At 40.0% G+C, this 72,089-nt stretch overlaps 2 protein-coding genes across 2 annotated transcripts; one reads left to right on the forward strand and one right to left on the reverse strand.

Annotated features, from left to right (window-relative positions):
- Positions 1 to 20,329: 20,329 nt before the first annotated feature.
- Positions 20,330 to 48,785, forward strand: drd2a (dopamine receptor D2a). The gene is made up of 7 exons (XM_085370014.1): positions 20,330 to 20,629; positions 38,764 to 38,873; positions 44,838 to 44,974; positions 46,253 to 46,461; positions 47,422 to 47,508; positions 47,734 to 48,121; positions 48,589 to 48,785. Exons 1-7 carry the CDS (start codon positions 20,351 to 20,353, stop codon positions 48,783 to 48,785), a joined length of 1,407 nt encoding a protein of 468 aa, XP_085226140.1. The 5' UTR covers positions 20,330 to 20,350.
- Positions 48,786 to 55,251: 6,466 nt separating this feature from the next.
- Positions 55,252 to 59,815, reverse strand: LOC146618842 (uncharacterized). Its single transcript, XM_085370122.1, has 6 exons — positions 59,806 to 59,815; positions 59,439 to 59,566; positions 57,880 to 58,917; positions 57,631 to 57,786; positions 56,188 to 56,277; positions 55,252 to 55,572 (listed from the first exon to the last, which is right to left on the reverse strand). Exons 1-6 carry the CDS (start codon positions 59,813 to 59,815, stop codon positions 55,252 to 55,254), a joined length of 1,743 nt encoding a protein of 580 aa, XP_085226248.1.
- Positions 59,816 to 72,089: the final 12,274 nt, after the last annotated feature.

Below are 72,089 nucleotides of genomic sequence, written 5' to 3' on the forward strand. Positions count from 1 at the left end.
CTTTAAATTAGCGGCAATTGTTCGAAATCATTCCAACTTCTGCAGATGGTGCTTGACACCCAGAGACCCTCTAGGTGGTGTAGAAAGAAAAAAATACTCTTCTTGGCTGTGAATGTGAACCTTAACAAGGGCCAAAATTAAAAGGTGAAAGTGAGATGAAGTAGGGCGATGTGTCCGTTTTGATACAGCACATGACTCATTCGTCTCTTTGAACTATTTCTTTTTAAGCGATGTCAAATGCCAAACGAAAGCTGGGTTTGTGTTATGTTAAAGACTCTTTCATGGAAGTTCCCTTGACATTTTCCTCAACAGCTCAGGAGTCTTTTGTTTTAGAAAGCAAAACAAGCGTTTATTATGAATAACTTCAGTCTTACTCTTTGTGAACTTGATGCCCAGTCAAATATTATTTCATTAGAAAAGTGACATTTTTAGATGTTTTCACAACCACAGTCAGGAGCATAGTATAAGAAAACTGAAGAAGTGATTTACTGCGGTTATAATAATTTAATTGATCAGTCCTGGTTATGTAAACGGTTGCTTGCAGTAACAATCTCACTGAAACCAGCCCTTTGATTTCATTATTCTTGCTGTTGCTTTGAACTCATTGTCTTTGTTTTCTGGTATGGATTTTTTGGTTGCTTGCCATAGTTTTCGCAAGCTCTGAGCACAAAACCATAGGCAGCTATTTAAAACAGATGAGCTTAGATTAGCTTTGCGCCCAGTAAAACAAAGGTATAACTGGTGGCTGGTAAAAATGTGATCAAACACTGAGCATTTTAAGATTTTCTTTAAAAAAAAGAAAAGAAAAAAGATCTAAGTCAAGGCAGGGATTAAAAATAAATGGATTACTGGACCGCTCTTGTTTTTGTTGTACTGTTTAAGCCTTAGAAAACTGATTCCTTAACAATATGGGGAAATTGGGCATCACTCAGTAATATTTTCATAGAAATGTTATCAGTTTACGTACACAATAAGTTTGCACTCACTTCATTTAATGAATCAGGTTTATTCTACCATAGATTAAAAGAAATGTGACTGAGATTGTACTGGAAAGCCCCCATTTCACTGTATGAGAAAATATACTTGTCTACATGTGCATAACAGAAGGAGAAATGGAACGACTGGAAATGGAAAGACTGGAACTTGAACCCCTCAAGATAAACAACATTTTGTTGTGCAACCCCTCAGAGCTTGAGAACGTTTGACACATATTCCCATACACTATCACGGGTAATTGTTTGTGCTTCTCAGTAGGATTGCTTTGTTCTGCATTTTTCTGTGTCATCATTACACACCGTGTACCACTAGGCCTTATATGGAAGGAAACCCTGCCTATGTAGATTTGGTACTTAGGGGCCTGGTCTTAAGCTCCTCTAAACTAATACAATGTGCTTTCTTTCAGACTTGTTTTTCTTCTTTCTGCCAGTGAGACTTTCCAAGAGTCCGAGATACTCGTTTGTTAGTTCAACCAGTGGATGGGTATCTTTTTAATTTATTCGTGAATGCAATAAATATGTGTAGCATATAGGAAGCAGTAAAATAAGTACCATTCATCCATCCATCCATCCATCCATCCATTCGCTTCCGCTTATCCTTTGCAGGGTCGCGGGGGGCGCTGGAGCCTATCCCAGCTGTCATAGGGCGAGAGGCAGGGTACACCCTGGACAGGTCGCCAGTCTGTCGCAGGGCCAACACACAGGGACAGACAACCATTCGCACTCACTTTCATTCGCACATTCACACCTAGTGACAATTTAGATTATCCAATTAACCTATCCCCACAAGCTGCATGTCTGTAAAATAAGTACCAACACTTTAATATTTCTTGTGTTTGAAACTGCAGATAAGGCTTTCGTTCTTTCGCATCTCAGTGATCACAGAACAGCTTGAGAGTAAATAAATAAAGTGAAACCACCACAAGACACTATTGTGGTTTCTGTTTTTACAGCCAATCCATCTGGTCACCTGACCTTTGTCAGACTTACACTTGTTGCACCTCATTTCCCACTGTGGAAATGTGAGAAGCAGCTGCTCAGAGTCTCCATTTAATGACACACAGTTAAAAATTCACCTTGAAACAAAGTGACATATTTTCATGTGTTTAATTAAACAATTCAGGACAAATCCAGGGAATCGTTTGACTTTTCAAGTTTCTCGTATAATAAGACCTAAAGTGTGTGAGCAAAAAAGAAGGGGCAGATACTCAACATTACAGGTGCATGCACTTCTGTTCATCTGTTTCTGGCTCTGTTTTACATGGGATGCAATGGAAAAGTAGTAAACGGTGTGCGTGTGTGTGTATGCAACGTCTCAAGGGACCACACCAGTTGTTAGGTTGGAACTACCCTATCACCTAATGAGGTCAATGGAGGATTGTTACCAACCTTCGTTTCCTCTTTTGGCAGTGGGTGGATGTCCTTCCATTTTTACCCTTATGGCTTGATCTGAATAGAGAATAGCTCAAATCTTCACAACAGTAACCTTTATGTCTCACTGTATAAGCAATGTTGTAGCATAGGTAGAATTTTGTAACCTCTGCGGTTAAGCCTTCATGGTTGACTCATCGGTGCTTTTTATTCAGCCCTTTATGTATCTCTTTCACTCTGTTTCAGTGTGCCTGTCTTGACGCTTCCTGAATCTCCAATATATCATTTGTTTTCACCTCCTTCAGACAGTCTTTTCACAGTGAAAGCTCCCTTGCCAGTGTTAAAACGCGTACTTTGATTTCCCTTGATATGGGTTATTGCATACTATATCTAAACCAAATAAATGGCTGGGTGGTCTCTTATGTAAGTCACATTGGCGCTTGTGCATCCTAATGCAAACTGCTGAGGGCCTTTCTTCTTTAACTCTGTTTAAACAGAGATATGCTAACCCGGTGCACACTGTGTGAGAAGGATGGATTTGATTTAGTATGATACATATATAAATATAAATACAGCTTTCAAACTGCTCCAGCGTCTCTTCGTTATGAAATGTGATTGTCTCACTAAAACGAGAGAGCGTACCTCTGTCCACTTTCATTTGAACAGAAAACACAGCTTACCAATTATTTTTAGTAAATAAGCTCCACGTTTTCTTTTTTATGTAAAATGTTTATTGCTTTTATGTCAGAGGTGTGCCTGATCAAAGCAAATGCACCCCATATGGATGTTGGGAGAAAAACTTTTAAATTGCAAGAGCCGAGAGAAAGGCAGCATAATTGCAATGACAAGATAAAGACACTAATTGCTACCAGAATGAGCAGGTTTATTTTAGGCACAGTAAAAGTCATACCAGCTACCACCTACACATTTGCAACGAGCTGCATTTTCACTCACACAGCAACAAAGGGGAGCTATTTTCTGAGAAAGCGAATTTACAACATAGTCACTGACTTCCTCAGCTTCGGTCATTCTGACCCAACAACAAACAGGGCTGTGCCAGATAGAAAACTAATTAGGATGAAGGTTATCACGGGCTTAAATCAAACATGTTGTTGGTACTGACAGACTGATATCAGTTTAAGCTTTTGTGTTCAGCTTGTATAGGCTGTTACTAAAAACTAGACAAAGATTTAACAATGAAGGGTCTGAAGAAGGTTAACTAAGACTAAATCCCTGTGTGCACATAAACATACACGACAAAGGAAAACAGGTGTGACTATTTGGCATAATCAGTTTAGAAAAGGCAATTACCTTGATCCAACATCCACAAATTAGATTTATGTAACAGAAGAGAAAATGGGGAAAGGCAAAAAGAGCCACTATCAGACAATGTGTATCTCAAGAAGCATAATGATGGTTTTGTAGTACAGCGAGGGAAGTTATTTATTTATTTATTTATTTATTTATTTATTATCATTCATTTCTTCAAGTCAGAGTCTCATTGAGATTTAAATCTCATTTCCAGGAGAGACCTGGCCATCATGGCAGCAAAGGTTACAGCAAATACAACACATAACAAGTAAAAAACAAATACAATATTTCACACAAACATACATTAAGAGCCATATTTAAAAACAGTAACACTGACTAAAAGAGTTATTCTCTCACTCCTTTAAAATGGACCTAAACTCCCCCATGGTAACCATCTCTGCCAATTTCAGTTCCTCCTGTAGACTATTCCAGGAAACAGGGACAGCCTTTTATTTAAATGCCTTTTTCCCAGTTCTCTTCTGATTTTCAGGACAACTTATTTGCATGGCGTTGTGACAGCGAAGGCTATATTGGTTGTAGTTTTTACACATATAAATACACAGATAAGACTGAACTAGCCCGAGGAGAGAGTTATAGATAAAACCAACCAATGGGAACGTCTGCTTATATACACAGATGGCCGATTTCCACATCCAATAATAACATAAAAAGGCACAATGATAGACACTATCCACCCTCTTTATGTACAGGGCAGGTGCATTCATAAAAAGCAGATCACCAAAATCTAATAACAGTTAAAAAAAAAAAAAGTTGCATAAATCAAGTGTTTTTTCTCACTTGGATAAAGAAACATGATTTCCAAAAAACTTCACTTTTACTTTCAACTTGGACACAAGCCTTTCGATGTGAGTTTTCAATGACAAACCTTGATCTCTAATGATACCTACAATAGATAGAAACACAGATAACAACTCTTTGCCATTTGAGAATAACGTGAACTTAGATTTATCTACATTTAACACCAGGTTAGTTGTAAGTTGAGTTAAATGTTACTGAGCAACATCAAAGGCAGACTGTAAAAAATCAAGGGGTTTGTGCTACTGAAGGAAATAAATAATAGGTGTATCATCTGCATAAAGATGGAATGCAGCATTAGATAAATTTTCACAAAGGTTATTTATATAGAGAGAAACAATTATTTGATCTAATTCGGGATATGTAAGTTTGCTCACTTGTAAAGAAATTAAAAGTCTCTGATTTTTAGGGTGGCTTCATTTAATGGAGAGAGACAAAATTTCAAGCCTAAATCCAGAGTGACCAGCATTTGATCCCTAAGAAAATCATGATTTAGTACTTGATGAAGAAACCCTTTACACATCTTAAGAGAGGTTTGGTTCCACTCTATAAATCCTTTTGTTTTCTTGGCTGCTGCTTGGTAACTCGAAGCTGCAGCTCCCTCCACAGATTTTCTATGAGGTGTGAAGAACAACTTAGTTACTCCATTTCCTTAATGTGTTACTTTTTTAGCCACTCTTTTGTTCCCTTGGTGGCATGTTTTGGGTCATTGTCATACTGGAAGATCCATCCACCACATGGCCTCCGTTTACTGGCTTATCATCGCAGTGAAGTCACACTTTACCCTCAGCAGAAAAATAGCCCCAAAGCATAAAGTTTCCAGCTCCATGTTTTACTGTTTGGATGGTGTTCTTTGGGCCATGCTCAGTATTTCCCATTATACAAAAACATCAGGACAAATTGATACCCCTCAGCTTGATTTTGATTTTATCTACCGCAGCACTTCCTCTGAAACCATCTCTGAATCATTTAGATGTTCACTAGTAAACTTAAGATTGGCCTGTACATGTGCCTTCTGGATCAGGGGGACCTTCTAGACACTCCAACATATGCTTTAGTGTGTTACTATTGGTTATCTTGGTGACTGTGGCAAGATCTTCCACTGAGGGTGACAGATGGTCATTTTTTTATTCCATTTCCGAGTCATTGCACCAACAGTTTTATGTTATCGCCAAGCTTCTTGCCAATGCTCTTGTAGCACATTCCAGCATTTTACAGGTCTACACTTTTCTCCATAGAGATGGAGAGGATGGAATAGAGGAAACTGATTGAAAAATGTATTGATTCTGTGCTCAGGTGTGCTTTATACATCAATCTAATACGTTGAGATCAGGAGTATCTGGAATTGATTGATTGATTGACTGTAATCTATGTGCTGAATGACTAAATCCGGTTTTGCTTTGGGATCAAATAGTCGTCACTCAGTGGCATGCAAATCCATTTGTAACTTTTATATAATGTGTTTTTTCTAAATTTTGGTTGATTATGGTTGATGTCTCTCTCCATTAAAATGAAAATATCATCAAAATTAATGACTGTTCATTTCTGTGTAAGTGACCACACTTACAAATTCAGCAAGGAATCAAATAATTATTTTTCCCGACTGTAAATGTTCAAGTTTGAGTGCTTCTGTGAGATTAATAATCAAGTTTAAAGGCTCATAAATAGCAGCAATTTAGTACAGCTGCTATTAAATGGAGCTTACTGTAAGATTAACAGGGTAGTTGCATGGTTTATTAAACTGAATTTTCACAACTGGTACTTGATGCCAACATTTGTTGTTGTTTAATGTCGTTTAATGCCAACAGAGTCGTGTGTTTTTCCTATATTAAAGTTGCAGGTTAGGTGTGCATTTATGAGAGGATTATAAAGTCATTATACTTAAACTATTTTCAGATTATGGGGGAGATTTATAATTACAGGGTGTGTTTTGTAAATGTAAAAGGTAATCACAACATAATTTGCTATCTGAAATCTAATCCAATAACAGAAATTAGAGAACTACAAAAAATGACCAATATATATCAGTATTCATGCTCATGAGTCTATTCAATCTTTTATAATGCATGAATCAAAACCTGTCGGCGGGGGGGGGGATAAAAATTCCTTATTTTATATGATTAAAGAAAGTGTCCAAAAGCCCAAAGTGAAGTTACTATCTGTTGTTTTTTAGAGGGTCGGCTTGGCAACGTGCAGATGAAAATCACATTCATATCACATTAGATAATGCCTTATGCTCCCATAGATCACTGCTGGGTCACCTGGGAATAAGAGGATGCAGTGAGATGTGAAACTGAGGGATTGTGGGTATAAAGTGAGGTCAAGCTATTTAGAGATTTCATTCAGGACCGGTCAACTGCGCACAATTCAGAGGTCATCTGGTTGGATAGAATGCTACATAAAAGTTGAAATAGGCAACATGTTGTTAAAATCGCTGAATAATAAATTTTTAATTTCCTTTTAGCAAATTTGTTTGTTTGTTTTAGAGACGATCACAAGCAAGGGGTGACTTTGGCAAGTTATAAGTGTTTTACAGCCAGATCTTGTGGGAAATGTGAAGCATTATCCAGAGCAAAGTGTGGTGGAGTGAGTGAAAAGGGACAGATGAAGCCAAATCTGAGCACTGACTTATTTCAAATATACTTGGATAGAAAAGAAGAAGGAATGGTTTTGGGGGAATTGTTGAATTCAAAATTTGGCCTTTTTTCCCTCTTTAGATTTTAGCACAGAGAGCTGGATACACTTCATCCGCTGTTCTGTGGTGCAGCTGTTCAATAATGCAAACATGCCATATGCCCAAGACTGTGTAAGACGCTTTATAGCATGAACAGCTCTCAGTAGGTTGGCAGTCTTAGCTGGTCTCTATGGATAGTGGTTGCACAGTGTGTGGGAGAAAAAAAAGGAATTTTCAAACTAACAGTGCTTCTATTGACCATGACTCTATTCAACTCACTCCCTGTCTCCACATCAGTGCTGTAAATATATTTATGCATTGTCACCGGTCGTTTTAGGAACATTCAGTTATCATTATTTTGTCAAACACAGTGCATTTAAAAACACCGCTTTCACTCGCTTAATTTTTTTTAACAGATGTCTGTTTTTGTTGTTGTTAAGTTTAATTGACAATTTCACAATGTTTCTTACTAATTCAACTTGTGAGTCTTAATGTACTACAAAATCCCTCTTCTACTAAAACACACTGTAAAAAAAAACTTTAAAAAAAATTCATCCTAAATATTTAAGATGCATTTTTTTTTTTATCAATGAATGCCTTTTAAGTTAATTGGTAGTAGTCCAGAGCTATTGATACAAAGCAGCTGATTCTATTCTTCCTGAGTTACATAACAGGAAAAAAAGAGTTTATTGTGGCTGTTTTTCTGTCAAGAGTTAAAAAAAAAGAAAAGAAATTATATTAGTCTTCACAGCTTTCCTGTCAATAGGAAAAAGAGAGAGGTGTGGGGAAAGGTTTGAGGACAAAGAAATCTTCCGAAAGACTGTGCAGCTGTATTATTTACAAATCCACTTCATACATGTAGTCAGCTAAAGAGCTCAAAAATACCACTGCTTATAAGCAATGACCACATCATAATGTCAGCCTGCAGTTTTCTCCCACAAGCAGTGAAAATGCCCCCAGGACATGAGTGAACACTACATGACACATGGGAAATATTACATTTCCTGCAAGCTAGTAAGCCATCCTCTATGGCAGCTGCTGCCTCTAAAAGGGAACCAATGGTGATGACCCTTATCGCGGAGGAGCCTAACAATCTGCCTGTTCAGTCCGCTCACTGTTCTCAAATGAAGGCCAATACACGTCAGATGCAGATGTACGGGAGTCAGCAGATGTGTGAGCTGGTAATTATGGAGCATGTTTACGAGTGTAAATAAGCAATTGACTGGGATTAAAAAGCAGAGGAGGACTACATTACAGACCTGCATGTTTATGTCTGAAATTAAGCTCTCCCTCCCAGTTAGTAAGCTGTTGCTGTTTGTTACCTGTGTCACAAAAATGGCAGCAGTTTGCCCCATTTTTGCCTTCTGGTCTCTCTCATGGTTTTCTTCTTTTATTTACTTGTAAAAAACATATACACAAAGATTAAAAATGGCTAAAAAGGCAGGTAGATAATCGAACAAACATCTTTTAATCATACACAAAGTAATATATCTACACCACAAGGAGCATTCTTGGGTTTTATTTATTAAGTTATTCTGTTTTGTGTACTTGTACTACCTCTTGGTTCTCTAACTCATTTGCTAGCTTGTAGCTCCCTTCCAAGAATCTGCTTTTTAATAGTGTCAATCCAAATAGAAGCTTTCAGTCAGCTCTTGGCCACATGTGAGCTCTTTCATGCAGCAACGTTGTTGTTTGAACATGCAAATAATCCTTAGATTTCACTGCGGAAGCACTGCTTGCCTTGAGCTAAAAGGCGAACTCTACCACTCAGTGTCAGATTGTCTTTAAAATCTTATGACGTCCTGTCTGAGTTTTCAATTAATCAGTTTACTGGCAGCACTGATCTCCAACAGACCAATGCACAATGCCCACAGTTCACACTTACGCCACACATAACACATCTTATAATAATAACTGATGCAACTGGTGCAACAATTTTCACATAATTTTATCTGTAATGGTCCACTTGATTCCTTTTTTATCCTTGCTTTGTTTACTGTTCTCTGTTTACTGTTCTGGCTGTCAGCTTTGTTTCATAGGACACCCACAACACCCAGGGGGTTACTTCAGTTTTTATCTGAGATTGTATACTCACACTTTAAAGTTAAAGCTCTTAGGCAAACCGTGGTCATTTTATGTATCTGAGCATGTGTGCAAGCACTGTCCTACCAGCAGCTTTCTGACTGCTGCTTTCATATACATGCCACAGACACACAGAAGCTTCTGAGCTGAGAGGATAATAATGCAGAGGATTGTAAGACCACTGACAGGTGTCTGGCGTCGCATGCTGTGGCCCTAGACAGACGTGACTGAAACAAAAGACATAAATTTAAGAGTAAAAAACAAAAAACAAAAGCAATGAAACGGACAGCTAATTAGTGGTGCGCCTCAATGGAATTAACACCATAATGGGCCTCAAAAAATCGCATAGTAACAGCTTGTTTTTAGCCGCATCTTCTTTTGTTAGAGGATCACAAAGTGCATGTTTTTGTTGGGAAACAGAAAACACGGTCTGAATGGTGGGTTTTTAAAAGCAGGAAACAGTTTGACTATATAAGTAATTGCAAAGAAAAGCGATATTGATCAGCAGCACAGGAAAACCTTTGCAGATGTTGAAAGGAAAATTTGTGCTCAGAGAGAAAGCTCATTTATTGCAACTCTGACAGTCATTTGTATTGTAAAATAATGTAGCAATCACAGTGATCATTTAAGTTAGTTTTGTACCGCTGCAAACATCTGACAAACATCTAACACCAACAAGTATTATTTAAAAATTAACATGGGCAAAAATCTATTTTTTAATTACTTTTTCCTAAAAAATTAAGGACAAATAATTGATATAGATCATAAATTAACAATTTCAGTGAATACTGTGTACTGCATATAAAAAAAATAATCTGATATCTATTAAGTCTGTGGCACTTCCCTACCTTTTGTATTATGTATGAAAATCTTCTAACTTTCTTAATGCAGCGTGCACTCAAATGTATCACTTTGTAGCCCAGAGACTTTTAGGGGCGCCATTTTATTTTTAATGTGCTTTTATTTTGGAGGGAGAGGTCAAGTGGGGGAAGAAGAATAAAGCTGAGCCACAAGCGAGAGGATAGTGGATAGTTAACTAAGATATCGGACTTAGGTCCATTGGCAGACTCCACAAATTACAGCAAGGACTGCACTGGACCTAAGACTAGACCAGTGAGGATGGAGACTCGGCCTGTTAGATTTTCAGTGACGTAGGAGTATGCTTGCTGCTCTTCTTACTGTGCAGCAGTGCATATAAGGATACCTCTTCAATTTCAGTTGAATTTCCTCCACAGAATAGAGGTGCCATTTTTTTTTTCAGGATTTGCCTGGTAATTTCAGAAGCCAGAGGTTCATATACTGTATGATGTGACCTAAGTTATAATCATTAAGCTGTAGTTTGTGATTATTACAAAGCACTTTGCATGGTTTAAATTTTCTGTTAAAACCTCCATTGTTGCCTTAGTGCCTTTCAAATATTTGCAAAGCTAATTGCTCAGACACCCCCCGCTGTTGCCACAAAGTATTAGATGTCCACACAGCCCCAGATAGCACTGGCCATCCTGTCCAAGAGTTTTGCTTTCTGTGCTGTTTGTGTAATTCGGTCTTTTCATCAATTCAAAGTCCTTATTTATCCTGATCGTAACATGTTCTTTCCTTGAGATTAATGCAGTTATGCAGTGTGGCAAGAGCCTGATATTGAGACTAGGCCTAGTTCCAGAACAAAAATAAATTACGGCGCATCTGCGATAACTGCTTATCACAGTCATGTGGACACCTAAAAGCAATCCTCGTCTGCCAAAAAGTGGTTATCGCTGACTTTATGTCTGCAGCTGCTTTTTTATTTTATTTTATTTTTTTATCAAGAGCAAACAGACTTAACATTCACATACACAAAACTTTATTTCTGTGGGAACAGGAAGGTTGCGTGTTTGTTACATTTTAATACTTCTTTAACACTTCAAAGCGAAAGTAGCATTTCCACTATACAGCTTAACAACATGTGGCATGTATGGGATTACAGGCGATACAGTAGTGCTACTTAAATTTGTATGTTCTCAATATTTCTAATCTTCTTTTTGAAGCCCATATATTTGAAAACTAGATCATAACTGATACGATTCACAGACTGGTTCATATATAACATGATATATGCAATTATTTTAAGAAAAAATTATTGATGTTGCAAATTCACTGAGAGTGTAATTTGTGCGTTTGCATCCCCGTAGAACTCAGCCCGATTGAGATGGAAACATTCATTTAGTAATTTGTGTGAAACTACTCCCTGTTACCATGTGTGCCACGGTCCTATTTACTTATATGTGCACAGAAATGTTCTTACCTTGCACAAAAAATAATAATAGTACATGCAAAAATTACCATCAGATTCATAAAACATTGCCCTCCAGCCAATTTTGTTCTTATCACAGCGCAAATGTTAGTGAATCAGAATCTGCTTCAGGTCTACATGCTGCCATGCTCTTTGTAAGGAAGAAGTTCACTTCAAGGTGAAGTGGAGAAGGCGGGGTGGATGTTGTAAAAGATAATTGTGGTGTCTGAGGAGAAAGAAAGAAATGGCGCACCTTTGCAAAGTGTTTTCTACAGAAGTGATGATAGTTTTAAAAAAACAAAAAAAGGGTAAGGCTCAGGTTGAAATAATAGTGCTGAATATCATTTGCCCTGAGACGCTCACTGTGCTACAAGTAAAATACATAAAAAAGTTTGACAAAAAAAAATACTGATAATACTGGACTGTAAGTGAAAGCATCCAGCTTGAATGATAATATAAAGTAAGTTAATGCTAATGAGATATGCTTAAAAAGGTTGAAGGTTATGGCTATTACATGTCATTTAATATCTTACTTCTATCCATTTCATTCTCATTATGAGGATTTTGGCTCATGGTGATGGGGAAAACTGTAACTAATAACCAAAGAAAATAGAGAGAGATAACAATATCCCCCCATCCATCTATCAGTTATCTTCCACTTATCTGATGTCAGGTTGCACTGCAGAGGATATTGCAGACAACCTCCTCCCCAGCCACATTTTCAAGCTTTTGCTGGGGAATCTCATTGCATTCCCAGGCCAGATGAGAAATATCAATTCTAGCGAGTTCTGGGTCCAGGGTCTCTAACCTGTTGGGCGTATCCGGCGCACTTCCAAACTAAATTTTGTAGGAATTTAAACTAAATTCCTGCCCTTGCTTGTCATTACCAGAAATACTAGTCAGTTAAATATATTATTTTAGTTTATTATCGTATTAGTGTACAGTGACAGTAATCAGTTCAAAGATGTTACCATGCCACCGACCACTTCCCAACACTGCAGCCCTGACAGGCAGTGGCAACTTGCCCGTTTCACTCTCTCTGTGAATAAGACTGAAGAAGCTTCTTGGATGAGAGGTGAAACATCTTCAAGCAACTTAAAGAAGTTCAGACACTTTTCTTTCCAAGCTCCTTAGACTCAGTGAGAGATGGTTAGGTGATGTCCTTATCAAAACAGATTTTGACCCACCATGCAATACAATCTCAGTGGCAACAGCTTTTCTTTTCAGTATGACAATGATCCAAAAGACACTGCACATGCAGTAAAAGCACACCTGGATAGGAAAACACAATGGAACACTATCAGCCCTGGATTGGTCTCCCCAGAGTCCAGGCGTCAACATTACTAAAGCAGTGTGGGATCATCTTGACAGAGAACAGAACAAAAGGCAGCCAACATCCAAAGAAGAGCTGTGAATGTCCTTCAAGAATCCTGGAGGACTATTGCTGAAGACCGCTTAAACAAATGAAAAGGTAGTTGCCTAAGAGAATTCAGTTGAAGGTGGACAAACCCCATAAACTGTTTTTGCTTTTTATAATGTTTTTCAGTTTCTATTTGCATGTCTTGATAAATTGCTGCTATTTTCCATTTTCCTAACAAAATACAAAGAAATGAAAAGATTCAAGAGTCTCAAGAGTATGTTCTAATTTTTGGATTAGTCACCCAGTTTATTTTATTTTCTCTTGTTTAAATTACTAGCAAATGAGTTCCTAGAAGCATCCAAAGCATTAACATATGCGATATGGTAAGTTAAACTTTAAATTTCCAATAGCTTCATGGACAAAAATAAAAGCACATGCCTTTTTTTTAAGGAATAAGTACATTCAAAAAATGCTTTAGGCTCTCACCTTTCATTAATTTTTTTCGGTGTACCAATTTTTTTAGTCGTTTTACAGCAACTATAAAAAGCTGCAGTGTTTGAATTCTACACTGAGACTGCTTGTTAATATTAATTGGTTGCTACCAATCCAAGATTTTACTGAACTGTGCAGAACCCTTAAGTCTCGTACTGAGTAACTTGCTGGTGAGATTATGTATCATATCACTTTGCCTGCTTTACATGTAAAAGTTTAAATGTTAAAAGATGTTGTGAAAGCAAATCTCATGCAATCTGCTCAAAACAGAAACAGCACAGGACCAGAGGAACCCGACAGTCTACAGTGTTTGGGGCCAGGTAGCTGGCTCGGGATTGGCAAGAGCAATCTTACAGACGACAGCTGCTTTCACAAAGTTGAAAGGCTCTTTACAGTGTTGTTTGTTCAGAAGAACACACAAAATATCCTAAATACATTCAAAGGTGTATTTCAATATTCTGTTAGATATTTTAATACAAGCACTCAGCAGGTATTATTTGGTGAAAAGGTTCAAGGTTCAAGGTTCTTTATTTGTCACATGCATAGTTATACAAGTATAACACACAGTGAAATGTAGTTATACTTGTATAACTACGTCCTGCGTGCAGTGAATTTGACGCGTTTTTTGACCACTTATAATGACTCTCTTACCTGTCTGAAAGATATACTCTATTTTATTAACCAAACTGGTCACAGAGGGTGGAATTTAAAGTATATGAGCTATTTAAGGCAGCACAGAGAGCGTGGATGTTTTTGTTTATAAGCAAGCACCAACTATCAGGCCAGCAGTGGGAACAGTCTCATGTACTGTATCTAAGTAAGCAGAGTGGGAAAATAAATAAGATTAGACAGCACAGGGCATCTGCAGGGTACACACAGACTGGTGCCCTAGAGCACTGCTTACACATCCTAACGGGAGCATGTTTCCCTCCCTTCTACTTCTCATTGCTTCTCACTTAATCCTTCTTTACCCTCTCCCTGGGTTTTGGTTTTCCTTTGCCCTCTGCTGGTACCTTTTCTTTATAATTCAGCTGACTTCTGAGCTCAAGAAATAGAAAAACACAAAGAAAGAGGCGTAGTTTTTGGTGTTGTTTTTCACTGTACTTAGTTGCATAAATATGATCACAATGTGGGGATAGTATGCTTCCATCTCCAAGGTCAATAATAATTGAGGCCAGAACCAGTGTGTGAACCTCTCAAAAATATAAATAATCTAATCATTGCAGTGAGCAGACCCTATTAAAATTCCTAACAGTGTGTCCTTTGCAATGTCCTGATCACTAAAGATTTTCAAGGATGCCAAAATAAGAAACTTATTTGAAGGGCACAAAAAGCATCTGCAAAAAGATATGTCCTCTACACACCAGTTGTTGCAAGCAGGTGTTAAAAGTCTGTAGAGAAACCTGATGAAGAAACTAGATTCAGTAAAGACGCTAAAAAGAACACAAGCCTGAAAAAGAAAACATTGGCTGACATGTCCGGTTTGCTACAGGTGACCTGGATGGATGTTTCACCATTTTGTCAGGGCAAGCAAGGCGAGCACTGCTTGCCAAAACTCCACCTTCTTTTTTCATTGATATTTTCATTTTCATTTTTCCTGCTGTATATATTGACGGTTCACCATGTCAACCACTGCTCAAGGCTTTTAATTCAGCTGTTTTGTTTTTTGATTTTTTTGTATTATTTATATATTTAATATGCTAAAAAGAAATATCATCAGGATGTGGGCCTGTGTTTTTAAACTCATGCACAACTGTTTTTTCATAGATATGTGGTTCTCAATGGACAGCAACTACAATATGTGATTTGTAGAATATGATACTGGACACTGAACAGATATTATAATATTATATTAAATATATAAAGTATTTAAAATTAATTCAACCAAAAGATATGTATTAATAATGGGGAACATTTTTCTGCAGAATAACATATGTACTAAATGTTTTCATGGTGTTTCATTGCCTTTTATCCTAATGAAATAGTTTGAAAAATTCATCAACCGCTTATCATTGTCAGCTAATAGGAAATAATAGGAAAACATTTATGTAAGATTAGATTGCAGAAAGGTGAAAACCTCCATGAACAGTGTAGACAGTCAGCATAAATAGTATGTTTTAATCTGATCTAATTTATCTTGAATTGCTAAATATTAGAGAAAAACGTTTTTGTTTGTGATTGTGGATGGGAGGGTGGTTAGTCTCTGCTTGGCTATCTGCAAAAGTAACTGCATGCCACTTGGTTTCATGTTGTATTATTTTAAGGAAGGCAACTTCACAGCAACACTTGAACATAGAATAGATTCACATTTTCACATTCCCGTTAAATATTCTGTTCATCAAAACAATGTTAAAGTAAAATATTGAATTATAGATCACACACTTAAAGTTATTTTAAATTTAAAAGTAATTTTTCCTGTAAGTAATGTTACATAAAATCAGCAAACATGCAGAAAAGAAAACAACAGTAGAAACAGTAGCAGTTTTCACACAAAACCTCCATTTGAAAGTAACACCGAACCAGATATGCAGCTTTGCCTTTGGCCGTAAGCAAGGGGGTAACACTGACTGATGACAGTCATAACCCAGCAACAAAGAAAAAACAAAAACAACCTACCAAAACAATTAAAGGACAGGACAATAATTGTTGGCTTTAAATTAGCTGAAGAGATAAAGCGAGTTAGATCCAAATGGGGATTTGAAGTAGATTTCTGTCAGCAGAAGTGGCAGCTTGAAAGGTTGTAGAACCAATTAGTGTGTGAGTGAGGAGGAAAGAGGAAGTGAAAATGGAGCTTAGAAAGTGGAGGATGACATAAACATTAATCTAGACAGGTATGTGGGAGTAAAAACACTGCTGAGGGTATTGTAAAATAGGATGCGCTTTGCAGTGGATGTGTTTATTTTGTGACTATGACAAATCTGAAGGCAAGATAATATTTTAGCAATATTGTAGTCAACCGAAGATGAATGCAAAGCACACATCAGAGTAAACAGACTTTCATATCCCAGAACCATTTGGGGTTCAGTCATATTTCCTACAGCATGATTTTTTGGCAAGCTGCAGTTTTGCTTATAGCACAAACCCTCTAAATCAGTTTAATAGATAATTATAATAATGGATTGGATTTATATAGCGCTTTTCAAGGCACCCAAAGCGCTTTACAATTCCACTATTCATTCACACACTGGTGGAGGCAGCTACAGTTGTAGCCACAGCTGCCCTGGGGCAGACTGACAGAAGCGAGGCTGCCATATCGCGCCATCGGCCCCTCTGGCCAACACCAGTAGGGTCAAATGTCTTGCCCAAGGATACAACGACCAGGACAGAGAGCCCGGGAATCAAACCGGCGACCTTCTGGTTATAGATGCGCTTCCCAACCCCCTGAGCCACGGTCACCCGAAGATAAAGAAATGTTTCATAAACTGTAACACATCAAGTGTTACAACTGGACTTGAATGACAGAGAAATATAAAGTTGCTTGCACATGATAATGAATTGTGGCTTGTTTGTGATTGCGTCTATATTACAGCTTTGTGGAAATTGAACCATACCCCTGTACTGATGACACTTCATTGCCTCCAAATACAATATTCACTTACCTTTAAAATAGTGTAATAATAAGTCTTTTGTGTGTTTTCCTAGTTTATTATTTATTTATTTGTTTATTTTATTGAGGTGCATGATATATAACATTAACAGGTTAGTAGAATTGTACTATCAGACAGGATTGTGTAAAGGCACACATATCATTATATGTGTGCCTTTACACATGGACACATGGAAATTTATGCAGCATTAAAAGCACCCAAAAGTACAGGTCAGATTTTAGACTTTGGAACTACCGATGAATCCAGTGAGATTTGGAGCTCCTTTGTGGAGACAGGAGAACCTTACAGAAGTACAACCTTCAGTGCATCACTTCAACCATCAGGCCTTTTTGTTAGAGTTGGCAGAAAACCCATTCTTCACTAAAAGGCACATAACAGCCCCCAGGGAGTTAGCTAAAAGACATCTGAACAGCTCTCAGACCATGAAAAGCCAAAGCCGCAGGTTTGATGAAACAAAGGTGGCCTTTGGTCACAGTTCCCAAGGGCATGTGTAGAGGACAATCAGGCACCAAGAATCACCTCATAGGATTTTTTCCCCCCCACAATTGCTTTGTCTCATTCTGAAAGCTTTTTAAGTACAACTGTCAGAGCTGTATCATGGGACAAAACAAGTCTATTGTGTGTCTGCAAGCAGTAGTCGATCTAGTTATTGTTTCACCGAACTGAAAAATGCCTCTAATTGTTTTTCAGTGCTTTAACAAAAATAAGCTTTGTTCTTCTTGCTGATACTGATTGCTTATTGTACAGTATACGGGTGAGTTTTGTCCAGCTGAATGACATTCAGTATCACACTGGTATTTTTAGATTCTCATTTTAAACTGGGAGACAATTCATGAGAAAATTCCATGCTCTACAGTATATTAATTACAGATAGGCATGAACAATAGTATTTGAATCCTAGCTCCAAGATTAATGTTATCATCTTATTAATGAGCCACTGGCTGGCCCATTAATAAATGACAACTAATGTGGCTGCAGGATAATCGCTAATAGTTAAACAGCTAACATTAACATTTGCACCGGTCTGGCTAATAACTGTTTAATACTTTAATCTTGTTGAAACATGAGCTCCACTGACCTCCTCAAAGTGTCCTTCAGTATTGTGAATGGTGACTACTTCAGCTGCTAGTGAGGGGAGGGGCTTTGTGCGTCCTGTCCGCAGATGCTGTGTGAAATTGTGTCAACTGGAAGAGGTGAAGATGGCACTGTTGGTGTGTTACTGCTGCAAATAAGTAAGCCAAGAAAATAAGCCAAGTTTTTTTATTTACTTATTTATTTATTTTTGCACTGATTAGTATCTGAGTGTTGGCTTCTTTTTTTGACAACCATGATTTACAGTGAAAATCATGGTTGTCAGAATCAGTCATCCATATGTAACACGTGCACTTCTTCAGCAAAAATCAACAGATTGCACCTCCAAATAGCTTAAAATTCCACAATTTGTCATATTTTTGATGGACATCTGTTTCTCTTATTAATAATGCATATATGATGTCTTCCCTCACAGTGGACTAGGGAAGAAGTCTCCTTCCATGGTGCAACCATGCCCTAAAATAACTTTTCAGTGTCCTCACGGCTAGCATTCATGGTGTATAACAAATGATGTTGTGGCTGGTGGTTGCATACTTACCAACATCATGCTAAAAAGTGCTCCTCTCATATTTTATTCAGAACAGTGGAAGGAACTTGGTGGAAGTTAACATTATCCAACACAGTTACATAATTTTGTATTTAGTGTTACATAATTTTGTATTCCCACCCTAGTGGGAGACACTAGGGTCTCTTTAGGTCAGGTTGGGTGTTATAGGGATGTGTAGAAGTACCAGCCATAAACATGGCAGAATACATTGGTCTGATATGTCAGTCAAAATGGTATCCATCAAAGCTCAGCTGAGAGGATGCAGTAATGTTTACATGCTGTATGTCTGTATGTCTGTCGCTAGCATGAGCCTGTTGTCACTGGAAAATGGATGGATGCAGACCGAAGAGGTCAATCGATATAGTTCAATATATAGATAATAGTTCATGCTCACAACAAGGTTTGCAGATTTTTTTATATCCACTTTTACTTCTGTGTGAATGGTCCTGGTAACTTTTACACCGATAAACAGTTCTTAATGCCCTTAGTCACTTGTCAGATGCAGCACTTATTCCACTTCAGCCGTCAGGGCCTCTACTCCAAACACTACCAAGACGATGTTGTGTGATCTGGTAGGAAGGCTTCTGTCCCCCTTGTAGCCTGAAAGATTGTCGCATTTGAGGGTTTATCATAGATCACCATGTCCTTCTCACATCATGTCAGCAGGCTACAATCTAAAGATTAACCTAATGATGTAGTATTCCCAAACAGATTGTTCTCCACCTTAGCTTTGATGGATAAACAGACCATTCTTGTGTTAGACTAACGCCGGTCAGCACACAACGGTGAACTATGGAGATAGATATTCTTACTTTTCATACTCTGTATTTCTCTGGTAAGTGGTTAACCTCATGAACCTGTTGTAATATGCATTAGTTCGTGCTCTTCATACCTTTACCGTGTCACTGAGATCACTGCTCTTCTTTCTCTTTAAATTTTAAAAAACTGTTAACTGAACAAAGTCATCCTCAACTAAAATAATAGGGATCACTCCATATATTGCCACTTTTGCAGCTGTTTCCCAACCTGCCAGTACCCCCCTAACTTTTTCTGCTAATGTTTCTGCATTTTGTTCTTTTGGTGTGTTTTTTTTTTCCTATTTATCTGCTTCTCTGATGTCTTTCTGTTGTTTATCTTGATGATGTTGCCTCTTAATTACATGTGTTATGTTTATATAATGTCCATATGCTTGTATGTGTGTTCTTATGGTACATAACTAGTGGTTAGTTAAAATGGTTTCAAATTTGTGCAGGTGCCCTTTTAGCTGTTGATATTTCTGCCATCAAATGTTCTTAACATCTTGTCAGGTTTTTTTTTAAAACAAAGGTAAATAAATATAATAGTTAAAAAACACAAAAGAAACCAAAAAATTGGTTTCAATTCTACCAAGAAAATCGATGTGTTAGACTTGTTAGATAAATCCACACGAAGTTTGATGCTCTAACTGCAGCCAAAGATGGCTAAGTACCTACTAAGGAATGCCCTTAGCAAAACACTTCGAAGGTCTGTTTTTGCTTTGAACTGGAGTACAGTGTCTGAGGAAAGATATTAATTTTACATTTCCATTACAAGATAAACCTGTATCAAAATCTTGAAAACTTAACCTCAGATGTCATCCTGTAGCTTTTTATTTCTCAGTCGGCAAACCCTAAATGTATACAACATTAATAAAGTATTTCTTTCCTTTTGCATATTTTGCAGGGCCCATTCTTGGCCTTTGTCACTCACAGCTAATGGATGTCTTTACCCAGTATGCCTACAATGACAGTTTCTATGACAATGGAACATGGAGCTTCAACGATACAGACCAAGAGCAGAAGCACCCCTACAACTACTACGCCATGCTGCTTACTCTGCTCATCTTCGTCATCGTCTTCGGCAACGTGCTGGTGTGTATGGCTGTGTCCAGGGAAAAGGCTCTGCAGACCACCACAAACTACCTGATCGTCAGCCTGGCTGTCGCTGACCTTCTGGTGGCCACACTTGTTATGCCCTGGGTTGTCTACTTAGAGGTAGGATTGTAGAAATTCACGCACACACACTCTCTTTGCCCATATTCGAAGAGACATATAGCCTGACATGACCTATGCAGCAGACATGCTCTTTTATTTCTTTTTCTTAAACCTTTTTTTCCCCTCTGTGTCTCGGGTTTTCAGAAAGCAGAAAATTGCCATCTTAAAAAGCAGTATTTAGTTTTCTTTTTAAATCATTCTTTTTAGAAAGGGGTTAAAAAACTGGAAAGGGCAGGACTTTAAGTGAAATTGCATGCCAGTAAAATAATCTTGGTGAAAAGGATTTGAGCCAAACAGTCACCCACAGTTAACTACAGGTCACAGGCTCAAGGTGATACAAAGGTGAAGACTAATGTGTTCACATCAGTCCTGCAGTGGATAAAGGCCTGTAATGTAGTCCCACTATGTGACAACAGCAAAATGTCAGAGCAGTCTATTTGAACAAGAGCTGGATGTTAGGCTATAATTCACCCAAATACTGGGCTACATCCTTTCTCATTCAGAGAACTGCTGCATTTGTTTTTTAAATGAATTATGGTACATCATTTAAATATGACACATCGGAATCACATTTTTAAAGAGAAGGCAGACTTCGATGTTTCATAATAGCATGCACATCCTGCCAAGTGAGTGGGATGTGGTCGGTCTTTTTGAAAAATCTTTGCCCATCTCTGGAAGCTACCTCCTTCATCCTGCGGTTATTTCTGACCATTAGGCTTCAGGTCACGCTGTCTGATGTAGGAAAAAAAAGCAATCTAAGACTGCGGGGACTTTAATCCCCCCATGTTTCTCAGAAACTCTTGATGATTATCACTTTAACCAGATTATAGTGCATTTAAAGAATTTCATAGCCCAACTCTGTCCGTATGATCTGGGCATATTTTTTCAAATAAACAAAAGAATATTTTTGTGGTCATTGCCAAAAACAATCAGATTCAAGCTCGTTCATGCATAAAGTATCCAACCTGCACATTCTGTTTGTTTTTATCCAAATTATTTACTTGTTGTCTCTGTTGATTTGGCCAGCTGGATACATGCAGAGGGAGCCTACATCAAAGCGGATCGCATAAGTGGGAGATGAATTGTAATCAGCAACGTATCAAAGCCCACAAATTACAGCATAAAACTTTATCAATAAAAGATAGCATTTGATATCAGAAAAGTAAGTCTTTGATGGTGTAAAGAGATTTAACTGAACAAGTGTGCGTTACTAAGTGTAACACATTTGAAGTACGGCGAACACTAAAACTACTCCGGATCTTTCATCAAATATAAGTCACAGCATGCTTTTGGACAAAAATCTGACTGTTTGCTGTTCCTTTATAGGATCTGTTGTGTGCAAACATAACATCAGATTACAAAACACTCACCGAGTAGTTGACTGCTCTTGTTTCTCCTGATGCCCCACACTTAGTTCTGGCTCTACACATCATAAATGTAGTTTGGCAAAATTATTCATGTAAATCTATAGGAATCAAAGTCTAGCTCGATAGGATTATTATTTTACTTAGCTAAATGTTTGGCGTCTGTGTTTTCCATTCAATCTACATCTCTTACAGTTAAATGGGGGGGGGGGGGAGAGACCCACATGAGCAGTTTGGTGCATTAAGAAACAGATTTCTTCAATTTTATAGCCATTTAATCCAAACAGGCTAATAACAGCAATTTGGAGAGTGAAGTCCTCCTTAGAATAATATGCTGGGAAGCAAGTGCTGGCTGTTTGTCAAAGTCAAAAGGGATTACTTCCCAGCTTGTGTTTAGAGTGGGATGCTCATCTGATTCTGGTGTGTCCCTCCAAGGCTGTCAGGCCTCCTACTAATGTGAGATGGGATAAAGTGAGACGCTAGTAGTTGGTCCGCTAGAAATCCTTGAAAATAGGAAATTATTTGGAACTGCTGCACAGTTCACATCATTTTGAGGTAAACACCAGACAGTTTCATAATCTCTGGATTAGCGTGTTGAGTGAAGATGGCCTTATATGTTCAGAGCTCACAACGGAGGAATTTAGGCAGAGATTTGTCAATTATTCAACTCATGTTCTTCATAACATCTTTCTTCCATCACGGACACCATCTGAAATTAGGCTTCGTTTCAGATGATTAAAACAAACAAACTTCATGACAATACTTACAATATTGTTTTTGTTTTATTCTGTTTTTTGCTGAACTCGGAGAGGCCTTTCTTCAAGCCTCATCTTTCCTTTTTGTTCCTATTTTTCTGTATTCATGTGTAGGCACTGAATTTTTTTAGAATGCCACTGACTCAGGTCATCATGTAACTCGCGTATTAACTCGTGTTAAGAATGTAACAGCATGAACTACAGTGGGAACATAGTCACAGAGTGTGGGCAGGTTATTCAACTTGCCCTTTATTATTAAATACTAAATTTGCATTAATTAGTGCAGGTTTTGCTTTCTGCCTAGTGTGACTGATTTAGAAAGCGTACGGAGGGAACATTTTGCATAACTAGAAGTTGAGAGTTAGTTTAAAGTAAGGGTGAATAAAACGTGTATATAGTAGAATATTTGCTTTCAAGGTGTTGCCTCATGTCTTTATAGCATCCACACAGCAGGCAGATGTTTGAAAACTACTGCAAACCAAATGGCTCATAAATGTAATCAGTGGAAAATATTCATCATGCCAACAACTAAACCTGTTAGTCTATTACCTTGGAGTGCATAATTGGCGATCAGCTACAGTGACCTGGTCAGAGCCATGAATTTAATGAAGGCTATGAACAGTGTTGCACAAAAACTGCAGGAATAAACACCCGCCTTACCTGCGGAGGCAGCTAATGCTGTAGTTTAAATCCTGTTTAAGGCTTTGTAAAGAATATGCTGTCAGGCATTGTGGCTGATATGTGTACAGAATTTCAATTTGGAAACCAGAGAAAGTTTGTAGAGTAGAGTGATGGCTCCTGTTGTATAGGGGTGGGCGATAGAAACGATATAAATTTGGCCAACGATAGAGATTTTGACTATATCGCTCTATCGCGATAGCGCATGTTGATGATGTCATCAAGCTGCGCCTGTTTTGGTCAAAAGCATCGCAGCGGCTAAAACCATTATCATCTGCAAATTATGGCGGGCGACAGTCATAGCAAAGAGATGAAGCACTTTTGAAATATGGGGAAAGCCAAAAACTGCGCTTCCTCCACTTCCGTAACATTGATACATTAATGTTGAATTCTCTCGCAGCTGTTCTATTCCCATGTTGTTGCAGTATATTAATAACTAACCTTGTATTGTGGATGAATAATCTCAGTTGTTCTCCTGACTGAAGTACAGCATCCTGCTATGCGATTGCATTTGTCCCTAACCACCAGAATCCTGCACGTTAACTTTTATCGAGTGGAAAAAAGTTGGCATCCATCCTCCAGCTTCACTGTGCTAATGTTATGCTAACATAGCTGTGTCGCTAGCAATCACGTAGCACAACATTATATACCAGGTAGTCCAACTTCAGTAACCCTACAAACTAGGGGTGGGTTTTTATAATCGATTTATTGATTAAAATCGATTCTGGCTTGGATAATGTAAAATCGATTCATTAAAATCCTGAATCGATTTTTTAATATAAATTTATTTTGCCCGAAATGCCAGAATCTCAGGTGAAATCTCACAAAATTTCAACAGCCACCAAACAGCTAAGACAGTAAATGAGAGCAGGAACACGGATTCTGCACAAAGACTTAAACACACAGCGCAACCCGCGGATCAGAATCAGTTAGATGTTGCCTTTCTCACAGTCGGGGCTGAAAGCCGACAGCTCGCTGATTCTGATCTGTCGGCGGGTCTGCGCTTTGTGTTTTTCCGGCCTTTTATGTGCTGATTCTAAAGCTGTTAGTTTGATGTCTCTCTAAACAATATTGACCGAACCAGCAGCAAAAGAAGATCCAAACTATGCTTCACATAAACATCGTCATGAATTCAGTGTACTTTTACTGTTATGCTTCGACCACGATGCACAGCTGCCCCCCCCCTCTCTGTACTTCAAGAACAGTTTCCCGTCTAAAAATCTGTTTTCTTCATTATTCGATACTTCCGACGCTTTTTTTTTTTCGTTTTATATACTTCCAAAAAGAAAACCTAATTTCTGCCGTTCAATACTGAACAAACATAAACTAAAATTATGCAAAATGCAAAACGTTTAGTCGTGTCTCTAATAAAACCGCTGTAACTTCAGAGGTAATGTTCATGTGTTGATTAATGGTTTTCTTTCATTTTTGATGTACTGCAGAATATTTTTATAAAATCCCAGGCCAGGAAAATCACCTTCATGTTTTTCTGTGTTTTATCCTCAGCTACTTTGACACAAAGGCATCTGCTGTGATGCTCACACCTTTGATAAAGTCTTGCGTGTGTCAGCTTCCTTTTTATAGATACAAAAATATGTAAATGTACTGATCTGAATTATAATATTTCTGACTGTCAAAATTTCCCAGATTCAAATCGAATTGAATCGAATCGAATTAAATCGAATCGTGGATCGAATCGATTCGGGACCTTGTGAATCGGAATTGAATCGATTCTAGAAATCAGTGACGATACCCAGCCCTACTACAAATGCCACTGCTGTTTAGTTTTCTGTCTTCATTTATGTCGGAACTGGTAGCAGAGCTGTACGTTTTAATTAGTTTAAAAAATCTCTCAGTCAGAACATGGTATGAAATGTTTAGGTGTAAACTAGCGAGCTAACTTCCTGTTAACTTCTAACTCCATTAAATTTAACAAATTCTGTTTTCATGGACGCATGGATGTTAAACTTAATTGTTACACCCGATAAAGCAGCAATGCTGATGATTTAATTAAAGATGAAAGAATTTAGACCGTTTTTAACTCTTAGTGTTTGTTTTACTTTGGGACCTGAAGTTGACGGAGTTTTGGACCCATATTACTCCGCAAAGCTCCTCACTAGGCAGCCGTAATGCTCTGACAATCCATCAAGCAGTGCGGCTTACCAAAGCTGTACTAAAACATTTTTTAACAGATTTCTGCACGCAGAAATCGGTTCGAGGTCAGTAAGCACAACCAGAATTCATACATAAGGAACATTCTCAATTTTTGAGAAAATTAAAGGATTTTTAGTGTGGAAAATACGTTATACAGAAGAAAAGAATATATCGTGATATATATCGTTACCGCACATGCTTCAAATTATATCGCGATATGAATTTTAGGCCATATCGCCCAGCCCTACTGTTGTATTTACTTCTTTTGACATTTTCAGGGAAAAATCTCATCTGACTGATGAGTGACATAACCCCATTTTTGTAGTAAAGCTCTACATGTGTACATTACAGCAGCGGTCCCCAACCTTTTTTGCGCCACGGACAGGTTTATGCCCGATAATATTTTCACGGACCGGCCTTTAAGGTGTCACAGATAAATACAACAAAATAAAACTAGTACCGGTACCGAAAAAAAAGAAGATTTATTCATAACACACGTGAAAAGACCCAGGAAAACCGAGTTAACGATAAAAACAATAACAAAATAACGCTGAAAACCGATAAAAACCTTGAAAACCATACATTTCACACCTGAGCCTTAGCTCTCGCGGCCCGGTACCAAACGACTCACGGACCGGTACCGGTCCGAGGCCCGGGGGTTGAGGACCGCTGCATTACAGAGTCAAATTTCCATTTTTACCAATATGATTATTTATTCATGTATGTATTTATTGGTTATTTGCCTATTTACGTACACTATATTGCCAAAAGTTTTCCCTTGCCTGCCTTCACTTCACATGTGAACTAGAATAACATCCTATTCTTATTCTTCATGGTTTAAATGACATCTACCCATCCTCTGCAGACAACAGTGTCAACTCTCCTGCGAAGGCTTTCCACAAGGAATTTTTTTTTACTATTCTTCTAGAAGCATATTTGTGAGGTCAGACTGTTGTTGGACGAGAAGGCCTTGCTCACAGTGTCTGCTCTAATTTATCCCAAAGGTGTTATATCAGGTTGAGGTCAGGACTGTGTAGGCCAGTCAAGTTCTTCCACACCAAACTCGCTCATCCATGTCTTTATGGTCCTTTCCTTTCTTTGTGCACTGGTGCGCAGTCATGTTGGAAAATCAAGGGGCCACCCCCAAAACGTTTCCACAAAGTTAGGAACATGTGCAAAATGTCTTGGTATGCTGAAGATTAAAGTGTTCCTTTCACTAGAACTAAGGGGCCGAGCACAACTCCTGAAAACCAACCCCACACCACACCAACAAACTTTTACTTGGCACAATGCTGTGAGATAGGTACCATTCTCCTGACAACTTCCAAACCCAGACTCCTCCATCAGATTGCCAGACGGGGAAGCATGATTCATCGCTCAAGATAACATGTCTCCATTCCTCTAGAGTCCAGTTTTAACCCAACTGCATCAGACGCTGCATCGCATTTCATAATGTGGATACAGCTGTTCTGATGAGCCCCTTGAGGAGACTGTTGTTGTGATTTAGTTCTATATAAATAAATTGAATTGAGGTAATCTGAAAGCCACATAAAATTTGGAGATCTGTAGCTACTGATTCTGTAGAAATTTGATGATCTCTGCACACTATGCACCTCAGCATCTACTGACCCCGCTCTGTGATTTTGGCTGGCCTACCACTTCATGGCTGAGTTGCTGTTGTTGTTGTCATAATACCAATAAGAGTTGACTTATATTTAGTTGTGAGGAAATTTCTAAACTGGACTTGCTGCACATCCTATCACATTACTATGTTGGAATTTACTGAGCTGCTATGGGCGAAACATTCATTCGAAAATGTTTGTAGACGCTGTCTGCATGCCTAGGTGCTTGATGTAATACACCAGTGATCATTAAAGTGATCCAAAAAACACCTGAATTCAATTATTTGGATGGGCATGAGAATCTTTTTGGAAATTTTCTGATTTACTTTAATGTATCACATTCATCAGCCACTTTTTAAGGTACAGAAGTTCAGCTGCTTGTAATGGGAAATAATCTAATCAGCCATCACATGGGAGCAACTCAATGCATTCAGGGAAGTAGACATGGTCAATACAACCTGCTTTATGTCAAACTGAGCATCAGAATGGGAAAGAAAGCAATTTAAATGATTTGAATGTGGCATGTTTGTTGTTAAAAGTCGAAGCATATCAGAAACTTAAAATACTGGGATTTTTCCACTTGACCATGTGTAGGATTTGCAAAGATCCTAAAAGACAAAGTCAGTTCTATATTTAAAAATCTGCTTAATACCAGAGGTCAGAGGAGAATTGCCAGCCTGCTCCCAGTTTAAGGCAATGGTGTCTCAAATAGACACTCATTACAATCATAGTATGCAGAAGAGCATCTCTGAATGCATAACACATTGAACCTTGAAGCAGATGGGCTACAGAAGCAGAAGAGCACACCAGGTGCCACTCTTGTCTAAAATTATTACCATTCATCAAAGTTGGAAAAATATTGCCGCTGTGCTTGGAATCATTGTCCTGTTGCATGACAATATTTTGGCAAAGCTTTAACTCTCTGACTGATAGACTTAGATTTGGCTCTACAATGCTTTTATATACAGAGATGTTCATAGTCAACTCAATGACTGCAAAGTCCCTGGATCCTGTAACTGCAAAACAAGCCCAAATCACCGTCCATCACTGTGCTTGACACCTGGTATGAGGTGTTTGCGCTGCTGTGTTTATGCTGTGTTTACACCAAATGTGGTGGTGTGTATTAAAGCCAGATTTATAGCCAGATATCTCCACTTTGCTCTTTCCTGCCCAAAGGACATTATTCCAGAAGTCTTGTAGCTCAAAATCTGATCTTATGAATCTTACAATAAGAATCAAGCTGCTTTGCAAGGTAGACACCACAAGTCAAAACATGCACAAAAATTGTTAATTGTAGTAAAGGTGGGAAGAAAAACATTGATGTTCAAAGACATGTAGCACTTCTGTCAGTAAAACACAGATACTGATGCTCCACCCTGCTGAGCAAAAATAGCATTTTTAAAATAATACATTTTCCTTCTTTTTAGTTATAAAGCATTAATAAAAGATAAGAATTAATAAAACAGCACATTATTTTGACTGTCAAAGGAATGACTCATTTAAATCCAAATCAGCTAATCCTTTCTCCAGTTGACAAATGAGAATTCATTTGACTAGTAAATGATGTATCTCATATAACATCCTTATTTCGAGTTACGTGTTGGCAAGATGGCGTCGTAGCGCTAGGGTTGCCAACTCCCTGAAAAATAAATAAGGGACACCTCGTGGCCAGGGCCGGGCAACCCAGTTGTCTTCACCCTTCCCAGTGTGGTAGCTCTTTTTTTGTGTGTGTGAAATTATTTTTTAACCATTTGACTTGAATTTGATTTAAGCAGATGCATATTCTTTGTGATATGACCATATGGGAAACAAATGATCATTTAGCCATTTATTTTTAGCTCAAAATGACAACATTAACACAGTAAAACAGGTCTCTTTCTTAAACAGAAGCCTGTCATGCTTAACTTTTGAGAATATAAGTAAATCTTTCTTTAAAAGAACTCTGTCCTGCTTAACTTAAAATTATATAAATTAATAGAAAACAATAGAAAGAAAAATATTCTTGTAACAGTGCACATATAGTGCATTTAGTACAATTGGCTTCAGTTGAGGTATTATTTCAGCTTTTCTAATGCTAATCAGCTGCTCCTGTTTGTAAACCCGCTTGTTCCCATGATTACGCACCTTAACTCATCATCATTATTCATCTATGTATTACTTTTATGTATTATTCATCTATTTGTTGTAATCATCCATCCTTGCAGTTGTTTATTACACAAAATAAATGATATTATCACACTTCTGGCCACATAGCGCTGATATTCACCGCACATGCCCATATTAACCTTAACCAGAGGGTTTAAACAACAAACCAGTGTTTACATACCATATCTGCTTCTGCCGTGGCCTGGTGGACAAAAAATTGGTTAAGGGTTCCCCGAGCTTTCATGCCCCTCATGTTCTTCTTGTGCCCACCACTAGAAGCATGCCTATGGAAAAAGTGCTCCGGCACACAGTGCAGTGCGCTTTATATGTGTTATCGTGCACTTTCCCAGCCAGGTGTTTTCCTTTTCCCAGTCCTCCCTGTACTTTTGCAGCCTTTTTTTCTTTCTCTGAGGGGATCAAACATTGCTGGTCTAACGCTGGGCTTACACTGTGCGATTTTTGGCCCATTTTGAGCCGATTTTTGAGTCGTGCGACCGATTTGGTGATCGGCCCGATTTTGGCCTTCATCGTGCATCGTGTAGTATACGTGGGGTAACGAGAAGCGATTAACACCTCACGACCAGCTCCCGATCATCAATCGCTCGTGAGGGTGTCACCACAGCCGCTCACACTGCTCATGCGCAAACACGTAAACATCGTGCACGGCTGTGCAGCGTGTGATCTGGACACAAGTGATGGAGGCACTTGTAGAACTTTGGAAAGCTCATCCGAGCCTTTTCGATGTGGCATCACAAAATTATCACGACCACAACAACCGTGAAAATAGTTGGATTTACACTGCTGCTCAATCACAGCTGCCTGATCATGTTTTTCATTAGCAATTTAGCAAAGTTGATGGTGGTGTGTCTGTGTGAGTGAAAGACAGAGAGAGCGAGCGACAGATTTTCTGTTATAACCTTCATGTTATGTTGGCACAGTGTGAGCACTCAGGTCGCATCAGAGCATCGGGCCGTATAGTGTGAGACCCTGCATCGTGACCTGCAAACTTCTAATCCCTGCGAGTCAATCGTGCAGTTTGAGCAAGAGCTGAATAACGTGACTGAAAAAAATCACAGTGTCTGCCCAGCTTTAGGTGTACTGTCATCCGAGACGTGCACCGCAGTGTCGGCGTTTGTTTCCCTGTTGGCCATGCTTGTTGTTGTGGTCATCTGTTGTCTTCAGGTATTTTCTCCGCAAGCGACCTTTCCTCGACCAATGAGATAATCTGAATTGTCATACTCGAATTGTCATAAGTGTGCTGTCAGCTCATTGGTCACAAAGCAGGAGAGGGGCTGGGAATTATGTTTTCAAACAAAGCGTTAATTCCATTAACATTTATAGACTACTTTTGATTCTCACTGTATTACGGGACAAAGTGCGTCCCTTATTAGCTCAATACGGGACGTGTACTTTTGTTTCTAAATACGGGACGATTCCGTTTTTTAAGGGACGGTTGGCAACCCTACGTAGCGCGAACACCCGTCTCGCTGTGCTCCGGTGAGGTCCCCCGATTATCCGTCTAAAATACGTGTTCACCTGGTGAAACGTTACAAATGTGCGTGGGAGTAACTCTATAATGAGTCTGGACGACTATTTTTCTAAAATGCCTAACGTCAGGTCTAAGAAAAAGACAGCTCCGGTTGTGCAAGCTAGCGACATTGTGGGTCCTATGGCGGCTGAGCCTGAAGAAGCTAACGCCAGCGACACAGAAATCTCCGCTGACGCTGAGGAAACTGGGAGTGATATCGACCCGAATATCCTTGCGGCTCTGAGTAAGATAACTGACAGCATTACAACTTTATTGGATGTTAAAGTTGATACTGTGCTGGCCGCAATCCGTGAACAGACGTCTCGGATCCAGGCTCTGGCGACACGGGTGGGAGACGCCGAGATACGGATTTCAGGCGTGGAAGACACGGCAGGTGTATTGCAGGCGAAAGTGGCTCGACTCGAAAAACAAGTAACTGACATGGCAGACCACATGGACGATTTAGAGAACCGCAGCCGCAGATGTAACCTTCGCCTGGTCGGGCTTCCCGAGGGCACGGAGGGAAATGATGTTGTCGCCTTCATGGAGTCATGGCTCCCCTCCTATCTCGAGCTCACAACTAAAAATGGGAAGATCAAACTAGACCGCGCTCACCGCTCTCTAGCACCGAGGCCGGGCCCCAGCCAGCGCGCCAGACCCATCATTATGAAGCTTCACAACTTTGCTGATAAACAACGTGTGATGGCCGCAGCTCGGCGCCTGGCTACGCAGCCGAACCAACCAACAAGTCGGATCAAAGTCTCCTTCTTTAATGATTATTCAGCGGCGGTAGCCAAGAAACGCAAGGCTTTCGACGAGGTGAAAAGCTGCCTGAGGAAGAAGAATGTGGATTATGCGCTTCTCTACCCCGCCACACTGAGGCTGTTTGCCAACGGCAAGGAGAAGAGATTTAACACACCGGAGGCAGCTGCGTCCTACGCGGACTCGCTGCCCTGAATCCCCGTAACCACCGGAGTACTCCTTTTCTTCACACTATGCCTTAATTAACCGGTGTGAGTACTTGCCGAATCTAGGCGTATATGACTCTTTTTTTTTTCGTCCTCGCTGCTTATAAGCGACCAGGTGAAATCTTCCACCCCATCGGGCACCGGACGGACTGTGTTTTCGTCTATGGGTAGGCGTGAGTTACGCGCGTGCAATGCCCTTCGGCTTTCCCGACGGGCAGGAGGAGATTGGTTTTTCCCTACATGTTTAGTAGGGCTGTTGCCAAATCACTGTTCTTTGAATGTTCCGTCACACAGCTCTTTCATGCCTTTTTTATTTTTATTTTATTTTATTTTTTTTTCAACCAGGGTGTGGTGAACCCTTTGGCTCAATATGCTTTGTGTGATACATGAATAAGTCTAATAATGAGTAGGCTGCGAATATGCACCTGGGATGTACGAGGGGTTCACAGCCCTATTAAGAGGAGGAAGATATTTACTTGTCTAAGAAAGGACGGTGTAGATGTTGCTATGTTACAAGAGACACATCTTGATAATAATGAACACTTGAAGTTGCAACAAGGATTATATGGACAAGTGTTTTTTTCATCCTTCACTACAAGAAGTAGAGGAGTGGCAGTGTTGATTAGGAAAAATGTACCTTTTGTAGTAACTGATTGCGTTAAGGATCTGAAGGGCCGCTACGTGATAGTCAAAGGGATTTTGCAAGGCCAAAATATCTTATTACTGAATGTTTATTTTCCACCTGCCCACCCAACTACCTTTCTTACCAAAATGTTTCTGGAATTAGCCCCATTTCTTCCTAACTCTACCGTTATTATTGGTGGTGATTTCAACTTAATGTTAAATCCGCTTATGGACAGATTTCCACACAGCATTGCAACTCCTTTTCCTCAGGCCAAAGCGCTTCATGCTCTATGCGACGAGTTTGGACTTGTGGATGCTTGGAGATATACTCACCCCTCCGATAAGCAATACACATTTTTTTCGGCTCCGCATAGGTCCCAAACTAGAATTGATTACTTTTTTCTCCCGAAAACTGACTTAGGTTCAGTAGTATCGTGCGACATAACAAGTATAATCATCTCAGATCACGCTAGGGTAATCATGGATCTCGATCTTAAAGCTGCGCTTCATAGGTCCCGCCACTGGAGGCTTAATACCATTATTCTTAAGGATGAGGAATTTACCTCTCACTTCTCTGCAGAATTTAAAGCGTTTTTGGATATCAACACCCCCTCAGCTACTACTGCCTCTGTTTTGTGGGAAACATGCAAAGCTTATGCGAGGGGCCTAATTATTTCGTATTCTGCGACAAAGAAGCGACAACGGATGGAGGAACAAAAATCTTTAGAGAGCGAATTGATGGATAAGGAGAAAACATATATTGCCTCCCCATCACCACCATTATGGCAAGAAATAACCGCACTCAGGTCAGCGCTGAATTGCCTTCTTACCAGAGATGCAGAGAAGAAACTTAAATACACCAGACAGAGGTTCTACGAGCATGGAGATAAGGCCGGTAAATGTCTGGCGTACTATGTTAAGAAGCGCGCAGAATCGAATACCATTGCAGCGATATCTGATGAAGGTGGCCACAAGATATATGAAAACAAACTGATAAATGACTGTGTTAAGAAGTTCTACGAAGCCTTGTACTCTTCTCAACAAGTCCCGGAGGGGGTGCAGCTGATGCATAATTTCTTCACCCAATTCGACTTACCAAATTTGTCAGAGGAACAGAAGACTGCCCTTAACAGCCCTATAACTAAGACCGAAGTGTTTAAGGCTATTAAATCACTGCGAAGTGGAAAGTCGCCAGGGCCTGATGGCTTCTGTTGTGAATTTTATAAACAGTTTCGGGATATTATTGTGGAACCGCTTCTTGATATGTTCAACCACTCCTTCATTACGGGTGAATTCCCGCAGACACTGAAGGAAGCCAACATTTCCCTAATTCTAAAGAAAGGGAAGTGTCCTGATTTGTGCGGATCCTATAGACCTATAGCCCTCTTGAATGTAGATAGGAAACTGCTTTCTAAAATTCTGGCCACCCGCTTAGAAAATTTTTTACCTGTGCTGATAAGGGAGGACCAGACAGGCTTTATAAAGGGTCGAAACTCAGCCACCAATGTTAGACGCTTACTGAATGCTATTGTAGCTTTCAAGCAAAAATCTATTGACGGCCTGGTGCTTTCTCTCGATGCGGAGAAAGCATTTGACAGAATTGAGTGGTCTTATTTGTTGTATACTCTGGGCAAATTCCGCTTAGGGGAGAATTTTATAAAATGGGTCAAAGTTATCTACAATAATCCACAGGCAGCAGTCCTGACTAATGGATTTAGGTCTGATTACTTCAACACTCATAGGGGAGTTATGCAGGGCTGCCCCTTATCGCCCCTTCTATTCGCTCTGGCCATAGAGCCTCTTGCTGAGGCCATAAGGGCGACGCCCACAATACGTAGTTTAGAGATTGGACAGCTGTGTCATAAAATAACCTTATACGCGGACGACATCTTGATTCTTTTGACTAACCCTGTAACATCCGTACCCAGTCTCATTGAGGTGATTGACAGGTTTAGCCATTTCTCTGGCTATAGAATCAATTTGGCTAAGTCAGAGGCCATGCCTCTCGGTACTCTTTTCACAATGCCGGCTGTTAGGTATTTTAGTACCATGGGAGCATTTACTGGATATTGTTTTATAGTGACATTATACAGGAAAACTCTGTCATTCAACAAGGTTGAAATACCACAGAGATCACTCCCTCAGCTACATTAGTTTCTTAATCTTTTAGACGCCTGTTGAAGGCCAAATGGTTTGTTTCAGATTTCACTAATGAAAGAACTCTTCGTTTTGTGCCTTGAAAATATGTCGCTGAGATAATCACAATTGTAGCTGAACTAATAAACTACACAAAGGATGCTTCTTCACCCATGGGCAGGAAGACGCTGCCTTATCTTGGTCTGTACTGGTTTAAACTGATAAATCTGCTGTCTCATGAATTTTACCCTCTATATAAACTGTTGTACTTGTGAATAAAGTTGAGTCACTTTGGGAAGACAATCTAAAGCAGTCTCTGTTTTCTTGTTCTCCCAAGCTGCTCCCGAGCTGCTCGTACTAACACGCTGAATGGCATGCTTGAATATTACTTGAGAATATATTTGACTGTGTTACAGACTAAGGTAAATTCTCTGCTGATAGACGTCCACGCCTCGGAGGAAGCCGATCCACGGAGTAGGCCCTGGAAACAGTTTCCTTCACCGGCTACTGTTCCTTCCTTTCCTTTTAAATGGTCTCCTAATGGATTTGTGTATTTGGGGATCTTTATTACCCCGTCTCTCGACCAATTGTACAAAGCCAACTTCACACCCTTATTTGGCAAACTCAAACAGGACCTAGAGCGGTGGGCGTCACTTCCTGTCTCCTGGCTAGGACGCATTGCCCTGATCAAAATGAATGTGCTGCCCAGGCTATTGTATCCTATCCAAATGATCCCCGTCTTGTTCTCTAAGAGAGTACTGAAGGACATAAATGGTTGGCTCACCTCTTTCATCTGGAACAAGCGCAGACCCAGACTCAAGATGGCAGTGTTGCATCTGCCAAGCTCCAGGGGCGGCTTGGATCTACCTAATATTAGATTGTATCAGCTTTCTGCCCATTTAAGATTTGTGAGCGACTGGGTTAGGGGTAAAACCTCAATCTGGTCGGATATTGAGACAGCTCTGTCACAATGCAAACTGAGCGATCTATTATTTTGTAATGATTTTAACGGAATCAAGGCCCTTTGTACAAATCCTGTAACAATCAACACCCTAAAAGCGTGGCGAATTGTCCGCCGTCTTGAGGGAAGATCGAGAATAACATCAACCTTTACCCCTATAATGAATAACCCTGCTTTCCCTCCGGGTTCTTTGGACCCCGGCTTTCAACGATGGTCTGATAAGAATATTAAGTCTCTTGGTGACCTTTTCTCGGGTGGTGAACTCATGTCGTTTGAACAGCTTACCAACAGTTACGGCTTGCCTAGACAGGATTTCTTTCGTTTTTTGCAAATACGACACTATATCACTCACAATACAACCCTTGCTGAGCACCCTGAAGTATCTGATGTTGAGAGGGTTTTGTTTGGGCAACAGCTGATGGTGTCTCTGAGTTCATTTTACCATGTGCTTAATGCTTTGACTACCACTGATGCGCAGGGGATTAGAGGTGTGTGGGAGAGGGAACTGTCGGTAACCATAGATGAAGATAAGTGGGATACCGTTTGGTCTCTCGCAAAAAGGATTTCAATTTGTACTCGGACAAGAGCAATCCAATTTAAGATTTTACACAGATTACACGTATCCCCTCACCGCAGACACCTCTTCAGCCGCTCTCTTTCCCCTGTGTGTCTTAAGTGCAAAACTGATGTAGGGACTTTAACTCACTGTTTTTGGTCCTGTTATAAGCTTCAAGAATACTGGGCTGACATTACAGGTGAACTGGGGAAAATCTTCCACGTTGATATAGAGATGGACCCTTTGTCCCTGATTCTAGGTCTTCCAACAAAAGATTGTATAACACTCTAACATTTGCAGCCAGGAAAAATATCCTCTTACAATGGATCAACGATAGGACTCCCACTGTCTGTGGCTGGCGCAAAATAGTTTTTGAACTGATTCCTCTGGAATACCTCACACACGTTATACACCACAGTGTGGGTCAGTTCTATGGGATGTGGCACCCCTTTTTGGACTATATTGGACCGGACCTTTCCGCTATCTTATTCAAAGGACTACTACACACGTGATCACCACCCGGGCGCTGTAAGACTGACTCACCACCTCTTGTATGTTATATTTTGTATTTTGTATCTTGTATTATGCCTTATTTAAGAGCTGTTGTGTACGTTTTGTGTTTGTACTGTTTTGTTGTTCTGTGTCTACTGTCGAGACACTGTCGTGTTAAAGGAAAATCTGCAATAAAAACAATGATGAAAAAAAAAAACATCCTTATTTCTACTTTTTCCCAGCATTGTAGATTGAAATCAAATGCCAATACCCTCTAAGTGATATGCATATGCATAAGTGGTATGCATAATATGAATTATAGATGATAATTCACCAAAAAAATGAGCTTGGCAAATAAAAATGACACTGCAGTATTACAAGAAAACCCATTATGGGAATGGAAAGTTCTTCAAACAATCTACTAATTTGCAAACAAAGATGCAGTCAATTAATTTCAATAATGAAGTGAAGTGCAGGATTTAAGGAGAAACAAATAAACCCATCATTAAAATTCAATAATATAATAGCACTGTTGTGTGTTGCTGATGGACAACATTAGTAAACTTGTCATAATTTCTATCTTTTTATTGCCTACAGTTTTCATTTGTTGCCAGAAGCATAATGCCATTGGGTTAATCATCCCATTCCCATTCTCATGAATGAAATATTTCTGAACATGCTGAGGTAATATCTTCAAATTTGGCACAAATGACTCAAAATGAACAGATTTGAATAAAGTAAAGACCTCATAACACAACGTTTTCAACTGAATACACTTATAATGACAAAAATCTATATAAATATTTCACAGCATAAAATGATGATGTGTCATAATTTAACTTCAAAAGATTAAAGTCATCTTCACTTTAACAGAAAAATGCAAACGGTGGGATAACTGAGAAGGACAGATCGATGTTTCCTGACAGGGGATCACGCCAGTTTTGGCACACATGCATTTATTATGACTGTCTTGTAAAAAGCTGTTTAATATCCACAAAAGGTGTTTCGCTACATAGACTGAACAGACCTCAGTTGCAGCCACAAGGACATGAAATGGCTTTCAGCTCTTGTAGGCCTTTTAAATTTTAACACTAAAATTTGTTCGCAGCTCTAGCAGGACGGGAACTTGCACGGGTGTGTTGGAGTAGCTTTGACTGAAAAATAAAAGTCAAGTGCAAGGAGCAAAAGGATGATAGCAAAGAGAGAAACAGTCAAAATGAAAGCATACTATCATAGTGGTGCTTAGCCACAGTGAAGAGAAACGTCAAGAGTTAAAGGTTGGAAAATTGTGGAAAAGAGAAGAGAGGAGAGGTGAAATCAGTTTTCAGGGCAACAGAAAACTGGCTATAACGACACCAGCAAAAAGTTACAGCTCTTTAATGATGGGAGCTTAGTTTTATGAAGACACATCCACAAGACAAAGATTAATCAGCCAGGCAGGAGTTGCCCCTGAACAAACACATCTCCCTTACCCTTGATAGAGCTGTGGGAGGAAACAGGCAGGCTTCAGTGTCAGACAAGCTGGGCGGCTTCAGACCTGTCACAACATCACTGATGTTGGTTTCATCATGAGCTTAGATCATACAGCTGAGAGCAACGGTGGCATGAATTCAAACAGGTTTCGATCTCGTCTTTGATCAAACGCTTCCTCGAGCTAAAGAGTAGGATACATGGTAAAGAATACTTGTCTTGTCTAAGGAGGATGTCTATATGTTTTTGAAGCTTTTACTTCTTACCACTGTAAGTGGAGAGATAAGATAATCTGTCAAATTTCAACTAGTCACTTGTAAAATTCTTCATAAAAAAGAAACTGACATATTATTTGGATTTGGAGCTCTTGCAAAATGTTTATGACAGCAAGAAATCTCTTCATGTGATAGAACGGATGCTTTTTTAATACTTACTCATTCATAATTCAGTCATCCATTCTTTCCTCTTATGTCTCAGTTTTGTTCCTTTGCTTCTCTCTTTGTGTTGCCAAGTTTGAAATGATATGGGAAATTATGCAAGAAGGCTTTAGTGTCAGGTTTGCTTTTTATTGCTGAACACAAACACATTATTTTTGCCAAGAAGCTTCCATTGCTAGCATATTGACTTTTTTCTGTTGACTCTGGCAGTTAACTGTCATTTGTGGATGTTTTCCTCTCCTAGGTGGTGGGAGAGTGGCGCTTTAGCAAGATCCACTGTGACATCTTTGTCACTCTGGATGTGATGATGTGTACAGCCAGCATCCTCAATCTCTGTGCCATCAGCATTGATCGGTGAGTTTGCCACCTCGCAGATTGTTTAGCCTGTTATGATTCCAGCATGGATTTCCGATGGAAATCTTTACCTGCTGAATAATATGAAACAGAAAACTGGTGTCTTTTAACTGCATGACCATCAAAGCACACACAGCTATTAACAAACAAAATGAGATTTTTAAGCCAGGAATACACCATAACAACACATTCAGTTTCTGTTTATCTGCAATACTGATTACCAGCCACCAGATGTTCAGGACAGAAATATGTATGCACATCAATATGGCATATTGATGCAATTTTGGAACTAAAATGAGTGCATTATCCAAGGACCACCTGTAAGACAGGTGCTGTGGAGAGTGAAATCTAATAGCATATTTGTGGGTGCCTGCACACTGTCAGCAGCAACCTTTTCATAGACATATGCCAGGGTTAAAAATTTTAAAAATAGATGAACTTTAGCAAAGGTTTAACTACCGGGTACAAAAATTAGCAAATCACTGAAAAGGATTTCATCTTGAGTAATTAATTGTTAATTGAATATGTAAAAATAAATACATTTTGTAATATAAATATACACCAAATTTTAAAAAAAGAGTTTTAATTAATTAAGTCTTTAAGAAAAAATAAATAAATATTTGCTGAACCCAATTTCTCAAATAAATATTGTTTGAAATAAACATCTTAATGCCTAGTGTGTCATGTTTAATACATATAGGTTTTTTGTGTGGTTTGGGGATTTCTGCATAATCAGTGTAATTTTTTAAATCCTGAAAAACCTAAATAAATTGCACGATGTATTTTTAAGCATTTTTTAATGTCAGATGTAGCAAATTAAAGGACATTTAAATGTAATTTAATCAATTTTATTAAGCAGATTTGTTAGATGGTTCAATAAGCTCAATAAATGGTTCAGAAAATTTGAATTTCCTGGCAGTTATTTCATAGGTCATGCTATAAAGGGTTAAGTCAATGTGATGACTTGTCAGATGGTGTTTTGGGTTAGTTGTTAATTTTTAGTTAACTGCTGAGTAAACCCCAAACACCATTTACAAAAAAGTTGCGATGGACAAGGCCGAGAATCAACACTGGATGCCTGTGATCTTAAGATCCTCAGATGGCAGTGCAATAAAACAGGAATCCTCCTGTCATAAGAATTCCTGCATGGGCTCCGGAACACTTCCAGATAATATTGTCTATAAGTTGTATAAGTTTCATGATCCATAAATGCTGCCATCTTCTGTGACCCAAAGCTCATTTAAAATGGACTGAAGCAAAGAGGGAAACGGTTCTGTGGTCAGACAAATCGAAATTTCTTACATTTTTTGGAAAATATGAATGCCACATCATCCACACTACAGGAGCGGGAGAGAGACCATCCTTGTTGTTAAGCCTGCATCGCTGATGGTATAGGGGTGCATTAGTGCATGTAGAAATGGCTGATTGCAGGTGTAGAAAGGCACCATCAGTGCAACATATAGAGCAAAACAAACGTCACTTTTTCAGGGACGGCCTTTCATATTTTTGTAGGACAGTGTTAAAAAGCATGCCGCTAATATTACAACAGCATGGCTTTGTTATGTAAGAGTCCGAGTGCTGAAACAGCCTGTCAGCAGACCAGATCTTTCACCAACTGAAAATATTTGGCACATCATGAAACAAAAAATAGGACAAAGAAGTCCAGCAGCAGCCCCCCTCAGTTCCCAGATATTTACAGACTGTTGTTAAATGAATAGAGGACTCTAAATTGTGGTAAACATGGCCCTGTAACGACTTTTTAGAGAACTGCTTCTGCCATAAAATAAAAATCAACCTTTTTTTGTTTTAAAATCATGATTTTTTTTTCTATAATCTGTTGTGAATGGAATATGGGTTTATCAGGTTGTATTTACACTTTGGAGCTGGGGTTATGAATATTAAATCCTGTGATCAAGTTCCAGTAATGCCATGCATGCAGTCTGGCCAGTGTAATGTGTGAATTGTCCCCCTGTAGTCTAGACCTGCCTCACAACACAGGGTGTTTCTTGGAATCCCAAGTATGAAAAAGGCACCACTTAGTTTCTAAATGCTAACATAACATAACACAATGCTAAACTATACTATACTTATTGCGTAAATTTTATTATTTAAAAAAACATATACATTAAATGCAAATTTGTTTTCTGTCTTTCCTTTAAAGTTGTCATCCTGAATCATTAGTCATTTGTTTTTTATGCAATTCACAAACGACATATTTTCTGTGAGAGAGTGCAGACAAAGCAAACAATCTACATAGTCATTTAGACTGCAGAGCTTGCTGGCTTTTCAACCAAATTAGCTGCAAAAATCCTTAAAATAATCTAAGAGCGGAAGACTTTGACTGTGGTTTAGAACTAAACTTGTAGCAAACAGTCAGGTTTATAGAGCATATTTGCTTAAAAAGGTTTTTGCTGCAGCTGAGACCACAGAGAGCAAGGAATGCATCAAAAATATTAACACTAGTGGAAAACTAAAAGAGTGAGCTGAGGGATGCTGAAATGTTCCACAGACCTGAGTCATATTTGAAAGTTTCTTTAGTAGAGGTGGCAACTACATTTACACAGCAGCTTAATAATGCCATTATTAAAGATATTCGATGCATTAATAAAAAGTGCAATTTAAAAATAACAGTGAATAATATCACTTTAGATTAATTACAGTATCTCAATTATAGTAGCTTACAAACATCTAAAAGTACACTGTAAAGCTTTGACTATCAGTATTAAAGCCATGTGATATAATTGTGTAAATCTGAATGCTAAATGATGTACTATAAGCAAGAAAGTTTCAATGAGTATAGGTTATTAAGCATTCATTTTACATAATTCACTCATATATCCTAACTAAGTGTCAGTAGTAAAACAAAGTTTGAATTTTTATGTTACTCACATAAATTGTCCTCCTGTAAAGATGTAAAGATGATCAAAATACCAAAGAGCCTCTCACATGCAAAAAGGGTGTAAAATTAAGATTTAGATGAAAGTATTAAATAAAACAAAAGGCTCAGGTTTGAATATTAAACTGAGCCAGAGGCATTCATAATTCAGATTAATGATTGCATATTACATAGTATGTGTTACAAACAGCATATGCATCAATATTATTTAATAACAACATGAAATATTTTTATAATAAAGAATTAATACAGATTATTTTAACAAAGTCAAAATAGCTTAAACGTAGCACTTCAGTGTTATATTTTTCTAGCATCAGTTTTTAACTATCTGCTCAGATACAGTCTTTCAGAACGCCCATTACGTACACAGTAGTTTGATTCATTGTTTAAATATTGATCGGAACTGCTTAAAATCAATAGTCTCTGTTTAATTCAACATAACAGTGCAAGAACACTGCTTCTTGTCTTGTCAATAAACGTGGATTCTTTAAAAACTAAATTCTCTCATTTTGTTCTGTGATTTAAAAAAAAACTGTTTAACGATAGTGCTGTGATTAAACTTTATGTAATTTTTTGAAACTTACACTTGAAGGCTGTTCATGGGAATATCAAGGATATATTTACCACATTTTCCATCCATCTATTCTCTTCTATCTTCATTTTATTTAATTTAATTCTTTCACGATTAATTTAAAGATACGCTAAAGGAGCATATCCAGTGACACTGATTTATTTCTCCATTTTAAAGAAGTGATCTGCATCCACAGCAAAATTAAATGGGTTCTTCTTTTGCCAGTGTTGCGCCTTTCCACCTATGGTCCTATAATTACACTTTGTAGATATCGCATAGTCTTGCTGACTAGTAAACAAATACAATAATCTCATAACTCCACACAGGCTTTCACTTTAGTGTAGTAATAAATATTCACCTTGGTCACATTTTCAGCTCTTACTGAGGTGAGTGAATTAGAATACAGATGACTTGTATGTGGAGAAAATCTTATTAATCTGAATAATGTGATCGTATATCGCTGTTTTTGTATGTAAATGAATGTTTCAAGCACGCTAGAGAGGAATCTCACCTGAATTTACATTTAGATATCAGTGATATGGCCTGTGCTTGTTTGCCACATATTTGTGAATACCAAATATGTGAATCATTGTGACAGAATCAAGAATCACTTCACCTGGCTTTGGCATGGTTAAGGATCCACTCACATGATGGCGATTTATTTGCAAAGATTCATATAACAGTCACAGATAAATGTGTTTCCAGCTCTAGGCAGCGCAGTAATTTATACATCCAAGGATTGCTTCCTGCTGTGCTAACTTTGTTCTTATTCTCTAATGTGGAGCAAATTGGGGTGTGATGAAATTATGGGGTCTATTTCTGTGTGCAAATGTAAGTATTCACTCTTTTTAGAAGGATGACTAGATTAATTGCAATTGGAGTTGGGGCGCCCTCCAACAATGGCCAATCAATTTAACCACTCACTTCCTCTTTAGAACCAGAAGACTAATGGAACTAAGACAAAACTGCTTATGTGTAGGAGGTAATACGAATGTACGCGTGGACTCCAATCTCCAATTATGCTCGCCAAAAAGCAGGCGGTTTTATGGCTGAAAACACTTCTCTGTAATAATGCTCTCAGTGAGTCATAATATGCAATAGAATAAATTTATTTAGCGTTATTTGAATGTGTTTATATACAGCACGTTGCTTCAATTACTGTGAGAAAAACTAATGTCTGTTTACATAAATGGTTTGCACAATTACCTAAAACTACAGCTTCCCAGAACAATCTTATTAATGTAATATGAAGCACATGACAAAAAAAAGGTTGGAAGAAAACATGCATCCCATGTCTCCAGGTGTTTGAGCTGCTTTACCTTAGCACAGGTGCTTATTTAGTGGCTACATATTTTGCTAGAGCTTGATAGTGTCTCACAAGTTTTCAGACTATTGACCTGATGCACACTGGTCCTATTTTTGTGTGTAAGCTTGAAATGACAGGTCTTTTGTACGCAGGCTGCGTGGGTTTCTGCGAGGCTGCCACTGGCACAAATAGCCAAAGGGCTTGATTGATACTAAGTGAGCTATTAATCAAGGGTGTGGTGATTATTACATGTTCACTGAGTGAGTCATATCGCCGTGCTCAATGTTCTAACTACACTGATGAGCGCCATCAACAGCTCAAAAATAGGGGGAGAAAACACTTAAAATGGTTATTATTGTTTGAATGATTCATGTCATGCATGCCAAAAAAAATAATACTAACAACTGTTATTGAACTGTCTGACGCTTCAGCTTCTTTGCAACCACCTTCCTAACCTGTGCTTTCCACCAGCCACCAAAAAAATTGTAAGGTAACGTTACAAAAATCCCCTATGAGCAAGCAGTTGGCTTCTTGCTCATAGGAGGAAAAACTTTTACTGGAAGAAATCTCTGCCAATATCATCGTAAACATTAGATTGGTAGTCAGTAACCACTGATTTTCTGTCACAAAGACACTCAGTCATGCGCTCTTAAAGGCTTTCCCAAGCTGACTTTCTGAGTAAAACGCTTCAAAACCAAAAAGAAAATCAATGAATGAGAAAGCTGGGCATTTCCTAGTGATTACTGCAAGCTCACTAATAAGGTTAACTAATGTATCAGGGTTAAATGATAAGGCCTTTCCTGCAAGAGACTGGGGTTAAAACAGCCTTCCTACTAGTATCTCATTTTATTGGAGCTGCAGCTTACAGCACCAGTTTCCACAGGCCAGTCCATCTCGGAAAAGGATTTGATTAAAAATGACAGGCAGCATTTCTTGTTTCACCCTTTTCTGGCTCCATGCTTTCTGTTGTGCTTTGAGCTAAAAATTTCAACTGATGGAGAAAGAGAACTGGAAATAGAAGTGGTGTGATCACTTAATGAAAAAAATACAATAAAATGAAATTTTATTAAAAGCATGTGTGTGTATATAAATATTTCAAACCTGCTTTACTCACTATGTACAACTATAAAAATGTGCCATGTTTTTCACCAATTATAACTATGACAACTATGTTTCCTTTACCCCTTACAGCTACACGGCAGTTGCAATGCCAATGCTGTACAATACCCGCTACAGTTCCAGGAGACGGGTCACGGTGATGATCTCTGTGGTTTGGGTACTGTCTTTCGCCATATCCTGTCCCCTGTTGTTTGGCCTAAATAACACAGGTAAGAGAGAGTACAATACACACATGATCTTCAGTCTGTGAATCAGAAATGCTTTTGTGATGGTGCAAGACAGAGTGATAGCAGAGGTAACAGACGTTTGCCACTGTACTTAAGCAGACCATCTATGTCAGCACCCAGTTACAGCTACAATACTGCACTGTAAATTCACTATGGAGCTATTTGTGCCGGTAAAGAACTCCTTCACACCCGTGTGTATCTACTTTTAGTGAGCCTTTGGCCTTTAGGTTGGTTATTCCAAGGAACAGGGGCTTAAAGGAGGATTACTAGTAAAGCAGTTTTGATTAAGTGCTTTTTGCGAGGCGCCACCTTGTTGTTGACCAACTCCAGTGGCCTGTCACTTTGAAGCTCCGCTCATCCCTTTGAGTCCTTCATTTAATGCTGGTTCAGCTCAGACTCAAACCCTGAGAAATAAACACTGACTGTAGATCGAGTCGGCATATTTTGTAGAAAGCATGAAAGAAGGAATTACAAATTTCAAAAGACATTTAAAAATGGAGAAAAGTGAAGCATCAAATAGCCAGACTTCTAGCCCAGAGTGTGAACTGAGCTTTAAAAACACTGGATCCTACATTTCTCTGATAGCAACTACTGAAGGCTTCCTGCATCTTTCTTGAACCTTGTTAGTGGAAAGATAATTCTATGTATAAAATTGGTGAAGTTCCCCCTAAATAGACTACTTTCTCTAGCCTTCTAGCCACAGCCTTCAGCGTGACAGTTGGACAGGTTTAACTTGAAATGCTGCAATTTTCTTTATAATTTTTGGTTTTGGTTTGTCCAAAAAGCTAGAAATACAAGCCCAGAGAAGCATCGCCTCAGTTTCTAAACTAGTTTTTAGGGAATTTTAAAAATGAGGGCAATTCATCTAGTAAATTATTAAAATCTAAACTTAACAAACAACCCTTGCAGAGTCCAAAACTGGGGTGAGATGATCTCTGCATTTGGCTCCACAGCTATAAGGCAGTCCACATGGGCTGTGAGAAGTGGGAGTACGGTTAATGTGAGTGGAGGTGAGGTAGAAAGAGTGCTGTGTAAATAACCTCAGAGTGAGGAGAATGTAGAAGTGGTGACATTTTTGGATCTACTTGCAATCAAAAAGCAATTATTGGTTCAAGCAAATCTAAGGTTCCAAATTCTGGTTTTACAGACTTTTAAAAGTGGAAGTAAAATAAGATTAAACACACACACACGCACAAAAGCAGCAAGTCTTGGGAGAAAGAGAACACGCAGTCTTAATTCACATTGTGCTTATCTCCACAGCTACTCGTGATGAGTCTCTCTGTGTGATCGCCAATCCAGCCTTTGTGGTGTACTCTTCCATTGTGTCCTTTTATGTACCCTTCATCATCACTCTGCTCGTTTATGTCCAAATTTATGTGGTCCTGAGGAAGCGCAGAAAACGCGTCAACACAAAACCAAAGCAGCTTGTCTCTCAGGCTGCGGACCCTGATATGGCCACCTCACTAAAGGTGAGCTGCTATAGCTGGCTCGTGTTTTTATGGCTTCATTTACACATTTATTTTATCAAAGCTCCTTTATCTCTCTGTACTGTCTTAATATTTTAGAGTAATACATTAAACTAAAAAACATCACAAAAGACATCATTTGCTGTTTGATTTTGTTTGTTTCTTTAGAGAACTGCAATACATTTTTTCAGTCCAGCTATTCTTGTTGGTTTTACAAGCAGACATTGTATTACAGAGCAACACATTATTAAAATAAAAACACAGACTGCGATTGATTTTCTTTGAATACACAATGGATTAAGATAAGGGGTTGAATTGAGCAAGACTCTGCTAGAAAAGGCTTTTTAGCTGTTTTAGTTTTTAACACCTTACATGAAAATAAGATATTTAATATCAGGTTTAATCCAGGACACAAATTTGAATCTTAAATGACACATTTCCCTGTAAAATGTGTCATTTAAAAAGAAAATGTGACATGCAAAACTAATTGTGACGGCCCTCAAATGACCTTTTGCTTTTCTGGGTATTGATTTTCTTGTCATAACTTATTGATGTCTGTACAGAAAGTAAGCAACACTCTCGATCCAGTGCAGTACATTACTCATGTTTATGCATGGCTTCGTGCTGTGGTTTTGGTCAATATATGGCAGCATATTGACAGATAGCTATAATCTTTATGGGGTAACGGAGCATAATTTTTCACTTCTTATCTTAATTATCAAATTAAGGTTGGTGAAATTATTTCACACAACAATATATTACATGGTCACATTGATGGATTGGATTTTCAGCGGGTATAGAAGCTGCAGATCAGAGTGCTGCTAAACAGCCTTTCCGTGCTCAGTGTAGCCTCTTTTGACCGTGTAGGAAGCGGGACCTGTTCCTCCATGCTTAGACGGCCCTTTTGTCAGTTGCTTTGACATTGTACTCTCTCCTTGCCTGACACAGCTGTTTTCATTTCAGGATAAGTGCACTCATCCAGAGGATGTGAGGCTGTGCACCATGATTGTTAAAACTAATGGGAGTTTTCCTGTCAACAAGAAGAAAGTGGTGTGTATACATTTTTGTTCTTTTGTTTTTATGCTTTCCCCTAAAAGTTTAATTGATGGAAAAAAAAAAAAGTTTTTGCCTGCAGAGATTTCGAAAGATGTCACCTTGAAGTTTTCCCCATCTGCTAGAATAAATGTAATTTTAAAATTCAAAGTTAAATAAAGAAAAGTTTTATACTCGCTACCCCCATCCGAATGAACCTTTACTAAATTTGTCTTCATTCAGATATTCATCAAAGATGTGGTCAATGAGGGAGAAGATCTGGAGCTGGATGAGCTGAATAACAGTGGAAGCAGTGTGAAGCAGAAGCAGCAGATACAAGGTGCTCTTGGAGACACTCCAGCCACGAGCCATCAGCTATTGATGCCCAACAAGGCCAGCGCTAGCCCCATCTCAACACCCCCCACACCCCACAAGGAGGGCCAGAAAGCAGAAAAGAACGGCGATCCTGCCAAGGAGACCTTAGGCGATCCGGCACCCATCGTAGCCAAAGCCTTCCAGACACAGGCCTTACCTAATGGCAAGACTCAGACTTCTGTGAAAACCATGAGCAAGAGAAAGATCTCCCAGCAAAAGGAAAAGAAGGCTACCCAGATGTTAGCCATCGTCCTCGGTAAGTTAGTCCCTTATTATTAGTAGTAATTTTTAAATTATTCATTTGATTTTAAAAGAAGTCATGAAAGTGAATACAAGCTCAATTAAAAGCCGTTTTATGTGATTCTGCACATCAAAGTTGAAGTGACACTAGAAAATTAAGCATTTCTAGAACCAAATGTTATCTTTGAACATGCAAAGGAGCGTGTTCAAAGCGTTTTTTGCAATGTACATATCTTTTTTTTCCCACTGCTCTATCATAGGTATTTGGCTGTCTTTACGTTTGTTTTTGTTTTCATTTCAATCAATTTTTTCAGTAGGACCTAAAAAAAGAGTTTGAAAAACAAGTCAGACAGTGATGCAACAAAAAGAAATTGTACTGATACTTTAGAATCCAACTCCTCAGTAGGGCCACCCATATTTGGGCTTTATTTCCTCATTCTCTGTATCTTATTCTAATACCTAATTTTTTTTTTCTTTCCTCAGGTGTATTCATTATATGCTGGCTGCCGTTTTTCATCACACATATCTTGAACACCCACTGCACCAAATGCAAGGTTCCTGCCGAGATGTATAACGCTTTCACCTGGCTGGGCTATGTGAATAGTGCTGTAAATCCCATCATATACACCACCTTTAATGTTGAGTTCAGAAAGGCATTCATTAAGATCTTGCACTGCTGAGCTGCAACATCACTTATCTGATCAGACTAAAGGAGAGGTGATGAATGAAAGCATATCCTGTGGCAAATACCTCATCCTCTTAAGGAAAATACACCACGTGGGGAAACTACGATCTGTTCATTTAAAGTTAGTTAAGTGACTGAAAAAAAAAAAAAAAAACTGGCTTTGGCTTTGTCTTCTTGAAAGGCATCTTGGATCTATATGTTAAATTTCGTGTGGAGTCCCGTTCTCCAAATCACTGAATGTAAAACAAGAAATGTCTGTAACGATGACCTGTTTTATGGAGAGAGAAAAAAATGACATTGTTCTCTGACATCATTGTGCTTGTCATGTAAGGAGCCATCTGTGTATACCACACACATGCAAACTGCTATTTATTGTATGTGTACTTTATGTTTTAATCATAGATGTTTTTTGCAAATCTTAAAGATATCGAGTCAGTGTTCATTGCAGTGTTAAAATTGAAAACAATTCACTGATTAGATTCACTGATTGTCTGAAAGACACGGTATAATTTACTTGCTGTATGATGCAGCCATGCCAATATCTGCAATTTAGCAATTTTATAAATAAATATCTATTATAATTACTAATGCTATTATTATTATTATTTGCTGTACATAGTTTTTCTTAATGCATTTATTGTGATTATATGACCGCAATAGAAATGTGATGCATGCTACACTGCTCCTCTACTTGAAATGCATGTTTAACAATAAATTGCAAAAGATCTCCAATAAATGAAGTTAAGATACCGTGTGAAGTGCCACATGAATATCACCGCTCACTGTGTGTATACGAATACACTCATAACTGACTGGTCATTATTCAAAAGCTTCTCTGTTATTCCTAGGACTGATCTGCAGTTTGAGTTGTTTACTGGAAGCAACACCAAGCTCTGCTGCAGAGGCGTTGTTCCATTAAAACTAATGAATGGTATGTGGACTTTGCAGCTTCCAGGTATAATCATGTGGATATGTGCAACCCAGCCCCTGAAGCCTCTCCCTGGGGCCTTTGCTGAGCAAGAATGGGGTGAAACTGAAATAATAGCTACCGCAATACATGTATACAACTATTACAACTACAGTGTTGGAGTTGGAGTGATGATCTCATTTTATATTTACAGTATATACGCACACACAGAGCTACCGGACTGACTCGCTATGTGCCACTGTTTGAATAGCTTCAGTCCTAATGAACAGGTGGGAAAAGGGAGTTCATGTCTGAAGATGAGATCAAAATGAAGCGTAAATAACACTCCAGCTTATTCTTTAGTAATGAACACTGACTGAATTTACTTGTTATTACTGTGTGTTATTCTTTTCATTGTTGTTATTCATGTTTAGTTATTTAAAACACAATTTTGAGATGGTTCGATGCCTACAGATCTCATTTTTGAATATTTCTTTTTCTTTAAAGGGCACGCTGTGTTACGAGTCATTGGGAAACTAAATATTTGTGGGCGCCATGGTTTGCCACTAAACCGTGGTATCTATGTGTGACAAACTGACAAGTGGAAATAAATATTTGAAATAAAGTTTTGTGTGTTGTGCATGGGTAAAAGAGTAAGAATACAGTGTCAATGGATGCATATCACCATGTCTGGGTCAAGAGGGGGATGACATAATTCCTTTGTTGTGGCTGTGAAATGCACTCTTTACTCTCATGAGTAGCTGACATCATTTATACTTTCGTTCAAGCTCAACATCAGTCTTCGTGATGGCCAAAGATGTTTGAGCATTGCATCATTTCAGAAAAAAAAAGAACAACAAAGGGATGAGCCAGAAACAACATATTAAAGTATTTCTACCGCTGTTAGCAATCCCCAAGTCTGACTAAGGCAACCGAATGAAAAATAGTTGCTGTTCAAGGTAATTCATCACTTGTGTTGAGTGCTGCACTTGCAGTCTGAATACACAATGCTCTGGAAATGCAGCTTTCACCTTTTTTTGTTGTCATGTCATCTCAGAAGACTAAACCTTTCCTTGAAATATATCTGAGCAGCTACAGTGCGGAAAGCAGCGCTAGTAAAGGTGATTATTCATGCTTGATTTTATTCTGAGGAGTTGACATTTAACTGCAGATTGTGCTGGCTTTACATCAATAAACTGGGAGTTAAAATGATACCCAAACACCCTAAAGTATCTAAAATCAATATCTTAAAGAAGAGCCAGGGAAGTGTATCTTAGCCTTATCAAGGGAAACAGATGAGAGCAATTTATTACACCAGCAAAAAACAAAATTATGAAACTGAGTTGTATTTCTATAGGAGTTTGATTATTGAGACGACTGTTTCTTTCTTAATAATTAAGATCTAAGAGCAAATAAGCATACTCCCAAAATGATAAAGGTTCCATATCATAAAATATAAAAACTGTAAAAATATGAAACCCCAGTTAAACATAACCATAATCATCTTCCCTCAATCGTCCCTCTCTTCTGAGGTAAGGTGAAAGTGATGGGGTGGGCATGTTGCTAACGCTACACTGCTTTTTCTAGCATGCAGGCAAAATGTACTGTTGTTGAGTGCAACAGAAAACAGGAATTTTTACTGAGTCTTCATGAGAGTTCGTGTTTTCTCTTAAGTGACTAAAGCTGTCTGTTAAAAACACCACTCCAATGACAAAAACTTAATTTAACATGCAGCTTTGTTAGCTTGCTTTGATTGGTTGATTTATGGTTTTGTGTGATTTTTTTTATGTTTCTATAACTTAACGCCAAAGTCACCCAGCTGTGAATTTGTATATGAGGCTATCATTGGCATTTTTATTGATCATATGCCCACAGAACAAAGCTGTAAGACAAATGTTTTGTCAAAAGTTGGTTAGAAACTGTGAAAACCTTTTAAATAAATGTAAATTTAAAACCTGTAAAAAAGGGCTTCTGGTGGTCAGCTTTGGTTTTTGCCTTCTGTGCTTCTCTGCAAACTGAACTCAGCTGGCTCTCTATTAATTTTGTCTTTTGCAAAGATAATGCAATTAATGTTATTATATTTCATAACTGAAGTATTCACTCAGCAGTACTTACATTTTATTCATTAGTTTATCAAACCCTACAGTCACAACAGAATTAAAACTGTGATTGCTGCTCAAGAGTTTGTTACATTTCCTTGTTTCTTTTACAAAAGAGCAGAATCAGTAACGAGGCTGTCAGTTTCAGTGAATACCTTCATTCAGCAGCTGACTTGTGAAATAGTTGGTGATACAACTTAATGGACTTGTGCTAACTATAGGGACTTGAATTTTACTTGCCCCTTGAGAAAAGCTGTTATAGAAGGGCTGTGACTTATGACATAGGCTGTGTGTGTGTGTGTGTGTGTGTGTGTGTGTGTGTGTGTGTGTGTGTGTGTGTGTGTGTGTGTGTGTTCCTGTCTAGCTATCTTTGTGAGGACCGAAATCTGCATTCAACTATACTAGTGAGAACCAACAGTCACTTGTGAGGACATACAAACGGTCCTCACAAATTTGAAGGCATTTAAAGGCATCTTTGAGGCTCAAAATGTGGTTTTAGTGTCAGGGTTACAGTTAGGTTATGGTCAGGTTTAGGTTAAGGGTTAGGGTTAGGCATTCATTTTTTTTGTGTGTGTGTGTGTCTGTCTGTCTGTGTGTGCATGTGTGTGAGAGATCCTCACAAAGAAGCTATGTAAGGCTCATGAGTCCCAGTCGACTGTGTATAAAGGTTTCTTCCTTTAAGTCTTCCATTGGTATTTGTTTATGGATTTTTCTGCCTTTAGCTTTTATCTAATTCAGCCGAAGGACCATTAAGTTCATGGATTCTGTTGAGGCATCCATCTACAATTCACAAAACTACAGTGATCAAACATACACACACTAATCGCCCAATGGGTTTTCTCCCAAACATGTCTTCAAGGTCAAGATCTAAGCCATGTTTGTTTTCTTACTGCATTGAGGCAACTGTTGCCTGAAGGCACTTTATATTATAAGGTAAATGCCCTACAATAATACAAAGAAAACAGAGAAAACCCCAACAAAACTATATATCCCCCGATAAGCAAGTGCTTTGGTGACAGTGGAAAGGAAAAACTCCCTTTTAACAGGAAGATACCTCAGCAGAACCAGGCTCAGGGAGGGGCAGCCATCTGCTGCGACTGGTTGTGGGTGAGCGATGAAGACAAGACAAAAGACAGGACATGCTGTGGAAGAGATTTATTATGGTATTGTAAGTCATTGTGATTTAACCACCGCAAATTAATCCATTACTGATTACACAGCAAATAGGGAAGCACTTTTAAATGTTCAGTTTCTATGCCACATGTCAAAACAAGATTTTGAATGTGATTAAAGTGCTGGGTGGGTTCTTTTGCATGTTTAAAGAAGCCAATTGAGTCTAATAATAGATTAAATGCCGTGTTGAGGATATCTACATGGATGTTAAAATTACACACAACTGTTTTATCTAAGCTGAGCCCTAAATCAGGTAAAACGTTTGAGAATTCAGACAGAAAAAGGCCCAGGTGGACGATAGATAACAACAAATAAAAATGTTTTTTTTTTTAGTTTTCCAGCTGGGTGGACAAGGCAAAGCATCAATTAGTGTAACTCAGGGGTCATTTAAACTAACACAATCATCCTACTGTAATTATTAATTTATTAACTAACATGAACTTAGAGGAGAGAGACCTAATGTTTAACAATCCACATTTCACAGTTTTATTTGTTGTAGATACAATATTGTTCTTTCTTTGGAATTTTTTGTGTTTAAATTATTTCAGCTGATTTTGGTTTGTTTTTTGTCAGGGAGCAGACAGAGTCTCTAAGGGTTTGAGGGGGTAACAGGAGGAGAGAAGCTGCAGAGAGTGAGAGCTGCTCCATCCAAAGTGGGATGGATGCCATCTCTCTCCTAACAAGTACAGGTTTCGCCCAGAAGGTTACGTAGCTATCTATAAAGTCCACATAGTTTTTTGTTCCAACATCACCATCCACCTCTTGTTTCTGAATGCACAAAACTTATTTTAGTTTTTTTAGTTTTTCAAAATATATCAGAATCAACATCTTTTGTGTGATATTTTGTTTTGGAGACTAAGGATGGTCACTTTTGCTTACACTGAGAGCCACTTTGAAGCCCCCTTGTGAGTTCTTTTGGAAGAAATACAACAGAAATATCCCACATCTCTTCATGAAACAGCTCTTAGGGAATTGCCTCTGAAAAATAGGGGTGTCATAATCAGTGTGTAGGAGTGGAGGAGCCGAATGTAGAGCACTGCAGGCGGAATTCAACACGAAAGGGTTTTATTGTGGCTGATCAAAGTTACAAACAAAACACAAAAATCCAAACAAAGCCATAATCTAAAGAACAAGGACATGCCAGGAGATACAGAGGAAGAAGAGCAACATAGCTCAGCTATTAATAAGAACTTCAGCAATCCCAGATATGTACATAATATATTTAATATGCCATGGTATTGAGAAAAAACTGACAAGTTTTAGCCTGTGGCTTTTGAAAGCCACCTGTAAAGCTACTGAGAGTACCATGACAAAGGAAAAAGGGAGGCTGTGCAAAAAAAGACAAGCGAGAAAACTGGCTATCAGGATAAAAGAGGAACTAAACTACAACAGAGGAAAACACCTGAATGAAGTCACTCTGAGGGAGAACACAGAGAGATAAGAGAAAGGAAGGAATTATTAGGAAAACTCCAAATGAAAATACAAAGAACTTGCAACTGCACTGAAAAAAAATTGGAGTGACATTTACTTAAAAAAAGCTAGGCAACTTTTTCCACACAGAAAGTGCTTGTAATCTTTACTCGGGCTATTTCTAAGTAATATTTACTTACTAGAACCATCTATTTTTTATGTGAACTACACAAGTAAATTGCACTGGCAATACTCATCTATAGGTTGTAACTTTTACTCAGAATACCATTGCATCCAATTACAAAACCCAAGTGAACATTGCTGATATTTCTTTGTGTTTCTTACTCATCTTTTCTTTGTTATATTCTATGTAATTATTAAGTAATATTTATTATGAATGTACTAGTTAATATTAATCGAATTGAATAAATATTCTTATTATTCTATTAAATAATAAATCAATATTTTCCAAAACAAATATTTGCAGCTTAAGAGACACTTATTTCACAGTTGAAATGGCATAGATATATTTAAAATATCTACATAACATTATAACCACAAAAAACATGGCCATAGAACTTCTTGATCGCAAATTTCAAAACAGAGCATATACACATATACAAAAAAAAAACAAACATGCTATTCAAAAACTCAGTGTGCACTGTCCCCTTTCTTCTAATCAACTTTCAGAACACATACATCAACTCTGTCCATTAACAGTTGCAATCACTACCTTTGCAGACATTCTCAGAACGTTCAGGACAGAAAGAACTTGTATAAAACTGAGCAACATTTGAAATTACTGTCAGAAAACAGACAAAATGCAAACAAATTAATTGTACTGGACAAAAGCACAAATAATACTGGAACACTCACGCTAAAAGTTTCTTGTGGAGAGACTGGACCTTTGGTGACATTTTAAGGATGTCAAGCTCAAGAAACAGCTTCTGAAATGCCTCAAACGTATATTTCAGTTTCAGTGGGTAACTTAAGTTGACAGCATAGATGACACCCATGAGCAGGAGGCAAGCGTTTGTCACACTTCCGCAGTCCTCCAGAATTTCTGTCCCCTCAATGATGACCGACACGTTCACAGGATCTTGGTTTTCCTGTGCCACATTGGGATGGATTACGATGATCTTCATCATGTGATTACTGCAGTCCTCTTTCAATGCTTCTTGGCTGACGTCCTCCTGTGAAAACAAACAAACCACAATTAGAAATAACTAGAATAGATTCCAAGTAAAAGAAAAGGTTAAGAGAAAAAAAATGTAAAAATAAAAAAGAGGTATACTCAATTTAGTATACTCAAATCAAACAATATTCATATGGCACTTTTCATACGTAAAGTTACAGAACGTGCTTCACAGAGGCTGACCCTGAGACAAAGAAAATCCCTTTTGGGGGCCATCCAGCCTGGAGCTGTCCATGGGACGGCACGCGTGTTGGTAGACCAGAACCATTAAATCATTAAAATAGGTTATAAAGGTATAATCAAATTAAATACTCTTTTGCTCATAAAATAAAGTTAATAAGTGATCGTTAAATAGTCAGAAAAAAACCAGACAAAAGGCAAGTTAAAGTTTAAGGCAGATAAGATAAAGATTAAATATGATTTAAAAAATAAAGGGTAAGAGCATAAAGATTTAAGAAATTAGTTAAAAGCCTGATTGAAAATATTAATCTTGAGTCTTTTTTAAAAAACATCACGAGTGTAGAGAATCTTTGACCTTCAATATATCATCACAAGTGAAGACCAGATTATAAGGTTAGACAATTTTAATACAGTCATTATGATCATCAGATACCTGATGGTCTTTGATCAGCTCCTCTCCACTCTCTCCAAGATACTCAACTAAGCAACGAATGATAATGTCCCTTCTGCCATCGACATGATGCTATTAAACCCAAAAAGAAAATTTATTGCAGAAAATACACAACATAACATATGTAACATACATACATAACAGCACATACAGATGTAAACAGAAAGTTACCCATGGAGAATGTAAGCCTGCAGCTACATTCTAACGTTGTGAAGTGTACAACTTAACATGAATTTCTCAACGATGTGTGTTAAGACAAGAGTCCAGTGCATGTCATAATCTGTGGGTCCAGAAACTGTCTCTGCCCAGTGAGGAAAGTTTTCTGCCTCATCACTGGACATGCAAATGAATTTTTTGCAACATATCAGTACCTCCTATCACAATATTAACCAGTCAAGGACAGGAATTCCCACACACAAGAGTAATATTTTGGGAAATAATTGTATTGGAGTCTATGGGCAGCAGGAAGGGATCTCGCTGCACTCAGAGGGTCACTTTGAAAATTCTGTAAATTTCTCTGCTTTTGAGCGCATATTAAGGGAGAGATGACAGGTTTGTATACACTTGTAGAGACAATCATGTGCATAAATTGTTAATTGTGGCCACAGTGTCAGGATCAGGAGAACAGTTTCAGCCAACACAGACAGTGATCAGAATAAAGGACAAGTTCAGTATTTTACACTTAAAGCCCTGTTTTCAGTTTATGATGAAATCGAACGATTTTGATTGAAATTTGGACACATGCTGCTGGCCCGAGCTTTTTTGGTTTCTGTGGTAGCACACCCCCACCTCCACAATGGCTTCATAGGTGCACTGGAACAATCCTTCCTAAAACGCATAAAACTGTCGTTTACAAAGACGTGAAACTCACCGAGTGGTCAGAAGTGTTCACTGATATGTTCACACAAAAATCGCTGCAAAAGATACTTTCCAACTGGTTTTTATTGTAGTTTTTGTCCAACTCCATTGACTTGTATTAGATGTGCTGTGATGTACGGTATTAGTCCGCCGCTATTCCATTCTATTATTCAAGCTCTCGGCGGAAGAATGTACAGGTGTAAGGCGTTTGAAAAAATAGGTCCAGTTTTACAACAAATGGTAAAACACCTGTTGGAAAGCATTTTTGCAACGATTTGTGTGTGAACATATCAGTGAACACCCCTGACCACTCGGTGAGTTTCACGTCTTTGTATGAAGCCATTGTGGAGGTGGGGGTGTGCTACCACAGAAACCAAAAAAGCTCCGGCCAGCAGCATGTGTCCAAATTTCAATCAAAATCGTTCGATTTCATCATAAACAATCTGAAAACAAAGCTTTAAGTTTAAAATAACAAACTTGTCCTTTAAATAAGAGTGATACATTCTCAGTGTGTATGACCTCATCTTTTCCATTAGATTATGTAATTAAAATAATTTAAAATTTTACCTTATTGAGTGAGTCCAACATTGGTTTTATTTTGGTCCCTGCAGTCCCGCCCTTCCTTCGAAATATCTCCAGGAGTTTGGTGGTGTACCCGTCCAATCTGGACAAAAACGTTCGCTCCAGATGGATTGTGGTTATTCGCTTAAACTCCTCTTTGATCTGAAATGAGAGATAAAACACAAAATCATGTCAAAGATGACTCATGAGATCTCACATACACTTAGTTGCTGCATGAACAAGAACTGGATTTACCTGATTTTCACAGAACAGAGAAGGCCACCTCTCTAAGAGGTCTTGGATTGCGGGGCAATCCTTGACAACCTCTTTTCTTCTCATAGCGAAAGACTTCTCCATTTTCTCATTAATTGCCCTCTCATTGTTCTTCTTCTTCATTTCCTTCAGCAAATCTAGTCTCTCCATCTCTAAGGTTTCCTCAGTCTCACCGAATGGCAGTGGTGGCAGATAGTTGACTTCAGCTTTTTTGGCCCTTTTAAAGCCTTTAAGTGAACCCTCTTCACTGGAGCATCGTCTCTTCAGTGTGTTCACCTCGAGCTCTGGAATGGCTAATTGGCGACCTCTTAACTTTGCCCTGTAGTTGCCCATTTTATACTTTATCCTCTGTTGCCAACCATATAGGCCATTAAAAGACCCTGGCTCTTTGAGGCATGGGTATTTTGCTACCAAGGCTTCAGCAACAGCTAAAATCTGGACACCAGTTGGATATGCTGTGAAGCCAAATATAGTCTCTGCAAGCTTCTCAAGAATGCTACTAGTTATGCTTGGGTTGTTCAAAAGTGTGCCATCATTTTCATAAGCTTGCTTTCCTGCTTCCAGTGCAAGGTCTATATCATAAGAGAAGTCTGGTATTTCAAACTTAAATGGCCATGGCTTAGACCTGTAGGATGGTCCACTCTCATCTGGGGAGGACAACAGGATTGTGTCGCATACAGATGAGGAGGAGCTTGCTTCTGTAGATAGTGGAACTGGAGATTCGACTTCTGACATGTCCACAGTAGTGAGACTTAAGATTACTGGTTCAGTTTTTACTACTTTGAGGTTAGCTTTATCTTGTACTTCCTCAATCGAGGTCAAAGTGAAGAACTGACCATCGAAATCCATGTCCTGGTACATAACAGTGAATGGTCCTGTAATATCAAATGTCTCTCGAAGAACATCATTGAGGTCCTGAAGTGTGCTTGGGATGCCTGCAGGTAAAAGTAGTTTGTGGACATCATCCTCCCCAAAAATTATCCGCAGTTTCGCTGAGGGTGCCATATCAACAGGAAGAAGCTGCAACAACAGAAGAGAAATACAGACATTTATTCACAAGCTTCTCTCCTCACATTTCAAAAAGATAGGCAAATGTGGTGCTTTAAAGTTGTCAGGCGTCTTCCTGCAAGGGTGTATGAAGCTGTCACGGCGACGGATGGCCGGTACTGAATAGGACCCAGGTGCAGGAACCCAGAGCGGAGATGGTAGATGATTTAATAGTTTATTACGGTTAAGTGCAAGGGGAACAAAAAAAAGGGAAACGTGGCAAAGACAGAAAATGACGAGACGTGGAGCCTTGGTGTGGCGTGCCCAGGGGAACGTGGCTAGGGCGAGGGAACGAGGCCTGAGAAGTGGAACGGAGCTGAGTGGGGAACAGTCACACTGAGGGGAGAGGATATAGAAGTTAGGCAGGTAGTGAAGGCAGCTCAGAAGTGGCCAGTATAAGAGCAGCAATTCTTACTTTGCAGTTAGGGACCTGGAGTGTTTGAGAGGGGGATGATGAAGATCCAGGGGAGGCTGAGTGGCGTGGAAAGGCTGACCTGAGATCCGGGGCTCCAGATGGAGTGTGATGGCAGGAGGGCAGGCAGGTGAGGCACAGAGGGATTTCCAAAATGATCACTAGGTATTCCGAGTCCGGAGGTGGAGTGAGCCAGGGTGGGTACAGCGACTGTAGCACAAAAGAGTCTTAGTTAGTAAGATGAATCACAGCGAGAACTTGAAACACAAGACCTGTTACCAACATGGGTTGATGACGAACTGGCAGTGAGTGAACATCGATGTGTGGTTTAAATCCCTCTGGCTTGATAGCCTGCAATAGGCTCCAGGTGTGCAGGAGCTGGAGTTGGCCCTGCCCAGGGGCGGATCCCAGGTCAGTTCAGGAGCCTAATGGAAACTCCAGCCACCCACCGTAGACCATGACAGTACCCCCCCCTCAAGGGACGCCACCCGGCGGCCGACCGGTCCCCAGCCCGCGACGTGACCTGAAAAAATCAGAGACAAGAGCAGGATCAAGGATAAACGAGCGAGGAACCCAGGCACGTTCCTCAGGCCCATACCCCTCCCAGTCCACCAAAAACTGGCGACCCCGACCACGGCGACGGACGTCAACGATCCGCTGAACCGTATAGGCCGGATGACCATCGATGAGCCGGGCGGGCGGAGGGGGGTCGGAAGGCGGGCACAGCACGCTGGACAGCACAGGCCTGACTTGGGAAACATGAAAAACCGGGTGAATCCGCAGACTGGGAGGAAGCTCGAGCTCCACAGCAGAGGGCGAGATGACCGAGTGGATGACATACGGCCCAATAAACCGAGGAGCCAGCTTGCGGGAGGAAACTTTAAGGGGAACATCCTTAGCCGACAGCCACACCTTCTGCCCTGGAGCGTACCGAGGAGCTGGCGACCGTAGACGATCTGCATAGCGGCAGTGGCGGGCAGCAGCTTTCTTCAGTGCCTCCTGGGTCCGAGTCCAGACGCGGCGGCAGCGCTGGAGATGGTGCTGGACGGAAGGCACAGCCAAATCAGCCTCTTCCTCAGGGAAGAGGCGAGGCTGATAGCCCAGGGACGCTTCAAATGGAGAGAGACCAGTGGATGCGGAAACATGAGAATTGTGCGCATACTCCACCCATGGGAGATGTGCTGACCAGGTAGCCGGGTTATGGGAAACCATGCAGCGGAGCATGGACTCCAGCTCTTGGTTGAGCCTCTCAGTCTGCCCGTTGGTTTGAGGGTGGTAACCAGAACTGAGGTTGGCTCGAGCACCCAGGGCAGAGCAGAAAGATTTCCAAACCTGGGATGTAAACTGAGGTCCCCTGTCAGAAGTGACCTCGGCAGGAATCCCGTGGAGTTTGAAGACGTGGTCAACCATCAGTCTTGCAGTTTCCGTGGCAGTGGGTAGTTTCTCCAGGGCAACGAAGTGAGCTGCTTTTGAAAACCTGTCGATCACGGAGAGTATCACTGTTTTACCTGCTGACCTAGGCAGTCCAGTGACAAAGTCCAGGGAAATGTGGGACCAAGGACGAGAAGGTACGGCTAGAGGTTGCAGAAGACCGGATGGTCGCTGATTTCGGGTCTTGTTCCTGGCGCACACGTCACAGGCAGAGACGTAGTCCCGCACATCATGTTCCAGAGTTGCCCACCAGAAGTGACGACGTAGTAGTGCGATGGTGCGGCCGATTCCAGGATGGCAGGAAAACCGGGAGGTATGAGCCCACTTAATTACAGCCGAACGGGTTGCTGTGGGAACGAAGCGGCGGCCCGGAGGACCTGTGCCAGGGTCTGGTTCATCCAGTAAAGCACGCTGGATGGATTCCTCTATGTCCCAGGATAAAAACGCTACGCGGCAGGAGGCAGGAAGCACAGGAGCTGGTTCGGTGGGTTCAGCGTCTGGGTCGTAAAGACGAGACAGGGCATCAGCCTTGGCGTTCTTGGAACCTGGACGGAAAGAGATGGAAAACTTGAAGCGATCAAAGAACAGAGACCAACGGGCCTGGCGGGCGTTTAGACGCTTAGCTGTTTTGAGGTAAGTAAGGTTTTTATGATCTGTGAAGATGGTGAATGGGTGTTCAGCTCCTTCCAATAGGTGACGCCACTCTTCCAGGGCTAACTTAATAGCCAGCAACTCTCTGTCTCCTACATCATAGTTGCGTTCAGCTGACGAGAGTCGACGTGAAAAAAAGGCACATGGGTGTAACTTGGCCTTGGAACCTGAATGCTGTGAAAGGACCGCTCCGACGCCGACGTCGGACGCGTCTACCTCTAGAACAAATGGCTTGGAGTGATCTGGGTGACACAATACTGGAGCTGAAGTAAATAGACGCTTGAGCCTACTGAATGCTACCTCAGCTTCAGGTGTCCAGATGAACTGTCTTTTGGTGGATGTGAGTGTAGTGAGAGGAGTGGCTACCTGGCTGTAGTTGCGAATAAACCTCCGGTAGAAATTGGCAAAGCCGAGGAAACGTTGTAAGTGCTTACGTGACGTGGGCGTGGGCCACTCTAGGATCGTGCGGATCTTGGCTGGATCAGTCTTCACCTGCCCTCCTGCGAGTATATAGCCAAGAAAAGTGACAGATTGTGCATGAAACTCACATTTCTCGGCTTTGACGTAAAGTCGGTTTTCCAGGAGGCGTTGGAGGACTGCTCGGACGTGGACATGGTGTTCCTGGGGGGTCTTGGAGAAAATGAGTATGTCATCAAGATAAACAAAGACAAACTGGTTCAGGAAATCACGGAGCACGTCGTTGACCAGGTTCTGAAAGACAGCGGGGGCATTGGTTAACCCAAACGGCATGACCAAATACTCAAAATGACCTAGGGGCGTATTAAAAGCCGTTTTCCATTCGTCCCCTTCCCTGATGCGGACAAGGTGGTAGGCATTGCGGAGATCCAGTTTGGTGAATACGGTGACTTCATGGAGGGGTTCGAAGGCTGAGCTGATAAGGGGTAAAGGATATTTGTTTTTAATGGTGATGTCGTTTAACCCTCTGTAGTCTATGCATGGACGGAGTGATTTATCCTTCTTTTCCACAAAAAAGAAGCCGGCGGCCACTGGAGAGGAGGATGGGCGGATGATACCTGCAGCTAATGACTCGTGGATGTACTTTTCCATGGACTCTCTTTCTGGTCTGGAGATGTTGAATAGCCGGCTAGAGGGAAGCGGAGCACCAGGTAGAAGGTCGATAGCGCAGTCATAAGGCCTGTGGGGTGGTAAGGACGACGCTCTGTCTTTACTGAAAACTTCCTGGAGGTCATGGTACTCAGGTGGGACGAGTGTGAGGTCAACCGGATCAACGCCCGAGGTGTTAGTGTCAGGGGCCCCCGGCGGTAGGGCAGACTTGAGGCAGTGGGCTAGACAAAAGGGGCTCCAACTAGCGATTTTACTTCCAGACCAGTCTATATGAGGGTTGTGTTTCTGTAGCCAGGGGTAGCCTAGGATGAGTGGTGAATCAGGAGAAGAGAAGGTGAATAAGGTAATGGCTTCATGGTGGTTTCCAGAGGTGATGAGGGTTACGGGGCCAGCCTGATGGGTTATCTGAGAGAATATTTGATCGTTTAATGCGGTAACAGGGATGGGAGGATCGAGAGTCTTGAGTGGCAAATGAAGGCGTCTAGCGAGAGCTAAATCTATTAAATTTTGCTCTGCTCCGGAATCAACGAGAGCATGGAGGGGGTGAGAAACCTTATTTAGACACAGGGTGACTGGTAGAATTAACCGGGGTTTGGAACTGAAAGAGGATCCGCCCACCTGTATCCCCGAAATTACCGGCGGGCGTAGCCTTTTGGCCGAACCGAACACTGCGCTAACCTATGCTCCACTGAGCCACAGTAAAAACACGCGCCCGACCGAAGCCGTCGTTCTCGCTCCTCTGGTGTGAGACGAGAGCGGCCGATTAACATAGGCTCCGGAGCGGCGTCCGTTTCCACGGAAACGGGAGCGGATGTTGACACCGGACGTGACGGTGGAGGAAGTGAAAACGTACGAGGCGCAGGTTTACGATGTTTCTGGTTCTTTTCTGCCTCCCTTTCCCTCAGGCGATTATCTATCCGAAGGGAAAGGGAGACCAAGTCTTCAAAGGATTTGGGCTCATCGCGGGAAGCGAGCTGGTCTTTGAGCTCGTCGTTTAAGGCGCGACGGAACACTCCCCGAAGGGCATGATCGGGCCAATTGGCCTCGGCGGCTGCAGTACGGAAGTCGATAATGAACTCCGCGACACTCCGGCTCCCCTGTTGCAACCCGAGCAACCTTTCATCAGAACTACCCTCCGATACTGGGTGAGTAAAGGTCTTTTTAAACTCGCACAGAAAATCATCAAACGAGCAGGTTGGGAGCGGGTGAGCCGACAGGTACGCCTCGGCCCATAACAGCGCCTTGCCCTGTAGCTTAGCCACCAGATATGCTACCCGAGCTGATTCGCTAGTAAATGAACGGGGTGAATGCGTGAACGCGAGAGAACATTTCAGTAGAAAGGCCGTACAGCGGCCCCGCTCCCCAGAGTACGGCTCGGGTTCTGGGAATGCAGCATCGCGAAACACGGAGCCCGAAGGGGTCGGAGCTGGGGAGGACTGGGGAGGTTCTGCCACGGGCGCAGGGGACGCGGAGGATGGGCCTGGAGGAGGGGAAAGAGCCGACTGAATCTCCTGCAGGGAAGCTAAGATCCTAGCCTGGGTCTCGCCTATGGCTTGACACCGGGTGTCAAGAACCTGCAACGCTTGCTCATGAGCCCCTAAAATGGCTCCCTGCTTGGAGACTGCTGCACGTACTGGGTCTGCTGAGTCCATTTGTTGGCCAGTTCGTACTGTCACGGCGACGGATGGCCGGTACTGAATAGGACCCAGGTGCAGGAACCCAGAGCGGAGATGGTAGATGATTTAATAGTTTATTACGGTTAAGTGCAAGGGGAACAAAAAAAAGGGAAACGTGGCAAAGACAGAAAATGACGAGACGTGGAGCCTTGGTGTGGCGTGCCCAGGGGAACGTGGCTAGGGCGAGGGAACGAGGCCTGAGAAGTGGAACGGAGCTGAGTGGGGAACAGTCACACTGAGGGGAGAGGATATAGAAGTTAGGCAGGTAGTGAAGGCAGCTCAGAAGTGGCCAGTATAAGAGCAGCAATTCTTACTTTGCAGTTAGGGACCTGGAGTGTTTGAGAGGGGGATGATGAAGATCCAGGGGAGGCTGAGTGGCGTGGAAAGGCTGACCTGAGATCCGGGGCTCCAGATGGAGTGTGATGGCAGGAGGGCAGGCAGGTGAGGCACAGAGGGATTTCCAAAATGATCACTAGGTATTCCGAGTCCGGAGGTGGAGTGAGCCAGGGTGGGTACAGCGACTGTAGCACAAAAGAGTCTTAGTTAGTAAGATGAATCACAGCGAGAACTTGAAACACAAGACCTGTTACCAACATGGGTTGATGACGAACTGGCAGTGAGTGAACATCGATGTGTGGTTTAAATCCCTCTGGCTTGATAGCCTGCAATAGGCTCCAGGTGTGCAGGAGCTGGAGTTGGCCCTGCCCAGGGGCGGATCCCAGGTCAGTTCAGGAGCCTAATGGAAACTCCAGCCACCCACCGTAGACCATGACAGAAGCCAAAGGATAAAAATCTTTAAGCTCTCTTTGCTCAAGTAACTGCACACTCACTGTGTTCTCCAGCTCATAACTCCTCAGGTGTTCATTGTACCATGTATTTTGTTGTCTCACGAAAAAAGTCAGTTTGTTACAAATCACCATTATCTGTAACACTTCAGAAAAGTCAGGCAGTCCTGCAGTGGAACCACAACACAACAACATTCCCACTGCATAGTTGGTGCCTAAACTGCACACATTATTGGCAACATGCACAGCTGTAACAGCAGGGAATCTGCATTTCACCAGGTCTTTTAGATCATCCTTAAGCACATCTAAAGAGACCTCTGTTGTTTTTGTGACTGCAAGTGATGGTTTGACAGAATGTGATTGATGATATGCAACCATGAGCTGGTGCTTATTTGCAAGAGACAGCAAAATATTCCTGAAACAACCAGTGTGTCTTACCACCTTCTTGAAAAAGCTGTGTTTGGCCTCGAATCTCATTGTCCAGAGGGCAGCTAGGGGGCCAAATTCCCGAATGAGCTGAGGATAGTGCTCAAGGAAATGGTGCTTGGGAATGAGCTTATGTTGGGGGAAAACATCAAGGAATCTGCTTCGGTGTTCTGAAATGATGCTGTCAAGATAGCAAATGCTTTCTTCAGTATGGGCTCGAGACATGACAAGGTCCGCAATGTCTTTCAGTGTCATCAGCATCTGCCATACAGGCTCTTGTTGGGGTACTTTTAAACCTATAATCAGAGGCAAAAGACATAATAAGCACCAATTTTCATGTGCGTTGCCCCCTACTGATTTTCGAGTCGAAAAGTTAGCAGGAATGAGATGAGGGCGATTTGTTTTATCACTCCACTTGTATGGGAAATTGGAAATGGCATCATTCAGTTCCATGAGAGAAAAATATTTTTTCTTGATCAAGTTATCAAATGCCAAAGCCAGTTCCACTGGAACAATGCCCTCCAGCAGATCATGTAAAACATCTGGAGGGTAACCAGATGTAACATGAAAATGCTCAAGTTTTTCTGACAATGCACACTGTTTTTTTACACCATAACAATGAGGGTGATCTGGACTAGACACAGCTGTCTGTACATGCAGTGTATGTTGATCTTTGGTTCTTTGATGAAAAGACCCAGATCTCACTTCATTGGACTGAAACTTGGATCGCTCCCCAACACAAAACCGGCAGATGTATGACCCTGCAAAGCTTTCGACAAATCCTGCCACAGAGTGCGCCCCCAAATTATCTGCCACCACACTGACCACAGTCCCTTTAATGGCTTTCCCTAACGCTGGAACAAAAAGACCATCTTTCTCCAAGCTTTGGATATCTGTTAACAGTGGCTCTAAAACTCGCTGGAATCCAAACTGCTTGGTGTCTTCAGCCTTACACAGAATTGCAAGGTAGATTGATGTCAATGTGGAACGTAACTGCACCGGAATGTTTCCCAACACCCAATAGACAGCTGTGACTTTGTGCTTTTTTCGAGATGTCCCAAGAGGATTACATACCTCAAAGTCATCAATGTACAGGATGAGACTCACTCTGTTCTCCTCTACAGAGAAAAACTTGTTGTTTTGATAGTGAGATCCATCACGAAATGTCTGGTACTTAAAGTCATTTTCAGTTTTTTTTTCACCTTCAAATGTGTTTTCTTGAAAAGACTTACTTAGGACCTGCACCAAGGAGGGCAATATTGGGACATACTGGAAGGTTTTGCCCTTTTTTTTTATCAAGTATGTGTTCTTCTGGTTCAACAACTGAAAAATGCTTCTTCATAAATTCTCTTCTCTTGTAATAAGTTGTGAAAGGGCCACCTGTCCCCAAGGCAGTACTTATAGGGTGTGTCTCACAAAGATTTTTCACTAAATCTGAGATAATGGCTGGATCCAGATCACAGTTATGGCTTTTCAAGGTGGACACCACCACATCTCTTAAAAGTGGACCAGATGCAGAGGTGGATATAAACTGAAGCTCATCTACCATTTCATCAATGCATTTGTTTGGGACATTGAACATGCTTTCTAACTTTAAAAATAGATGGCCAAATTTCTCTTTTATATCTTGAGACAACTCCTGTGGTTCCCCATCCCAAAGCTCTAAGCTCTCTTCCACATAGGTCTCATCCTGAGCAAACATGGGTTCATTAGGTTTGCTTTTTAATACTTCAGTTTTAAAATCCTCAAGGGTGTGTGACTGGTGTTTTCTGTGTCTATGTGTAGCAAAGGTGGAATAAATATTTGTACTGAAGTTGCAGTCTTTGAAGACACATGCAACTACTTCAAACTTCCTTAAGTGGTTGTTAAGATGCTCAAAATACTGCTTCTCTGAATTAAAAAAAACAGAGCAGCAAAGTAGACAAGTAAATGAAAGAGGTCCACTTTGTGTGACCATCTTCACATGGTGTCGAGACAAATGGGTCTTAAGGGCATTAAATGTTTTAAACGAGCAAGGGCAATCAGTGTGAAGACAAGGGACTGACTGGCTGCGACCACCATTTCCATGCTTTAGTCTGTAGTGTTTTAACAATCCCAACCTCTTCTCTGACTCAAAGCTACATATCTTACACATCCATCTCATGTTGTGGCACCTTAAACAGACAAATTATGTGACAAGTTAAACCTAATCGTTACTAATTTGATCTTACCTTGTGGAGTTCAAATTAGCAGTCAGAAGGTCCTATGTTCTGTAAAAAAAAAAAAAAAGAAAAAAAAAAAAAGGTTATCTATATGCTTTTCAACTAATTTCTACTGACTCAAGGATGCACACTGATATTATTATTATTTTTTTTTACATATGTTAGTTCGGTGGCAAATTTAAAACAGGTCAATATGAAGACTTGAGTGAAATCGAGTGCGTATATCGTTTTTTGTTTTGTTATTTTTCAAAATACACCTCATGGCAGCTGTGCAGCAATTATTTTAAACTGGACCGTGGTCGTTTTATTCACAAAGACGTTAGTTAAGGCAGCAGGCGTGTGTTGTTTAGGTGGCCATCTAAGCTGTAAAGTGCTGTGGGAAATTCTGGACATACCTCCTGCCAGGAAAGTTAGTCAGCAAGTCTAGCAGGAAAATACACTATTTGCTAGCGCAGCTTCTTTCAGTGCGGAGAAACTGACTTAAGTAGGTGAGCCAACAGGAACGTACAAAGTTTGTTCCGCTTAAAACTTACATTCATGGTTCTACTTCTTCCCATTTCCGTCAAGTCTGCCAACCGTCGAAATGTGAACCATGGTATGTCTGAAGAAAGACCGCTCAAATGTGGGGAGGGGCTTTGACGTCATGCTCCGAATGCAGAGAAGGTGGCCATATTCACTGATGTCACTCCATTACATTTTACTTGGAAATATCAACTAATTAAGCCAATGAATTGGTTTAGTGAATATTACTTGGATCGAATGATTCAATTTACATACAAAACTGAGGACACATAATTACAAACAATCCTCAAGTAATGCACTACAAGAAAAACTGCTATTTTAAAGTAATAGCACTGAATTTGTATTTTTTTGTAAAATTTATATAGCTAATTGAAATAATAATTACAGGGCCAAAAAAACATTTTTTTCAGTGTGTTACAAAAGAGTATATTATATAAAATTCCATTAAATTCTATGAAATTCCAAAATTTCAAACACTAGAATAATAAAAACCAAAGTCAAATACTGTATAATTCCCTGAAAATGGTAACCTCAGATGCAGATAGAGATGAACTGCATGTAAAAATGCTTGTCACCTTAAATTCATCAAATAACTGTAATCTGTTTTGGTAGCAAGCTAAAATATAAAAACAATGTCACTGTCTAATCATATATGGGACTAACCATAAACCGTTTGAACGTCTACATTGGAGCTGTGGTGTATATTTATGTAGTCAGAGTGCAAGAAATGCAAGATAAACATAACGTAATTCACAGTGACAGACTCAGTTATGAGAAAGCCAAAAAGCAACAATTACGGGTATCTTAAATGGGAATTCCTCACAATGCAATCTTTTTGTATTCATTCATTTTTTTGTGTCATTTATGAAAAACTATGGTTTTGATCCCACCTTTTTTATTGATGCTACAGGGCACCGCCATGTCTCTGATTAAATTTCTGATTATATCAGGAGGAAAATGTTGGAATGCTGGACAGCCCGTCCCCAGTGTCATTCCTTATGCACCGCCTTAGGGCTCCAGTTCAAGGATTACTGATATGCTGAAGCACCATTGTACCCAGTGTTCCCCAACACAGGCATATACAATAGGAAAGATAAAGCGATACAGCCTCTCGAGTTCTGTCCAGTCCTCTCTGTATTATATTTCACATGTAATGTGACCAAGCAGTGATTTACATTTGGCTCTAAAGGTGGTTGGATATATGCTTTCACACAATATGTCTTTGATATTGCAGTACAATATCAAATATCATATCAGCAATAAACTACATAACACTGGCAGTCAGCTATTCATGCAATGCAATGCTGTACCATAGAGTCTCTGAGGAGAGTTTTTGTTGTGTCTGTTCCCCCACCCTCTTCTTTCTTCAATCTCTAGTGTATGTTTTCCCTCATCACCTCTGTACAGTTTCTATCTTTGCAGAAATAATTGACAGGCGTGTCCAAAAATAGCCCCAGGGGTTGGAGAAGTAGGATTCAGACAGCACTGTTGTTGTGTAGGCAATAAGGAACCTAAGGTAATGACTGGATAATGATAGCGTTCCTATATAGCTGAAATCTTCTCATGCCTATGAAATGAGTCCTATCGAGTGCCTATGCTGGCCCATTAACAATTAGAAAAATGTATTATCTGCTAAGACCCCAAAAGGCCCTAAAGGCCATACGCTTACTTAGAACAAGTGGTGCAAAATGATAATACTTTCAGAGAAAGTTAAATACTTACAAATACCTGGACTAATTTCCTAGCTCTGTTTCTGATAGAGATTAAATGTAAACATGTAAAATTTCATATGACACACCGAGATAGTTTCTTGTGCATGGCTGTGTTCTAGCCTAATCCTAAAGCAAGCATTACCATAGTGGATGCACAGTGATCGGAGGGAAACTGCCAAGAATGTATTTAATGATCAGTGGTGGAATGAGGAAGTACAGAAAAGTATTTAAAGGAAGGGGCTAGCAAATTTAAAGCGGAATAGTAATAACAGAGAGGAGTAGGAGAACTGAAAGGCTAGGTGTATGAGTGTATGTGAGGCTGGACACCAAGGAAGGAGAAAAGGACTCAAAAGTACTGGTTGATTTGGCCGGGAGAGCAAGCATGAAAGAATGTGCAGCAGGTTAGAGGTATACAGACGGAAGGGGTACCTCGAGAAGCTGATAAATGAAGAAATACATGAGAGAGAAATGTGGTATGCGGCGGTATGAAGATGTCTAGTAGAGAAGCCAGGGCAACTTGTCACCAGGTTATTTAACCTCTTAAGCCCCAACGGCCCCTGATACGGGGGCAAAAGGCAGGAGATTCAAATTCAAATTCAAATTTTATTTGTCACGTACACAGTCATACACAGTACGATATGCAGTGAAATGCTTGGACAACTGCTCGTGACCTAAAGAAAACAAAAAAGGAAAAGGCTATGAATAAGATAGGAAATAAATATGAAAAATTAAAAAGGGAAATAAATATGAAAAATTAAAAAGGGTAAATTTTACTAGGAAGGAATAAAATATAAATTAAGGTTAAAAAGGAAATAACTGTACAACACAAATTAGAATGAAGGGTAAATTTAACTGGGAAAGAATAAGATAAAATATATAAATTAAAGTTGAAAATAAAATAACTGTACAACAAAATACACAATATAGAACTATATAAGAATGTATGAAGAAATATAAATAAATATATACACAATAACAGCAGCTGTACAAGTATTAACTGGAAATGAAGAATATAATGTCCAGTGTTGTGCAATCCACATTTGTAAGTGTCTTCTGCAGTGCAAATATGCTTAAAGTGATTTAAGTGATGAAGTGAAAACAATGTCCAGAATGTCCAGTGTGTGTGTAAGAACCATATGTGTGGGTCAGTACTGTGTGGTGGTGTGATTGAGAGACCGTATCGCCTGCGGGAAGAAGCTCCTCCTCAGTCTCTCTGTGTTGGTCTTCAGGGAGCGGAATCGCTTTCCTGACCTCAACAGAGAGAACAGTCCGTTGTTGGGATGGCTGAGGTCCTTCACGATCTTCCTGGCCTTGGTCCAGCACCGCCTTGAGGTCAGGGAGCTCGGAGCGGATGGTGCGCTCAGCTGATCGCACAACCCTCTGTAGAGCTCGTTTGTCCTGCATGGTGCTGTTTCCGAACCAGGTTAAGATGTTTCCCGCCAGGATGCTCTCTATGGTGCACGAGTAAAAGTTCCTGAGCACCTTGGAGGGCAGTTGGAAGTCTCTCAAGCGTCTGAGGTGGTAGAGACGCTGACGGGCCTTTTTCAGATCAGTTAGGCTTGGGGCTTAAGAGGTTAACACAAACCTGGAAAGAGCAGGGCTGTAGTAACTACAGAGGGACAAAGCTGAAGAGTCATACCATGAAGAGGTGATGATCATTGAGCATTAGTTTATCTTCAGGCTGACAAAGAGCATTAAAGATGCAATATTTGCTTTGATAGTGTTCTTGGAGAAGTATAGAAAAGGTCAGAGGAGCTTCATTGTGTCTTTGTGAATCTACAGAAAACATTTGATAGGGTTCAAAGAGTGGAACTTTGGTACTACCTAAGAAAGTCAGGAGTGGAAGAAAAGTTTGTGAGGGCAGTGCAAGAGTTGTGTGAGGACAGTGACACAGTGGTGAGGTGGGCAGTAGGAGTGACAAATGGGTTCAAGGAGGGAGTATGACTACATCAGGAATCACCTCTGGGCCCCTTTTTGTTTTGGTGCTGATAGTTGAGATCAAGCAGGAGTCTGCTGCTGTTGAAAGGGAAAGAGTCAGAAAACCTTATATCCATCTTCTGAAGGATGTCCCTCTCTACAACGATGTTACTTAAGAAAATGTTAAACCCTCTGGGGTCCAGGGTATAATTGGCCATTTTAACTACTTTTGATTTGACCTCTACATTTCACCTTTAAAAACTATTTACTTTGTCTTGTTTGGAATTAAAACATAAAATCTGAGTAGAAAGTTATATTTTTTACTG

Source organism: Diplotaxodon limnothrissa, linkage group LG14 (genome assembly GCF_057381915.1).
Source record: "Diplotaxodon limnothrissa isolate DT_005_m linkage group LG14, D_limnothrissa_male_GT1.1, whole genome shotgun sequence".
NCBI lineage: Eukaryota > Metazoa > Chordata > Actinopteri > Cichliformes > Cichlidae > Diplotaxodon > Diplotaxodon limnothrissa.

Excerpts from the sequence above, each read along its gene's own strand:
- drd2a (XM_085370014.1), top strand. The coding sequence starts at position 20,351 with ATGGATGTCTTTACCCAGTATGCCTACAATGACAGTTTCTATGACAAT. Across the intron at positions 46,462-47,421 it reads ATATGGCCACCTCACTAAAG|GATAAGTGCACTCATCCAGA; the intron begins GTGAGCTGCTAT and ends TTTTCATTTCAG. Across the intron at positions 48,122-48,588 it reads GATGTTAGCCATCGTCCTCG|GTGTATTCATTATATGCTGG; the intron begins GTAAGTTAGTCC and ends TTCTTTCCTCAG.
- LOC146618842 (XM_085370122.1), bottom strand. Across the intron at positions 58,918-59,438 it reads TCTGGAGCCCCGGATCTCAG|CTTCTTCCTGTTGATATGGC; the intron begins GTCAGCCTTTCC and ends CTGTTGTTGCAG. Across the intron at positions 56,278-57,630 it reads TGTTGGACTCACTCAATAAG|CATCATGTCGATGGCAGAAG; the intron begins GTAAAATTTTAA and ends TGGGTTTAATAG.